Below are 72,089 nucleotides of genomic sequence, written 5' to 3' on the forward strand. Positions count from 1 at the left end.
CACGGGTGACCGCGGGTCGACCCAGGTCCAAGATTAGTGACCCGTAAAATTTTCCGGACCCCGGTCCGTTTGCCAGGTCTAAATGTCTAATGGTGGGGCCATGAGGCTGAAAAAGAGATGAGCTGATGAGACACGTGTAAGATGATCCGTAGGGCCTTTAGAACAGGTGGGCCACCACCACCACCACAACCCAAAAAGCTTTTGTTTGTAGGATTATTGCAGATGCATAAACGCATATGATGGCGAGGGGGGAGGGTTCGGGGTCCTTGAAAAAGAATGGGATGGAGAGACTGTGGGTGGGTTTGAGGTTAATTTTATTGGCGGGTTTTGCTGAGAAGAAACCTGTTTCGGGTAAGATAAACAGGGGTCGAGGGTTAGGAAAGAGAGGTCTCATATCTGAAATGGGGTCTGAGATTAAAGAACGTGATGATGATCATAATCATCAAAACCCTCCTCCTAGATTACTCACATTGCCCACGATCCTCACCATTGGCCGTGTTGCTGCCATTCCTCTCCTTGTTAGCAGTAGGTTTATTTTTATTTATTTTTCTGATCAAGATCTTATCTGACTCTAATTCTTAGCTATCTGTTTTTATATCGATATTTGATTAAAAATGTGATGTGGGTTTTCTTTTTCTTGATGGTGGGGGGCTTTCAGGAGTTAGATTTTGATTGATGTGGGGATTTGGATGTTTTGGGTCCTTTTATTTTCCTGTTCAATTTCATATCTAGTTTGGTTTGTGAGTTTTTCTTGAATTGGGTTCCATTTTTCTCTCCTTTCTGCTGGATTTTGATGTTAATTTTTTATTTTAAGTGGTTTAGGGTCCCTTTTCGTATTGAATTTGGATACATGTTGCATTTTTTGATTTTTTTTTTGAATTGGGTCTTTAATTCTTGGGATGTGGCTTTTAAATTGAATATATATATTTTTCATTCTTTTCTTTTCTGCGTTGGGTTTTGATTGAGGCAGGGGTTTGGATTTTTTGAAGTTTTACAAAAAATTTATTTTTGTTATTTGGAAGAGGTTGCTGTTTTTTGCTATTATTATTATTATTATTATTATTATTGTTCAGAAGTTGTTGGAGTCTGGGTTGTGGTAGATCCATTGCTCAGAGAAAGGAACTGGTTGGATTTTTTTTCAGGGTTTTTGTTATTTTTCACTGATTGAGAAATAAGGGTTTTGGTTATTCCAATTTGGGTTCTGCTTGTCTGGAATTGGAGTGGCATTATGGTTTGTGCAAAAGAATTGTGTTTTACATTTTTATTTTGCAATGTAGGATTTTTGTTATTAATTTGTGGAATATATATTATTAGAGGGCCTACTGCATTCTGATAACGATTCCTTTTTCTTTTTGTCATCTCATGCAATTTCATTTTTTGGCCAATGATGAGCGAATTTCTTTTGAGAAGGGACTGATACACGGACTTGAGCTTTAGAGTTGGAAAATAGTGAAATCTACCTCCTAATTTCTGTGATCTATATTGCCTCTTCTAAGAAATTTGAAACTTGGAATATAGATTTTAATTTATAGTTCTCACTGTCACGAGATTGGGCAGAAGTAAAGTGTCAATTGCAGTCCTTTTAAACCTTAATGCATTTCTGATTTATCTATTTAGCATGCCTTGAAAAGAACAAAGAAATATCGAGATTTACATGTAACACATCCATGGCTGATCAGCATGAACGGTCCTTAACACATTGACATTATTAGAGAGACATGATGTCCCCATTGTCTGCTCATAAGATACAAAAGATTCTTTTGCTTGTCGAGGCATCTGAAATCCCAAAAGGGTTATTACAATTTCTATAGGTCAGTATTTGTTTTTTGAATGGTAGCAAATATATTAATAAAAAGGGGAACTACATCCGGCAACTGAGATGGTCGATACAACCGAAGAAAACAACCAAAGATGAAATCAGAAATACATGAGAAAATATCTCTCCCAGAGGGATAACATGAACAAGAGAGAAAAGGCTCAAGGGGGAAGAAAATCAAACCTATCCAAACTCTCCTTGGATACCTCGTCCCTGGAAAATCTATCAGCGCCACCATTAGCTGACCTGACATGGTGGAATGAAATACTTGAGTCCTCCATCGTGAATCTCGTCAAAATAAGGGCAAATTTCCATGGGTAGGCATGGGAGCCCTTAAGCCACCAAATTACAAAGAATGATGGCCTGATGTACAACTGTAACCTCCGCCTCACTGGAATCAGTGATCCCTATGGGGCCTGAGAAAGCCCATCTCACTGAACCACTCTCATCTCTAAGGATTTAACCTACGCTTGCCAGTCCCGGGTTTCCAATACTAGAACCATCAAAGTTGAGCTTTATGTAACCCAGGGTAGGTGGCTTCCATTCCTGCGATATTGACTTCCCTACTCTGAACTAAAGCATGAGATAGTAAGGGTGGTCACTTTAAAAAATAGGAAGTTGTAGGTACTCTTCACACACCCTCTAAATACTCTAGCATTCCTCTCCATCCAAGGTCAGTATTTTTTTCCTCAACTTTATCTTTTCGTATGGTCTAAAACTTGAAGAGATTTAGGTACCTGTGACTATAAACAGGCTGTAGGATTCAACAATTTTGGTCATAATTATTCTTGGATTCATTTAGTTTGAGTCTATGGTAATGAATATCCGACATTGTAGGATGAAAATGAAGCAGATAGACCATCTCAGGGTGAATAAAATCATAAAAGTACTGCACATGGGGCTTTAAACCTTACTTGGCATTCTTTGTAAAGCCTTTGTAATGGGGACCATCCATCGCGAAATCCAAGAACGAGAGGGATGTGATTTGTTGGTTCAAGAAGTGTCACACCAGGGCCCACAAGTCCAAGCAAGAGAGCTGCATGGTTGAGGAGGGGTAACATTGTCTTTTGACAAATTGATTTTGGTCAAACTGTTAAAAGGGGCAGTTTCCATAGTATAGTCTTTCTTATGTCTTTTGTTATCTGTCAATTTTCATTTTCAGTTCGAACCGTTTGTTTTCTTTCTAACCCACACTTAACTTCATTAACCTACGCTTCTTCCTATCTTTTTTAATATGAAAGCTCTGCCCCTTCTTAAAAAATTCTGGATTGAGTCTTAACACAATTATGTATCCACGACCAGTGTGTTCCATAGGTCCAGTTCTGTAGATTTCAGAAAAATCCCTCCAACTTTGGAAGATTCCTTCTCATTCCTATAGTTTCTTGGATTTTGTTATCTTCCCCATAGCCTTCCTTACATCACTTCGAAATTCAACCATGTAACCTTTTCATTCAATTGACTGAAGCCTGGGATCTACGTAATCGAGATTTTAATTCTCGGGTTACCTGCAATAACTTGAGGATATTGATATGGTAGGAAGTAAAGTTAAACAACCTTGAGATCTTCTTGTACTAGAAGTTGCTTTGACTACAAAATCTAGGGTACACTGGTTAAATTTGATTCAAGTAGGTGAGGCTGAATTTGTGAGTTTTTTAAGACTCATCCAGGTTGATCAGAACCTCAATTGAGTCCATTTAACAGAAAAGATCAAGAATGCCACCACCCGGTTGAGACAATGATTAACTCGCTGATTTAAATTCCGATTTTATTAGAAAAATCTTAACTAGTTGTTATAAAAAAATTGATATATGATGGAATTGAGAGTCTGGTCCAAGCTCTGGGTACTGAAGTTTTTAAAATTTTGTTCTGCCTTGCTCCACACCTTGGGATTAATGATTGCACCACTAATGAGCTAAGCATGGTAGGTTTATCCTTCTTGTCGAAGGACATGGATAAAATATGAGTAGGGATTAAAAGGGTTCCCCTAAATGTAATTAGGTCGATTAATGAAGCAACCAACCGCCCATTTAGGCATAAAATGGAAGCTTTTGGAAATTAAGGATTGTCTATTGTAAAGGAAGAGTAACAAGTCCGCCAAGTTCTGATGGGAATAAATGAATTATAGACCGCTTGGCAAATAAGGGGCCACAGTGCGTTAAAATACTGCACTATTTTTATTTTCCTCTTTTTTGGTTTTGTGGGAATCTCTTTTAAAAGACCAATTCATTGTGTATTTCATTTCGGCCTTGGCCTAAACCGAAATATTTCGGCCGAAACGACATGTTTTAGCTGAAATTTTAAACCTTGTACGAGTGTTGGAATCCGACACAGGTATCCTGGATCAGACCAGAAGAAAAGAAGGTGGAGTTTCGAATTCGACAAACCTCAAAAAGAATAATTCGTGTATTCGCAAAAATATTTTAATTAATTTTCAAATTTTAATTAACAAGTAATATATTGAATTATAAAAGTTTAAGTAAATATATGTTTTCTTTCCATATAAAAAATTTTCTATTATAAAAGATAAAACTCAAAACATGCAGTAATTATAAAGTTGTGCTAGTAGTATTCAGGAAAAAAAAAAAAAAAAAATAGACCTAAAAGTGTCGTCATGAATCATGAAGTATCAGAATCCAAGACATGTGAGACACAGGTACTTTGCCCATTTAGAAGAATCCGTGTAACATATATGCTTGTATATTCTTTTGTGTATAGCCGAACCTTGATGAAGGACTTTCTCACAAAATTAAGGAGATCAAATTTGACCATGACCACTAGATTTAGTCTAAGAGTAGATAAAGATACGGCCACTAAACAATTGTTACAGTATCCATAATGTAAAATTGTATGGTTCTAAGTTGCTAGAATACTGAAAATCTTTCCATGCTCATGTTCCTTTAAAGTTACAAACCTCCAATAGGATGTGAGTGCGACAAAGTTGTACTTGTCAGACTTTCTCTATCCATAATTATATTGTCTTCACTACTTTGTTTACATTGACTATTGTGTTAAATCTGTACATTTGATGATGCTGACATGTTAATTTTGCTCACTAGCCTTTTACATGGACGGTTGGTGGGCTACAACAGCTACAACAAGTATCTTTATTGCAGCGGCAATTACAGATTGGCTAGATGGGTACATTGCTCGAAAGGTATGCAGATTCTTAATGTCTTTGAGGTGCAAATTTTGTAGGAGCAATTGTTAGACCCTTTTGACTACCCATTTTATCATAATGTAATTTTTAGAGCTAATTGGTCCCTTATGTGTCAGATGCGGTTAGGCACGCCCTTTGGTGCATTTTTGGATCCTGTAGCTGATAAGGTTTGTTCTTATTCTATAAATTATGTATTTGTCGTCAGGGAAGGTGTGCAATTTTGGAGTCTGAATGAAGAAAATCGTTCACTCATTTTCATTTTTCTTCGGGACTGTGTTTGATTCTTTTGCTTATTGAATGCAGCTTATGGTTGCTGCAACATTGGTGTTATTGTGTACCACTCCTTTGGAAGTTGCTGTATTTGGACAAGTACCATGGCTATTGACTGTACCGTCAATTGCTAGCATTGGTAGAGAGGTGATTTAACAATTCATTACCATTCGTTAATTTCAATCTCGGTCATTATTTTGCAGTTCCAATTGTGGATTAAAATATTTGCATGTGGAACCTTATTTTTACCATCTGGACCAAAAGTTAGCTATATTAGAAGCTGATATGTATCTTTGGTCCCAAATAGATAACAACATGACTGCATATTGTTGATTTCATAATGATATAACTGACACTTGAGATGCCTTTTGTGATGGTCCCTAGCAAATCCCTTTTTCAGATGGGTATGAAGCAGTGTGCCTAAACATTCATTTGGAACACACTTGTTTGTTGCTATACATAGGATGACATGACATGAGATGTCAACTTGGTGTTTATTCACAATGAAACCTAAATGCTAGAAAGTGCAATCGTAAAACAAAAGTTTATGCATTCATGGACAGTTGGGTGGGGCTTTTGTTTTTTGGGATCTGTTTTTTTAGAATAGTTACATAGCTCAGGGGGCATCTGTGAAAGCAACGACCCCCTCCCCTCTCCCTTCACCATTGTGGGTGAGGCTTTGAGTAGACTCTCAATAGGGCAGGTGACAGATTTTTTAATTGAAAGGATTTGTCGTAGATGGCTCAAGCCTTCCTATTCCTTGGTTACAGTTTATATACAGCACAAATCTTTTGTGGGACGGAAACAAGTTCTACACCTAAGATGCATCCTTAGTTGGTCTAAACTAGTGTCATCCTTCAAAGTAAATATAGGACAACACACTATGGTGGGGGTTAATATTGTGGAGAATAGAGTTTCTACATTAGCAGATGCGGTATGATTCAAAGAGGAGAAGTCTCACCCATTTTGTATCTTGGTTTATTCCCTGGGTTGGGTTACCAACTTAAATCCTTTGGGACTCGATTGTTGACAGGTTAAGGAAACTTGCATATTGGGAGTGTAGTTTCTTATCTTTTTGTAGGATCGTGGCGCTTACCAACTATCCCAAAAGCAATTGCTGATGGGAAAGGCGCTACCATTATCTTTGTTAAGAGTCCAGACCAGGGGGCATTGCTGGCACAAGGCCTAGGAGGACCATGTGGCCAACCTCCGATCTGGGTCCAGTAATCCACCTAGGCCAACACTTTTGGAGTAAGGATCGCGCCTATAGAAGCTTCTCTATCAAATCTCCCGATGATGTATGTCATATTGATTTTGAAAAGATAAAGGTAAGATCCTCAAGCACGTACAGCTTTCAAAAAAAAAAAAAGATCCTCAAGCACATAATTAAATGGAGTGTGCAAATTGAAAGGCACCTATTCCCCTGGAATTCAAGCTTTTTGTTGGACAACTCTTCTGGAGAAGATTACAAGCTCGAAAAATTAATTAAAAGGAAGTTTCAATTGGATAATAAATGCTCGTTATGTACCATTCAAAAAAAGAAAAAAAATAGATGCTCGTTATGCCAAGAGGGTGAAGAATCTGGTAACTACATTTTTGTCTATTGTAGGGTGGCACATTTGGTGTTTTATTCAGTTCTTCATTGGTTCCTCCTAAACTGGGCCTTACGAAGCGGCACCTTGGATTATCTTACTGGTTGAGAGCCATTCAGCTTGAAGATACAAGAATAATCTTTTGGGGTACATCTGTTTATAATTTCTAAACACCATCTGGATAGTGAAGTGGAGCAATGTGGCAGACAGGTGAAGTGAAAGTGGAAGCTATTTTGGGAGTCATTCCAAGGAAAGTGAAGTTGGGTGCCATTATCAAAAGGGAACCCAGCAAATCCTATTTTTTCTCACTCTCTCTACCACAATTGGTACCAATATCAAAACAGCTCTGTTACCAAGCTCTCCACTTCCCCTCCATCACCGCCTTTGATTTTCTGAAGATTCAACTTCTGTTGCAAAAAATGGCGAAAATATCAATCAAATTATGGTTCATCGTGTTATGTGGATGTATCCTGATTCCTGATTGTTTTTTTTTTACCAATTGAATCCTGATTGTTTTGTCCATTATTTCTGTTTCCATGTTATGTTCTTGCCAAGAAATATCTGCCAAAAGTAGTGGGTCAAATCATCAAATAACCCCAGATGGTCGATTGCTAAATTATTGATTTATCCCAAAGATCAATGAAACTACAGTGGGTTGCATTGCCAAAATGTGGGTCTCTGGTGTTTCCCGTCTTCGTTGATTCAGATCCCCGCTCTTGGAAACTAGCACCTGTCAAAGAATGTGAAATCTTCAGAAAAACCATATGGAAGATGGGAAAAGATTCACGGTCTTTTGCAGAAAATGGCATAAAGATGCATTAAGCTACACTCGATTGGGTCATTATCAAGAAGTAGATTGTTTGGTCTCTCCATTTTTGCCTGTTCTTGGCAACACACATCTGTCAAGAGAGGTGGTCTCGTACAGGTCTTCCGTTAATAAAGAGAATTCAATCAAATGAAGATTTTTGGAAAAAAGGTAGGTCGTTGAATCTTGGAAATTCTGAAATTTTGCAAGTTTTTCGTGGTTGATTAGTGTCAACTGTAAAGACTCTAATGAAGCGTAGGCTAGTGCTCTCCTTATGGGTCTTCTTATCTTCGTAAAGATGAAGGGGGTTAGCAGCTTTGTGGAAGGGGACTCATCTAATGCCAATCAAGTGGGCATCTACTTTAAGAGTTGGGCCCATGGAGGATTGTGTATATTACTGATGAAATAAATGATATTTGTATTTTTTTAGCATACTTAGAGAGGGTAAATGTTATAGCAGATGGATTAGCTAGAGAGGTGTAAATAGTTATATTTTATGTGTAGCGCAATATCTGCTGTTGCTATTTTCTTTCTTTTAATTAATACATTCCGTTATCATTTAACACACACACACACACACACACACAGTCATACACACAAAGAATGACAGTGGGATGCATTTTTTATATGTCCAATCTGGATTTTATCGTAAAAGATTCCTTTTAGTTTTCTCTCTTAGTTCATTGATTTAGGCAAGCAGCATCATACTTACAGATTGAAATTCTTCAACCCAACAATATACAATTACACAGGAAAAATTATTGTTGAAACAGAAATTTTACAAGACCTTACAACAATCAGGACTTGAACTTCATACACCAGGCTAATAAATATTAGCAGTTTTCCGGTGGTAAATGGTACAGTTGTTAAGATGGCAAACCACTGCAATAAATTTAAAAACCCTGTTTTAGAAATTTTATTTATTTTTAATTTATGTTTATAATGAATCATTAACACGTGAAAAACTTGAAGGGAACTGAGTGAAACTTGACCAAGTTAAGGATAAAAGAAAAACAAAAAAAAGGAAGTTTAAAATAGTAAACACAAAAGTGAAAAGATAGATAAGCTTGAAGGCCCTTGTTTAGTAAGGAAAGACGCACTAGGACACATCTCCATTTAGATTCTTCTGGAAGAAAGCAATACTGACTCTAGTTGAGGACCAAAAAAAAGACAAAAAATGTTATAAATGGTAAAATCGTAATTGTATAAAGGGAAACCCTGGTGTATATTGTAATCGACAAGGAAAATAACTGAAAATAATAAAAATGGGAAAACTTGCGATTTGTGATCTTATCTAAGACTGTGGGATTATGAGTTCATTTTCTACCAGATAGGAAGAGTTGTTGCACAAAATGTACTTCTAAGTAATTATCCATTAGATCCTATATCTACATATATGGAGAAGAAATCATGTGAAGGTGATTCTTATTTGTGCAAGTAGCACTTTGAACTTGGAATGGGTTGTGTCACTCAAGATTGGTCATTCCACTACTATTTATGGATTCATCATGAATAATTCTGTTTTATTTCATGGCCTATTAGAGAAAGAGATGCTCAATCGAGATCCTCATACTCGGAAAAAGATTCTTGGCAATTTGATAATAATTGTAGAAGGTTAGGAAGATGAGTAATCCCTACTCACTCTAGCCCTAGGCTGGACCCTCATCCACCAATATTTCTAAATTTGAATTTTGACTGTTCTAGCCTCGGAAACCTGGGTCTAGTTGGCAACAAGGTCATTTGAGAGAGAGAGAGAGAGAGAGAGAGAGAGAGAGAGAGAGAGAGAGAGAGAGAGAGAGAGAGAGATTATGTGGGCATTTAGGATTTGTTATGATAATTCATAATTGTGAAGACCTTTTTCAACGGATTTGATAAAAACTAACTGGTTGTTAGATTAATCTCAGCCATTGAATTTATAAGTTTTAGATTTTAAGATTCAACGGTTGGATCCTATTGAAATTTTATTTACTTGAAATTTTATTTACCTTAGATCTGAAATTGAGTGGTTGGATTTGGTTCTATTTTCGAAAACATTGAGCCAACTCTAATATGGCTAGTTTATGGTGAAATTTTTTAAGACCCAACTATTAGTTCTTCTTCCCTCATTGGTCTTCCTACTCAATAATCTCTTAAATATATGTGCTCGGGACAAGGAAAATGAGACAATAAATCTATGAATTCTTATTTCTAATATTAAAAAGCAAGTTTTTGATGGTCGAAGTAAAGTGAATCATATTTTGATTTGTTTCATTAGTTTCTTCTCGATTTCATTCATGCTAATAAATATGTTTTTCAATGACATTTTCTGTTGATGCAAGAAAGCTTGTACACTTCTATCCTAGGAATTTAATGGTACATCAGAAAATAGCTGGTTTAGTAAAAAGCAGAAAGCTTTCTGTTGATAGTCAACGTCGGAATGTATGAAAATCCAATTTGATTCCATAAAATCTACAATTAGGACATAATTTACTTTTTAAGTTTTCTACTAAGTTTGTCTTTATGTTTTTTCCCTATAAAAAAATTTCACTATTTGCATTTTCTTTTATAGATAACAATGTCAGCAGTACGAGAATGGGCTGCATCTCAGAATAGTAAAGTTCTTCAGGTTCCTTTTCCTACTTATACCATTTCAACTGCATAGCTTTACATGACGACTTTCTTTGTTTATCAAATTTCTAGGTGGAATGATAGTGATCTTTGCAGGTGGACAGAATTGAGCAATATGTCCGCATTTTTTGGCGCCCACGATAGGACACCCATGACCAAAAAACTATTTCCCATGGTGCGGTATGGGTCCCATTGAAGGCGCCAGTGATCATGCACATATGGCACAATTTTGTTCACCCATCTAGATTGCTAGCATTCCTCAAGTTCTAGTTGTAAATTTATCACATAATCGACCGTCCAGTAACAATTATTGGCAGTCTGTTGCTGTGAATAATTTGGGGAAGTGGAAAACAGCCACACAAATGACGGCACTAACTATCCTTTTGGCCGCCCGAGACACCAGGTTCGTCGTCATCTTTCTCCTGCTCATAATTATCTTCCATGATAAGTTTTTTTTCCAGCGGTATGTTGGAAAAACATTTAATCTGCTGCTCATTTTTTGGCTGTGGAATGCAGTCTAATGGGACCAGGCATTCTAGTTGCTTCTGGTGTTGTTTTGCTTTATATATCGGCTGGGCTTGCCATCTGGTCATTCGTTGTATACGTAAGGAAGATATGGAGAGTATTGCTCAAGTAATTGCCTTTCATTTTGAGTTGAGCTGATGGGTCAGCATGTTGGGGTTGTGTCGAGAACGTTTGGAATGTTGGTCTTTTTTGTTTCTTTTTTGCTTTCAAAAGTGAGGGAAAGTTGCAGATTTCTACAACCCTTGTCGGGTAATTTGCATTATGCTGGGGTTACAGCTCAATCGCCGAAAATGCAACCATCTGTGGAATGGAAACTGTTGTCCAACACTGCCCGCTGTTATATATATTAGCCTCAACTGTTCTTGAGGGGAGGAATGGGTTCTTTGTTTTTCTTTTGGTTATAAGTGGTGCTCAAGGCTGACCCCTCAATGACTTGCAGTCTCAAGTCATTACAGATCGACAGTGACACTACTACACGAGGTGATTTGCCAAATAGGCTTGGTTAATCATTATATTGTATACTGATTCGAGCGGGATTGAAATTGATTTCCGATAAATCTTGACTCTGTTTTGAGAATCAAATAGGGAGCATTTGAATGTAACATCATGGGTTAGCATACTTCTGTAGCTAGGAATTTATTATGAATATGTAACATGGGTTGGCATTTTAGAAACATTTCTTTGGAATAGCTGGTGATATATATATTTAGGAAGTTATCATGAATGTGTAACATGAATTCCAAATTATATAATGGGCAGACTGATGTTCTCACAGAATTTTTTTTTACAGATGTGTCTTCTCTTTTATTATTTGAAGGGATACCGTTTTGAAATTTAAGTGGGAATATGTTATTATTTGTTTCTATTTTTACAAGAAATGCAATGCACATTGTATTTAATACACATGCATTACATAGGAATGCTTTAAATTTGAGCCAAGCAAAACACTTGGGCATAAGAAGAAAAAAATTAGATGTGATTTTTCCATGGGAGATGGAAAATTAACTCCTCCCATTACAATAACTGTAAGACAATGGCCCTTTTGTTACCAGTAATCCATACAAGAACAGTTTCCTTCTTTGAAAGTGTGGAAACGAGATCGATCTCTCACAACAATCTCTCTTTCAAAAACTTCAGAAATGGCTTTCATCAGAGAGTGACAATCTTCACATATCCTCAGATTCTTCACAATCCGAATGAGACTCTCTTCTTGCGTGCACATCAGCCCAAAAGCAATGGCCAGCTTCTCACTATGCCAAGACACAGCTTGCTCTTTCTCCTCCTCACTCAAATCAAACAAAACTTGCTTTGTGTTAGCAACATAGCCTCCTTCCAGACTTACCCTTTTCAACACTTCTTTCAACTTGCCATGTATCTCTACAATGCGAGGGTGCAACCGATCGGCAGCAAGAAATTCATGAACAATGCCATCCACCTCAATCGAACTACAACCGGGTTTTGATTTGTTCTTCCTCCCACTCATCTCTTTCCTCACTCTATCAACCTTGTCCCATCTACCAACAGATGCATACAAATTTGAAAGAAGTGTATATCCTCCACCATGAGTACTAGGATCCAATTGGGCAATGTGATCTATAATCTGTTCCCCAAGACCAACATCGCTGTGAATTCGACAAGCACTAAGCAAAGCCCTCCAAATAATGATGTCTGGCTCCATCGGCATGCTCTTGGCAACTCTAAAAGCCTCGTCCAAGTGGCCTGCACGACCGAGAAGGTCGATCAAACAACCATAATGCTTCAGATCAGGGTCAATACCCCACAAGTGATTCATGTTGTAGAAGATCGAACAACCCTCGTCTACCAGACCCGAATGGCTACATCCATTTAAAACACCTAGAAGAGTGATGTTATCCGGATTAACGCCTTCACCTAACATTCTAGAGAAAATTCGAAGAGCATCCTTGCCATGTCCATGCATCGCTAACCCTGAGATCATGCTAGTCCAAGTCAAGATGTCTCTTATAGAAATGTTATCAAAAATTCGATTCGCACAATCTATCCTCCCACATTTCGCATACATATCAATAAGAGCGGTAGAAATGTTAGAACTCTTTGGCATTCCACTCTTGTCTATATAAATATGAACCCACTTCCCTTGGTCTAAGGCCCCAAGATGAGCACAAGCCGATAAAACACAGACAAGAATTGCTTGGTTAGGCTCCACCTTTGCGCAATGCAACAAATCATGAAATTGTTGCAGTGCAGCATTATATCTCCCTTCTTCAACATAACCGATAATCATAACCGTCCACGAAACATCATTTTTCTCCGGCATCTTATCGAACAACTCACGTGCGATACCCAATTCACCGCACTTGGCATACCCACTAACAAGACTGGTCCATGTGACTACGTCTCGTTGAGGCATTTCATCAAACAGTTTCCGGGCATCTTCCATTCTTCCAAAAACAGAGTAAAAATTCACAAGAGAATTAATTACAAAGGTATTGGATTGGAACCCATTTCTTAGTACCTGCCCGTGAACACATTTTCCATCTTCAGGCATCGGCCGACGTGAACACGCAGTGACCACAAAAGTGAAGGTGTAATCGTCTGTGGGTCGTCCAAGCACGAGCATTTGGCGGAAGAGATGGAGTGACTCTGAGAAATTGGGTGTCTTTGAGTAGGCTTGAATCATGAAATTCCAAATAAGGGTGGGTGGTAGACAAGGAAAGCAATCGAACAAGAGCCTTGCATAGATGAGATTGCCCAAGGAGGTGTAAGAACGAATAAGGGTTCCAAGGAGAGAAGTGTTTGGAGAGTAGAAGGGTGTTTTGATGATTTGGGCGTGGATTTGTTTGAGTTGGAAGAGAGTTGAACATTTCTTTAGAAGCTGGGAGAGTGGTGTGGCTGATGAATTTGGAGTTGGTCTGTAGACTGCGGGAAAGATTGGGGAGGATGAAAAGAGAAAAGTTTGACCGTTGAGCGATTTGAAAGATGACAGAATTTTGATTTTGAATGGTGAAAGGAGAGTGGGTTGTGAGATCATATGCATTTGGAGTGCACCATGATATGATTCATCCAAGCAAATTTTTTTGTAAGGTTTCATGCAAGGAGAAAAAGGAAATTTTAATATTGTCAAGGAAAAGTTTTTCCTTGGAAAGTGAGTTTTCCAGTGTTAAGGGGTAAACTCATTTTCCATGTTTTCTCTGTTCAAAATCGAAAAGTTTGAAAACCCCTGGAAGTTTATTTTCCATTTGTAACTCCCTAGAAAACTCCCATGTCCCAACCAAAAAAAAGGTTAGATCCAGGGAAAATCTATCTTGGAAAGTTTTTTCCATGGACAATAAGTTTCCCAGCCTTTAACTAGCTCATTTTCCATGGAAATTGTTTCCAACATCAAATATTTTCCCTGCATTTTAGGAAAACTCCAACCTTAAAAGACCCTTGGATGTTTTTTTGCATGGAAATTTATTTTTACCTAGATCCAAACACCCCCTTGATACTTCCCCACCAACTAAAAATAGAATAAAAAACAATTGGCTTTACAAAATTGTTTACATTCAAGAAGACAAGCCAGTCATTTGGCATTGCAAAATTATACTCCCCAAGTCCAAAACCAACTACACTATAAGTGGACTATTTTAATATGAGGAGAAAATTCCTTAAGAAAAAATTCTCCTTAAAAAATCCATCGAAATATAAATTCCAGGGTCTGGTAGGAATGAAGTTTTCCTTGGAAACAGGGATCATTTTGGTTTCTGGAAAATTTCCATAGAAAATGAGTTAGCCAGATGTTGAAAACGGACCCATCCCAGGGGTGTCAGTGGACCCAGATGGTCCCATAGATCCAAAGGATCCGAACATTAATGGACAGTATTTATGATACAAGTATAACAATTAGATCGAAACTGTGTTCATTGGATGATTGGATCCATATCCTAATGTCCGAAATTATTTCGGATTGGAAATGGTTCCGTCCACAGAGAAGCAAAATGATCATCCCAGGAAATATTGCTTTATGATTGTCTTAGTGGTAACTAAGTTAGAGGGAAGGTTTATGTTATTCAGGCATTAGTTTGTAAGCATCATGAAAGCTAGGTACAAGTCCCTCAGTCCTTTTCACCACTACCTTTAGTACCATCCATATCACTCGCTATTGAGCAAAACCAGTTCTTTTAATCGATTGGAACATCACGTAGTTTCCTGGTGCATATGTAAAATACCTAACCCATAGGTGTTACTTGTTAGGTTAGGACCTTTAAACATGTCTCCTACTAAGTTGGGTCCCACCTAGTCCTATACTTAGGCAGGCCCCCACTTAGGCCCTTAGGATTCCATTATGCCCACCTAGTTCTATACTTAGGTAGGCCCCTCTTAGGCCCGTAGGATTCCATTATGCTTCTGCATCTGCCATTCTCACCAGCTCATTCTCTGACAGCTTTCACTCTGGCCTTTTTTTTTTTTTTTTTGGTCCCATACCAGGTTGGGTCACACCTAGTCCATACCTATTTAGGACCGTAACAGCAGAGAACTTTGTAACCCATCTCTGCAGACTAATTTTTTTCCACATGCCACCAATCATTGATCAATTCCTTGATGAGCGATGATAAACTCAAATTGAACCAGCAAAATGAACCTGATCAATTCCTTGATTGGCTATGACAACTCAAATTGAACCAGCAAAATGACCCTGACCGTTACATCTATACTCTATTACACAGCTGTTAGGGCGATTACACAGCTACACGCAGTGTAGTCCATGAAACACCCATAACTGCAGCATAACTGGAGCTTTGAGAGCGCAAGGCCCTATTTGTTTTGGATCTTGAGAACTGATTGTGAGTCCAAAACTGATTAGTTGACTCAAATTTGTATTATTAGTTTGGTTAGGGTCAGGCAGATGTAATTGCTGCAACTTTAGTCTATGGCCCATCCGCCTGGTGACCTGCAGGATCAATGGCCCAATAGCCATACACGTTAAACGTGCAATACGGATGATGAGGTTGTGGCATGGCAGCAATTTCAAGTATTAATTAACACTATGAAGCAAAATAGCAACATTGCAAGGAAAAAAGATTATTGACAGCACTATTATTACAGAGAGGGAGGACATGGTTAATCATCCAACAGACTACAGAAACCACAACTCCCTGCTCACACACAACAAATACGCCATTCTATCAAACTCCAAAGCACAGCTCCCAACCTACAGACAAGAAGTTCACAGCCTACAGAAGGCCTGTGCTCACACTGCTTATTGTAACAAAACAACTGTCCTATTATTCATTCAACTCTCACATCTCAAAAAATTAGCTAGAAAGTGAAACTTTGGTTTGAACTTTGAAGTGCATTTCCTAGAATTCAAAATAGACAGCCCATAACTTACATACTTTCAGTTACCTCCCAACTCATGCTAGATGTGATGATGCTATGCCGTTGCATCCGACGAACATGACCTCCGAAAGAAAATTCCATGGAAAGACGGACCGGACCACTCGAGAAATGAATATGCAAGACTTGTGTTACTCGGACACTGTGTTCTCAGTCACCCCTTTAACGTCTTCATGTTTGCTGAGCTGGCTGAAATTTCCCTTCTCCCTGAAGAGCTGTGTGTGATGATGCTTACAGTAGAGTCTGCCCTCGTGTGCAACATAGTTTGATGGGCTGATTACGCAGCCCCCATGGGTACATTTGAAACAAGGCCGATGGTATGAGTTTCCATCAACCGCTACCTATAAAAAGCAAAAAAAATCCCTGTAAAAAAACACTCTACAAAGATCCAATGGACGAGGACTTGAAAAAAAAAGGAATTAAGTCAACTTGGTTTTATATTCTGAATGAGATTAGTGATTTCACGTTTACAACTGTATAATTATTCTTTACAAGTGGTGGAAAAAGCCAATCGTCTCCCAAATTCAAAATAAATCCTATTTCATTCGGATTACACTTTTCCCATTTGCGAACAAGCCAAAAAGTATAATGTGAACCTCCTTCCAAAGAACCAGAAGATACCAGGTTTCCAGACAAGTTCATGATAATTAAATCTGTTTCAGCAACAAATAATGCCACTCTTTCCAATAGTCATTATTATTCCTAATAGACCATGTTAAAGGGTATAGGCTAATCAGGTATGGCAGAACAGAGGATGGCAACCTAAAAGGAGCAAAGAATATGGCTACAGAAATATGTACTTATGTTTTCAAGAGGGTGAAAATCCCATAACAAATACATGGCTTCTTTCTCTCCATTTTCCTCTTTGCTGATTTCTTGGGGTGCATATAATTTTTTCTTGGGCATAAATAAGCATATCCAACATGGGATTTTGCTTCCAATTTAGTCTCTAGAAGGGAGAAAAAACTGCAGTCAGCATTGAAGAAAAGAACAGTTCAACCACACCCTCTATAGTCTATATCCTTAACAGTTCACCTACTCCGCTAGCTTCTCTTTAACATGAGAGTTCCATTTTCTGTTCCTGCTAGGTTCCAAGAGCCTATCTTTCATGAGCGTGTCAAACAAGTTAATGTTGATTGTCAATTTCTGTTTCTAATGTTGAATCTTAATTGCCACATTCTTCACACAATCACATATATTGTCCATTCTATTCACATTTAGAAAGCTTTAAATATCATTTCCTAAGACATTTTGAATTAGAGAGACCGGGGGGGGGGGGGGGGGGGGAGGGGAGAGGAGACAAACTTCAGCTTCGATCTGGATTTTGTGTCCATAAAGTGGAAGTACATTGTAGAAGTTTATGGAACACTATGAAAATCTTGTAAAATCATGGAAGTTCATGGAAATCCATGGAAACGATGAAAATTTAAGATAAAACTTCAGAAAATACTACGATAAGCACATATACACACCTAGAAACCATCACATAAGTAAGACAATAATTCATAATGGTTTAACAGGATCAAACACCTAGTGACATGTGCTTCCGTTCAAGTTTGGAATAGTAAATTTTTTTTATTTTTTTTTTAAATATAGATATTTTATCTGCTTTGAAAGCTGATGACTGTTTCGTTTCTTTTACTTTTCACCTTACTCATCTTATTAATAGAATAAACATTAATATTTCCTAGATATGTAAGGTAATTTTTTGTAATGTGGGTGAATAGCAAGGAATCAAACTTCGAACTTTGGTCCCACAGAAGTTGGCCACTTGGCAACAAAAACTGATGTGTCGGTGGAAGTTTAAAACCATGAGAGAGCTATGGGGTAGACATATTACATGCTTATACCAGTAGTTTGGTCATTAGAGTATAAAGGGTAGATTAGTCGTTCTTTCGCTAATTCATAGGGATCACAACTAATGGGTTCCCAAGCCTCCCATTAGCGAGCATTGCAGGCTCAATAAATTTTATTATTCAAATTTTAGAGCTCAAGGTGCCTATTTTCCAGCATTATCTGCTTCCATAAAGAACAAGGTTACTTTATACACAATTGATTATAACAGGTGGCCTATCTAAGTTCTTAAAGCATTCACCACCATAAACTTTGGCATTATAAGAATATAATTGCTAATATATTCTGACAAAAAATTATTTGTAATGTTATACAAATTTTTTTTTAAAAAAAACATAAAATATGTCCAAAATATTCAATTGAACTGGATCTGTATTAAGTATTGACACTTAGTCCCAAATTCAGATCAACATCCACTTTCCATAGTCACAGCTCAATTTCTCATGTCGAAGTGACCAAGAGAAATTAATGCAGCCTCCACAAAATTTTAAAAATTCATGAAATAAATATGACGCTTTTATCAACAGAATACATCTTCTGAAATCCATATTGATGATAAATGAGAAAAAGAGATCAAGTAATACCTTCTCGATTGGGTACACAGTTTTCTTGCAAGCAACACACTTGTCTTGAGTTCCAGCAAACATACTTGACACCTTGTTGTTCGCATGGCCCTATGAGTTTTATCAAAAACAAGAAACAATTCAAGAGTTTCCTTTTTTAATTTTTTGTCAACATTCAAAGGTTGTCCTAAGAGATGCCACTAAGATGCTTGGATTGATGACATTAAGAATAACTCTGAACTTCACATATAATTGAATTGGTAAGAGAAATGGATTCATCAAACTTGAATACTGAAATACCTCATGTTCATTAGCTTTGTCCACTTTGACATCTTTTGGAGCACCTAGTAAAAAAAGCTAGAGATCAGCTTCGAATGAAAACAGATATACAAAGAAATTGGAAAGATTGAAACCAAACCGTTAACCGGTAGCCAGCCACCTTCAAAACTTTTATCCAAACTGCCAGTCCTCTTGAAGAGTTGGTCAAAATGAGGCTTGCAGTACAAAACACCCTCGAAGGAGGAATAGTTACTGAGCTGCAAAAAAATAATTAAACATTATGAAAAGTAGGAACTAAAAGATAATGCACAAGATGCAGATATCTCTCATCATTCTCAGATATGATATGATAATAAAGTTTGCAACAAAGAGAAAGAAGGTTCTCTGTAATAAATAAACAAAAAGGTAGCTTCTCAGAGCACAAATAAAATTTCTTACCACAAGAAAACAACAAATCTGCACATAAATAAGTATCTCAACATATTAAACTGCCAAATGAGAAGATCACCAATGAATATTCTAGATTTCCAAAATTGCCTATGAAGAACTGGTGAGCATCTTAAGGGGTCATTTGGACGTGTGTAACTCAATTGCAGTCATAAACCAATTTCACCTAAAATAGATTTCAGCTAAAATATATTTACAATTAAACGGTTTAACACTGTTTGTGTGGCATCCTTTATTTCTGCATAAATCTAATTACACCAGTTGGATGGCATTCTCTTAATTTTCATGAAAATTGTTTAAGTGTTGTTTGGCTAATAATTTCACAGACATTCTTTGTTAGCAAAATGATTTGGCTAATCCAATGGATATTCTACACTAAATTTAACTTTTTGAAAATTATGTAAGTCCTAATGGGCCCAGCTATTAAAATGTTATAGAGGGCTGCTAGGAAAACACAATCTCCTTTACATTACCAACATAATCCATAGAAATGTGCCAAATGTCCACGAGACAGAAAAATGGTCAAATTATTGGGAAAAAAATCATTATGATGACTATGACGAAAATACCCAGACTTCACAAGTTAATTAACGTGGATTTTAGAATGAGTTTCTGAAGATCAGTGGCAATCCTTTCACCGACTGACTGGTTTGGCGCTGTATGTGCCGTGCGGCGAGACTCCAAACAGCACTGTTGCTGTCCGGCCACAGATGATGGCTACTAAGATAGGGTATTGTTTTAAAAATCAATCCCTGAGATAGGGGTATTTTTTGTTATATCCACCATTGCACTGCTTATAAAAATGGAATTCCATTTTCAAAGACTTTTCAATACTAATGATTTTAGGAAAGAAGTGGGCGGTAGGTTAGAGAGAGAGAGAGAGAGTGAGAGAGAGATAACTCACTAAATTCATTTTCTGCTTAAATCGAATTCAGACTGCCATGGCCAGAATCCTTTTACCCCAAAAATTGATGAAATGTCTTACACCCTGTAGATTTCCATGACAACCAGCCAATCCAAACTGTGGATACCAATTTCTGCAGAAATCGATTTCATCGGGAGATCTTTTATGTGCATCCAAACTCTACCTTGCAGTCAATTGATCATCCCATTACCTATAAGATCAGTATTAGACATTGATACAACTCTGATACTAATGTAAGCAAGACACTATTTACTAACCAAAAGGATTAGGATATAAACCAGTGGCTTTTTCTCTCTTTGCTATGTAGATGAAGAATTGGCGGGCTTAATGTCTCATACGCATGGTTCTCGTTATAACCAAGATTCCATAAGGGTGAGGCAGTTTGATTCAAAGTGCTCTTGATACACAATTAGACTCGTGACTTATGACATGATAATAATGGCTGCAATAGAGAGCAGAAAGGTATGGAAGTCATCTAAAAACCAGGAGAAATTTGCAACCTAGCAGATTGTCCATTTCTATTCTGCATCACGCATAGCTTCATCAATTTCTTGAGGAGATGGAATTCTATTCCGAAGGCAATGCCTAGAGTTTATATCAGTGATTTATGGGTGAGTGGACATCAGATAATTTTCCATGTTAGAACAGTGATGACAATATTCTGTTCAGATAGGACTCTTCTCAGCAAGCTTGGATCTTTATTTTCTTATTTCAGCTTCTATAGTCATTAATTGAGTATGGAAGTGACCTTTGCAAATGCTTAATTAGGGTTTTACCCATTCAAGGGGATCATGGATCAACAGATTGTCTCTTTCCAGGCATCTAGCTGGGTCTTTCTTTTATCGTTCTTGGGCTACATCCTTATAGATAGGATTCACGGGGATGTAGGTCACATTTACACTTGCTAGACCAATGGTGCTCCAAAACTTCTTCAAGGAGCATTCCTTCAGCAAGATTAAGCCCAAACCTACTTTTATTTTTCACGGTGTCAAAAAAAAAATGGGCTCACAAACTCATCAGAAAATACCAACAACATTCATGGTACATGTTTTCCTCCAAGAGTCAAAAGCGCATCCATTATGGTATATGGGCCTAGTATAATAAATCATGCTTAGTCTTTACATCCCACATCTTGATCCATTATCTGCAAGTTCGGAGCAGCTAACTATATAGGTGGGAACAATTGATAGGTGAAGAAGATGCCTAGCTCGCAGACTCATGTTCCTAGTGGGCAGTGTCCACAAGTAACTTATATTAGCCATATCATCTCTTCTAATTGAGGTGATTAAAACCAGTCCTATTTCCACCAGCAGGCATGACTCCTATCCACTGTGAAAATGGATGAGATTTTTCCTCAACAGAAGCTTGAACTAAAGCAGGGTGAGAAATTTTCAAGAGAAAACCTCATGGGAATCACAGAATCCTCTCTGTGAGCTCCTACAAACTCATTATAAGCTATCTCGGCTTCTTGAGCAACTGAACGACAAGGTCTTCTCTGCTAAACCCGAAAGGGGAAGAGAATTAAACAACAAAATAACACTATTAATCAACATGAGTACCAGGAATCCATCTGATCATGAATAACTATGCAAAGAACAAAACGATTACTAACCCACAAAATAACACTATTAATAAACATAAGTGTCAGGAGTTCATGTGATCATGGACAACCACGCAAAGAGCAAAACGCCCTAACAGCATCAAATCCCATATAAGCAGCAAAACCAACAAACACCCCCAATCATCCAGCCATAAGAAACAAAAAAGGAGAAAAAATTAGGGCACCCATCAAACAGAATCAGAAATATTCCATCAAACATTAACACTAAACATGCAAAAAAGGCACAAAATCACCATACACCGAAAATAAATCTACAAGGCTCACTAAACCAAGTAAAACCCATGTAGAGTAAAACAAGGAAAGATCACCATCATGATCAGAAACAGCAGTAACAGTCGAAAATAGAAAGAATCCAAATAAAAAAAGAAGAAGAAAGATAGAATCCAAAGACAATATACCTTGAGGGTTCCCTTGCAGTGGTAGCAACGGAAACATGCCTGGTGATAGACTTTGTTGTCAACAGTCAACTGATCCACCAAATAAACAGTCTTTTCACAGGCCTTACACTTCTGTGTCGTCCCTGCAAACGCCATTTTCTTCTATTCCCACTTTCTCAGAGATACAGGTATTCTAACTAGCGTTTGGAAATAAAAATGAAAAGAAGAAGAAGAAGAGTGAAAATCAGAAAACAAAGATGTAAAGAGGAGAGAGACAGAAAACGTTGAGGACGGAGAAAGCCTGCCTGGAATCCAGCTCAGTCAGTCAGATATAACGGCTGGCTGTAGAGGTTTTAAATTACTTTTTTGGGATATGATTTTTTCACTCCCTCTATAGGATTATGCGCTCCACTGTTAACGTGAATTGTGGGGGCAGACTTTAACTCTTTTTAGTTTTTAATGTCTAATCACGTTACCTGTGGGGCGTATAATCCTGTATGGGGTTAAAAAATCATGTCGCTAGTTTTTTTGTTTTTTGTTTTCCTTTTTTAAACCACTAAGCTTGAGACAACCTTCTAGTAGCGATTTTCTCGCGAGAAAATAATCTCTAGTTGTAGTTTTCGGGAATTGATGTCCTCACTCCTTCGCTTTAATAGTGGCACTCCAATCTTTACTTTACACTTATAAAATTAGGCTACTGATATTGGCACTACCATATTTTAATAATTGCCCAAACCCAGCTTGTCTTTTATGTTTTAAGCTTTTCAGGAAATGTAATAACATTTGACATCTGTTTAAATAATTGAAGACAAAATGAGTTAGTGTGATTATTAAAATATCGTAGCGCCAATATCAGTGGCCCAAAATTAATATGCTATTTTTTATGAAAGAACGAAACTACGCGGCAAAATGAAGACATATGGGGTGTAAATATCAGTTGAATCTTTTGGGGCTGGAGCGACGGGAGATCCGGTTCGTTGATTTAGTGGGCCACCGTAAATCTGATACATTGTCACTTATCCGACCACGATCGGATGATCCTAAATTATTATTAATATATCAATAAGTGATATCTAGGGTTTGTCAACAAAATTTCAACCATTGATTGATTAGAGCTTTGACCTTGCAATTAAGATCCTGTGGTGGATTATCAGATCAAATCATCGCATGTGTAAATTGGGATCATCGCCGTGCAAATAAATCTAGATTGTGCTCGTCTTGCTAATTGAAGTAGTCAATTTCCAAGGAAAAAATTAGGTTGATAAAGACACCATTAAAATTTGGCATGACACCCATTTCAATTTGTCTTTTTTATTGGAATGATGATATCATTAGAAAAAACAGAGCGAGATGGTGTTCGTAAAACAACAAAAGAAAACAAAAAGAAGAAACCATAACACAAAGCAACAATAACAATGAAAAAACAAAGGAAAAAAGGAAGAAAAATATACAAATATCAGTTGGTTAGATGGGATCAGATTTAAGCTTGTTTTATCTGTATAGAAAAAAACAATTGAAATAAGACAAATTGACATAAAATATTAAAAAAAAAAAGAAAGGACAAATTGATATAGTGCAAAATGCCTAATTTATGGGTATCAATACCAATTCCCAAATCTAGTATTTCTTCTTATGATCTAATTTTGGCCATTGATATATAGATTACGATAAAAAGCATAATGGTAGATGGGGGTGGGCCGGGGATAAAAAGGGGGTAAATATTTCCACTTCCCTTTTTATATTATCTATAACATTTTACGGGAAGTGATATTTACGCCCCTTTTCATCACCAGGGATACCCAGCGTCAGTGTATCAATGGCAAAAAGGGGGCTCATGTACTTTATGTCAGAAAAATCCAGAGGCTTTGATTGCAAAGTACACTGGCAAATGGGTGTCCCTGGTGATAAAAGGGGCGTAAATATCATTTCCCCATTTTACGGATGCCCATTTTGGGTGGTCTAGATTGTTAATTACACGCGTCAATTGCAGTATAAAAATAACATTTTAACGGAATTGTGGCAGACTTTAACGCTTTTTATGTCAAATCACGTTAAAAGAGGGGCGCATAATCCTACAAGGGGTGAAAAAATTATCTTGCTTTTGGAGAAATGTAAAGCAAAGTGAGTCGTTCAATTGTCAAAAATGTGGAAGTGCCGATGTTAGTCCCTAAAAATGCTAGTAGCATTCTTGGCCATGCTATGCATGGGAGTAAAATAACGGGCCTCATCCTATGCATGCCCTTGGGTGGGAATTGTGGGACCACTCATGCGCGTAAAATATTGGGCCCCACCATATGCATGGGTTTGGGTAGAGATGGTAGCCCCTACCTATTAAAACATGAGGTGAAAATTGCTGGCCCCACCAATGCTAGCAAAATGATGAGCCTCACCTTATCAAAACATGTGTTGTAAAATGATAGGTCTCACCTATGTGTAAAAAAATCCACTGTAGAAAAAATTCTAGCAAAAGAATTCGAGAAGAAATTTTCCAAGGTTTTAACACAGAAAGGGAGTACCTAATCTATGAGCTGCGAACCAGCCGCGATAATAAAAAAATATGTCATTAGGGATAAGAGTGATGGCATCCATGTTCCTTTTTATTTTATTAAGACACTTCTCTTTTTGAAAATCTAATTAGAGGCTCTTGGAATTTCCAAAGAACTACCAGCAACTAGGGGTGCAACTTGGGTCGGGTTCAACCCGAATTTGGGTTGGGTTGGGTTGGGTTGGGTTGGGTATTTTTTTAAATCGGGTTGGGGTGTCGGGCAACCCGACCCGACCCGAAACCCGATTTCCAATTCCAATATGTATAAAAATTTTACTTCTATGTTTGTTTTATCATTATATAACTCAAATCTAGAAAGAAATAAAATACTTCGTGAAAGTTGTCCTAATTACCCTCTTGTTGGGGAACATCTAATGACTACGATGAGATGGAAATACAAAAATAAAATGGAGAAATCAAACAAATGGTGAAATCGGGTCGGGTCGGGTTGGAAAAATGGGTTCCTCGGGTTGGCCTCAACCCGACCCGAGTTGCACCCCTACCAACAACCAATCACAAAAGTGTAAAATAAGGAGATGAGTGCCATTATTAAATAAGGGACGGTGGATATCATTATATAAACAGTCACACGAATCATGAAAATGACCCTTGTAAGAGACGCTATTAACATGTAAATCTCATGCTTTTTTTGTAATAGTTGTTTACTTTTGTTAATATATCTTGTAGAGGTTAGCTAACCCCGGCTTACCAACCATAAAAGCTAAAATAATGACCCTTGTATGAGATAATGAGAGGGGTGCAAGGGACAAAAACAAGGGGTGTGAATAGCAGCCTTCCTTTTTTTTGGTTGGTAAACTGGAATAGAAACCCTAGTGAGCATTGAGTGCCTTCTTAAAAGGAAAGGAAGGCAGCATTAGGGCTGCAAATGAGCCGAGCCGTACTTTGGTGTGTTCAAGCTCGGCTCGTTTAGCAAACGAACGAGACCGAGCCGAGCTTTTAATGAGCTGAGCCGGGCCAGGCTTGAGCTTGGTTGGGTTCGAGTTCAGCTCATTAATATAACGAACATAATCCGAGCTTTAAAGCTTGGCTCGGCTTTATGAACCGAGCCTAAAAGGTTTACGAGCTTGTCCAAGCCGAACTATACAAAGCTTGAGTTCGGCTCGTTTATTTGACGAGCCTAATTTTTGGGCTCGGGTTCGGCTCCTTTAGTAAACGAACGAGCTCGAGCCGAGCTTTTAATAAGCCGAACCCAAACATTAAAAGCCTACCGCCCCTACAGGCCTATACTAATTAGGGCGAAGTCCCCGCGACCCTGCAGATCTCAATCTAGCGACAGTACCTGGAACCACACTGTTGTCGCTTTGGGTCTTATTGTTTTGTTTTGTTCCGGAACAACATGTTCATGATCCGGCTCAGTTCATTTGCAGCCCTAGGTAGCATTATAATGGGTAATATACCCTCTTTTCTACCATTTACGCCTGACTTTAAATCGAGGAAAAGTGAACCAAAATTAAGGAGGTATAAATGCACTTGTTTTCGAAAAAAACTTAAAAAAAAAGGTGTGGAAATATCATTTCCCCAAGATAATTTGCTTTCATTTGGTCACTCCGGAGTCAAGATAACAAATAGCATTGCTTGCACGGAAGAGTAGAGCTAAGAGATTCCTAAGGCCTTGTTTAGAGAACATTTGGCTAACATGATTTTTTATTTTTTAATGATAATATGCGTTTTCCTTATTTTTATCCACTTCTCGTGCTCATCTCAATTGTGCCCTCTCAAATCTCTCAACTTCTCCCACTGCCCTACTCCTCTCTCACCACTTGGAGACATCGATTTGTCATGAAAAAAATATTTCTGGCTGCCATTGCAGAATTTTCTAGAAAAGCTTTGAAAAGAAAAACTTGTTTCTAGAATTCCCTACTTTTCCATTGTTTGATTGAATGTGAAAAAATGTTGTTTGAATAACTGTAGTTTAAGTTTTATTTAGAGGGACCTTTAATTTATATTGACGTCCCTCGAAATTAGCTATAACCATATAATCCCCCTCTAAATTGTGAAATGAAAAAAATTTACCAATAATTTTTCTTTGCAAGAAATGTTTTTCCTGCAATCCAAAGAGGGCCTAAGGGCATATTTCGTTATACTAAAAACAAAATTTCAATGGATGAAAAATGTAGGTTTTTTTTTTTTTTTTTTTTATCAAGAATTTCTGATGAAATTTTCTACCGAAAAGAATGGGTAGTTAAATGTTTTGAACCTCAAGGAAAATATTTTACAAGAAAAAAAAAATCTGCAGAACCAAACATGCCATAAAGAGCCCTATTAAATTAGATAATCATTGCTTTCTTTCTATTGTGCCATACCCCTTTTCCCTTTACATTACTTTTGGATTTTCAAAGGGAGAAAAATTCTCCTCACATTTCCCTTTCTTCACTTTGGTATACCTGGGACTTTACAAAAGCTAGATGAGGGCACCTTGTTCTTTCTTATCTTAGTTTTTGTCCCTTCAGTGATGTGAAAGATATTCATAAATGGCTGTAGAATATTGTGGCCATATAATGGCACTTATTGTTCTTCACATGCTTCTCTTTATTGAAAGCCCATCTGTTTTGTACCAAAGAAAATGATAGAGAGGGGTCCATGTGGAATTGCATTTTAGAGGTCTTGGAGGCACCACCTCTTTGAATATATGTTGCACTTTATTGGACCACATGACCCCCCCCCCCCCCCATAAGGTTGTTGTTATGGTGGCCTTTTCTGAAGATCCACCTTTATAGAGTACTTGTCAAGGGTGTCCAAAAGTGTCTCCTAGATGGGGTTGGGGTCTCTCTAATATGGGGCTATCAACATTACAAGAATGCCACTCTTTCTTATTTTATAATTTTTCTCAATGCTTAAAATTTAAAATATCTTATGGTAAATTAAGGGAAATGATATATCCGCCCCTTTTGATCACCAGGAACACCCCATGTCAGTGTATCAATGACTAAAGAGGGGCTGTTGTACTTATGTCAGAAGAATTCAATGCCCCCTGATTGCCACAAACACTGACAGGGGGTGTTCCTGGTGATCAAAAGGGGCGGATATATCACTTTCCTAAATTAATCATATTTAATTAAACAGTAAGTTTTAATATGCGGAATCTATTCCCATATGAAACTCATTATCATATTACATGGATTCACAAGAATGTTGTGTTTTCAAATGAGAGTACTGTACCAAATCTTCATCAATCAACATAAATCATCTAGTATGAGTTGCAGTATCCACGTTAGAACAAGAAAATCATAAGTTTGATATTCTCAAACCTTTTATATTCTAATGCACACTTACATGCTCATGGTGTAAGCCAATTGCGATCCTGAAAATAATTATAAAAGACTACAAACAATCTGCAAGATACATTATCAAACTTCTCTTAATACCGGAGCGCACATACTAATAGTTCTATTTATGATAAGGGATTTGCTAGGCAATAGTGTGGAAAGCCATTTCACGACTCACTTTTGCAGGAAAGAACAGTCACAAAAGCTAATTTTTTAGCAGATTTTGTGTTATTCATTTAATTCATCTGAGGTGGCATTTCTCACCTGCAAAAGTGAGCCGCGAAATTGCCTAGCAAACCCCTCATGATAAAGTTGGAAGATCATGGTGTGGGTCCACCTGATTTTTCCTCCGCATATTTTCTGCGAGGTTTAAGTGTAGCCCCAACCATAGGTATCAAAATTATGACGGGAAAAGTGTTTATAACATCTCTAACTCATACAAAGGCGTGGAGCGAGGAATTTACACTTGGGGGAAGGGAGGAGGGGGGACTAATTTACACTTTCTATGCATTATTCATTGGGGGGGATGCCTACTAAACTAGCCGATCATGCATTTACAGCCATGCACATGAAAGGGATTTTTAAGTCATTGGGGGCCATGGCCCCTCTTGCTATATGTGCCTCCGCCCCTGTCCGTGGATATTACCTGCTGTCATTCAATCACTTAATGGTATCTAGGGAGTCTCCCTCGACTATCTATCCATCCAACAAAGCTATTCTCAACAATCCTAATTCCTGAAGCACCCCTCTAACTTCTGCCTCATGGAAATCATTGACCCCAATGTGTCTCAAGAGTGCCCATTTGGTCTTGCCCTCCTCGTCTCTAAGCATACCATTAACTTCAGCCCGCCTTGGATTTCTCATACTAGACCTGTCAGAATTTAGCTTGAGCACTCCGAATCGGACGGCACTCAACTAGGCATAATCAGGTCCTCTCTTTCTAATTCTAAGCAAATCTCAAATCTCCTTTCAACAGTGAGAGAGGTAAGAGTTAGAATAGAACTTGAAAAGGAGATAGAGCCCTCACCCAAGAAATAATCATGGAGATATCTTTGTGAAGTCTTTCTGTCCATTAATCTTAATGAATTTTACCACCAAGATGTGCTCAATTATCGAAAGAAGATACGATAAATAGAAAGTCTGATCCGGAAAGATGAGATGGAATTGCTATTGAGTCTTCGAGGGGAAGCATCCACGCTGAGATTGATCTAATTCCTCCCCTTTAGTAATATAGGGCTTAGAGCCAGTAGCTAGAAAATGCAATCCCAGGAAACCTTTTGGGAAACTCACGATCGAAGATGTCCATTAAGACTATATTGAATAATACCCTCGTGATTTCACCCACTGGTGGTATACCCTTGCTTATATCAGAGCTCTGGGTGCCCCTTGTTTCCAGACTCTCAAAGACGTCATCAAGACTCCGAAGGGAAAACTCAGTCCCATTCGGATTCTTCAGGAATTTCGCCCCCCCTGTCGGATGGGTGTTCACCCCAAAGTGTTCCCGGACCGCATGCATACATCCGTAAGTCACTTAGTGCAACATGGCAAATTTCATTGAGAGGAATCAGCAAAGAAAAGAAAAACGGGTCTTTATGTGTATTTGAGAGATTGTCCTCGGGCTGAGGAGTGTCCACATGAGTTCGTTGAGGTGTCTGCACAGGCCTGCGATCAGATTAAGGAGCAAAAAAGAAAAGAGAAAACAATTCCTAAGGTAGAGATACTTGTCCACTCTAAATTTATTTCAATTTTTTTGTTGAAAAATGAATAAAATAGATATTTTATTAGGGAATTGATAGCATCCATCACAAAAGGCATTTCGTGGCTGGTCTGACCTCGTGAATGGAGACAACAGCTTTTGTCTCCATTCACAAGGTGGCTGGTCTGACGTGAAACAGACCAGCCGCGAAAAGCCTTTTGCGATGGTCCCTAGCAAATCCCATTTTATTATTTTCTCATAGTTTTGGAGTTTTATACAAAAAGAAAATGTCAATGCATTTCATGCAAAAAAAAAAGAAAAAAAAAAAAGAACTTGTTTACCTGGAATCATCTGTAGCCACATAAAAAAGTAGGCCAAACTAGAAACGATTGGGCCTTACTAGTGCTCTTCAATGTTTCTCTACTCTGCTGTTTTTTGTTTACGATGATCTAAACCGTTCATCTTGTGGGCCCCGCTACCTGAAAATTGGTTCTGGATGCGTATTTGGCTATGACCCATTACTGACGAACCCACAAAATGAAGGGTCCAGACATTTACAACGTGTACCGGTCTCAGTCCCTAACAAAACGTTCAGGACCCGAATCCTTTTCTTCTCAGGAAGCCTTGCTCAATATCTATTGAAAAATTCTTATCACAGAACCAAAAGAGGAAGAAAATGGCCTACAGAGCTGCTGCTTGTGTTGGCAGAAGAAGCACCGCTCTCATTTCATCTCCTCATCTCAACGTTTCTTTTCCTTTTCCTTCTCCTCGTAGAATTTCGTTTCCCCTTCATCCACCAGGTATCTTTCTCTCTCTCTTTCTCATTTTCTTCATAAATATTAAATGTTCTGTTTCTGGGTAGTGAGATACATCATATCTGGGTGTAATTTACATGAAAAAACGAAGAAAAGATATATGGGTTCTGGGTGTTTATGTTAACTTATCAAACTGATTTAAAGATTAGAGATAATTAAGCACGAATATGATCAATTAATAAACAATATATATGAACAATGCTTAAAAAATAGAATTTATTTTGAATGGTTAAAAACTAGAATTTAATAATAGGGAAATGATATCAGCATAGCCATGCTTCAATAATTACACTAACTCAGCTTGTCTTTTCTTTTCTATTTGGCTTGTGAAGGCTTTTTTGGCAACTCAGCATGGTTGTGCTGTTATCATTTACATATTATTACTATTAAATAAATAGTTATGTTCACCGAATTAATTAATTGATTAATTGAAATATATAAGTGATGGATTGTATAGACTTTGATGTGATGTATGAGTGCTTAGTTAAATAATGTGGCAATAAAATGTAATATTGGGATTGAAAAAATATAAATTTAATGAATGCTTTTTAATAAATGCTTGACATGATGAGCTATTGGGATTTAAGCATGACTAATGAGGTAAAACTGAAATAAATGTAAAGCAACAATTGGTGAAATGTCAGATCCTCCCCAATTCCAATGGTTATTGTTCTGATTGTTAATTGTGAAACCATCGTGAACAGATGGAGAAGAGAGGTGAGAGTGGGCCACAGGGGCCCTATGTGAAGATCGTGTGGATGTCGACAATGTGATATCAATGCCTTGGTATAAGATGATTGTAAAGATAGAGGACAAATACTGAAGATTGAAGATTTTTTTGTCTCTTCGTTGTAAGAGAGAATGAGAGGAGAATGAGTGTCTTTTTCTTCTCTTATATATATGTTCCACCTAAAAGTTGAGGGTAGGAAGAGGAGAGTTGAGAAGATGTGTAGCTAAGTGAGAGGGAAATGGAAAGGTGGAGATGAGAAACTTTTTTTTTTTCTCTTTTTTTGTAGAAGAAGAGAATGAGGAGGAAGGGGGGCATTGGGGAGCCCAAAACCAAGGAGGAAAACGTTGGATTTTGTGGGATACCTTTTAAAGAGAAAGCCTTATTCTTTTTCTTTTTTTAAGAAAGAGAGAAAAGAAAAATTATAGAAAATCGACGGACAAAGGTCCACTGAAAAATCGCGATCAAAAGCCAGATATAACAACAACAAACTGGCAACTCGCAAAGAATACACTCGTTTTACGTAGTTCGGCACAAAGGCTTATGTCTACAGGCGATCCATAGAATATTTCACTAAGAAAGAAGTAAAAAAAAATTATAATACTCAATCGATCTTGCACGTGACCGATTGCCAAACCCTTCCTTTGCAACCCTTTCCACAAACCCTTATTGTCATCCTCTCTTGTATTGCACACAAGAGAATAACAAAGCTTTCTCTTGCCTCTCGTACAATCGAGAAATATGTGAAATCCGTCATCGTACTTGTCCTTGCTTCTAAGCTGGAAGAAGCCAAGAGAATCCCTTGAGAATTTGTTCACAAGCCCCTTCCCCTTTTCCGTCTTCACTCTCTCCAAAGAGAAAACCGTTGTTACTATTTTTGCCTCTCTTTTATGACTTTAGAAAAGTGAGTGTATTTTGCGAAGTTTCACATAAGATGAAAAACGAGGGTGAGACGTTTCTTATTTTTGGAGTCTTACCAAAACACCACAACTCACATCCTAGGAAAGTGGCGTGGGAAACAAGGCAACTTCCCAACAATCTCCACCTTGGTTTGTTTCACAACCACCTTAAGATCAAATATACTGTGTGTACCTTCAAGAACATATCTACTCACCTTCTGCACATGAGGTGCCTACCCACTCCTTGGGGTGCCCGTCCATTCATCCACAGCTGGTGAAATTGGCTAAGGCCAAGCAATGCTTGAAATCAGTCAATTGTAACTGGCTTAATTAATATATCTGCTGCATTATCATCTGTATGTATCTTATATAAGTGAATACTTCCATCGGTCACCCACGTCATATCTTATGATGTCTCACTTGAATATGCTTAGTCTTAGCATGATACACTTGATTATTTGCTAAATGTTAGTACCCTGACTGTCACAATGCATGATGAAGGGTTAGATCTTCCCCTATTGCAACAATTGCTCCGATCGTTGATCGCAAAACCATTATGAACGAATGGAGAAGAGAGGAGAGGGTAGGCCGCAGGAGCCCTGTGGGAAGATCGTGCGGATGCCAAGGATGCTAAATCAATGCCCCAATGTGAAAGGGTTGTAAATAAAGGGGAAAATGGTGGAGAAGATGGTGTAGTTTGCTGTTTCTAAAAGTAGCTGACAGTCGCGGGGGAATTTATTTTGATTCAATGCATTTTCATGATAGCATACTCTAATCAGAAGAGAAGGAGCACACACCAGAAATCCAGACTGTGCTTCTAAAATTCTGTGAACCAGCACCTCGGAATTTTCTCATTTTACATAGATTATTCTCCATCTGTCAGTTTAATTTTAACTCGTATTAACAAGAAATAACAACATAAAAGGTTGTGGATAGTGCTAACTCTGGTTGTGATTTGTCTGTCTATGATCAATACTAATTCGGCATTACTGTTTTTTATCCTCTGTTGCCTAAGTGCTCTCCATTTCTTTGAATTAATGATTTAAATAAGCACCAATTGAGTAAAAGATGTAGATGCTGGTAATTCTAATCACAACCAATTTCCAAAAAAGATCCGGTTGGGTTGTCTTATTCTCTCCATTTCCTGGGCATTTATGCTGTATGTTTTTTTCGTAATGCAAATTTACAGAAATATTTTGTTATAGTATTGATGTCAACTTGTTAAGCATTGAGTGTCTTTCTACATTTTATGAATACATGAGTTCATCGGTTCATCCTATTTTTAGATATACAATTATGTTTCATGTTAAAAACTCAAATTTCCATGTTTTAAGGAGAGTTTTTACTCTTGCCATTTTTATCACCAGTTCTTGGAAGTTTCCTTGCATGGATATTAAAATCTTCACCGTATCTTTAGAATCATCTAACTTGATATTCAAATTTTTTCTTGCTTGTATCTGATTTTTTGCGTCAGCTCTACACTTCATTTTTTTTCATATTGTAGTATGCAATATGCATTACATCTTTTGCAGCTTTCAAGCATCAGATTTGCAGAATGCACAAGGAGGCTACATTGGACCGAGAGGTTTTGTCAAAAGAAGATGATCCTTTGTCAAAAAATTGGAAGATTAAAATGCTTTATGATGGGGAGTGCCCACTTTGCATGCGTGAGGTACTCTATCCTACGTGTCTTACTTACATCTAAGGAGCTAATGTTATTTCATATTTTTTAAGTCCTTAATTTTTAGTGACTATTGATATCCGTAGGTGATTTTCATAGAATACATAGTGGGCAAAATGATTGATTAGGTTTCGTAGACCCCCAGTTTTAATTTTAGGTTGCTAATTTCCTATAAGTGTTTATGAAACGTAGACTGGTTACTTTGAAAAGTGTGGTTGTTTGCACTTGCAATTGGATTCTGAAGCTCCAAGATAATGAGAGGCATGCAGTCAAGATCAAATCTATTGCAACCCGCTTGGATTCGTATTTCTGCCCCAAAATTATCCACTTCTGGTAACCCTTGACCAATATACCGCAAGCTTTTTTTATCATAAAGAAACCCATCATAAGTCCTACGCTTGAAAATACTTGAGACTCATGTGTTTTGGTTTTATACGAGTCAGGAAATATTGAAAAGGCATTAATACCCTTATTAGAAATATGAAAATGAATAAGCTATCTGAAATATGTGATTAGTGATACCACTAAAACAATTGGGAGATTGAGTAATTAATTCTGTTCATATATTTTTGTTTTATAGCACTGAGTATCATCCGGAAAATGTGTGAGTATTCTTACTAGAAACATGAAATGATATTCTACTGTTAACAGCAACAAATAACTGTAGCTTTTTAATTGAGCTTTCCTTTTCCTTATTTTGTAGCCAAAAGCATGAATTTAACTTTACCAACTTACCTTCTATGAATCCAAACCTAGAGGATTTTACTCAAAGAACTACAAACAATCACTTCTTTCTTTCTTTTCATGCATTTCTTTGAAAATATCCATCGGAAATCCTGCATTACTTCTATGTTTATTTTTGTATTTCCTAGAAATGGTTAATTAAAATATTTCATTTCATACTTCTACTTTAGCATCCATTTGGCTATTTGTGTATTTCCCTAGAATGTCAATGCCCTAGTTGTTTATTATATCGTCAACATGCAGTAGTATCACATCAATTGTTAAAAGTCCATTCTTTGAAAACAAGGAATGATCCAATTATTACATCCAGCAAAAAGGTGATTGGTCTTAATTATTTGACATGATACTGGTCTCACAATATCATTCTCCTATTGATTGTTATAGTAAATCGATTTAAGTTTGGTTGAGTGCCAAATGAGCATTCATGCAATATTTCTTTTGTATTGTCAGGTCAACATGCTTAAAGAGAGGAATAAGCTCTATGGCGCTATCAAGTTTGTTGACATAAGTTCAAATGAGTACTCTGTGGAGGAGAATGAAGGGCTCGACTACAAAACTGTATGCTATGAAGAAACATGAATAATTGATGATAATATTGTATTCCATATTTCCCACATTTTTCTAGTTTTATGGGACATAAATTTTGAGAAAAAAAACTTTATGAATTATCAAAACCAGTGTGACCATGTTCTTCTTTCAAAAATTACTCTTAACACAATTAAGAGAAGTAGCTAATTGATTCTTCACACTAATCAATATGTACAAAATCATTGGGGCTATGACATGATAAGGATCTCTTTGGCTTATTCATGACTTGCCCTCACTTGTTTATAAGGGTTGAGAGGGCTTACAAAAAGGCCAAAGCAAGATTAGGACTAACACATGACTGCAAGCAGCTTGCTTTGCTTTTGGGGTATGGTGGGATCACGGTTGATGCCAGCAACTTGCATCAATGGTGCTCACTTCTCATCACCACCAAAACACCCTCATAACCCATGCACACTACTATTTCACACTTTTTCTCTTGATAAAATATTGTAGTGATACATATAAAAAATAAAAGAAATAATATTTTACTTCTGATGGAAAAAGATGCGAAAAATCAGTCGAATAAGATATATCTACACAATAAATATATAACGGATTGATTTTGTGACCTTGCCATTGTTGAACCATAATTGCCCAGGCAAGATTGGATGGCATTTAGAACAGGTTCTGCTATCTTTGACTTTTACTCATAGGAAAATAATTCCTTATTTAGTAACTTCTCTTTCTTGGTTTTAGTTAAATCATCTTTTGTGAAGTTTGTTCTTGATAAATGGGTGATTTCATAGTCACACACATTGAATCCAGAAAAGATCAAAAAGTTAAATCAATGGTTTGATTAAGTTCTCAAGGAGGAGTTTCCAACTTGAATGCTCTCTTAGTTCTATTGAATGGCTTGCCCTCAATCCATTGTTTGTAATTGTTGCCATCAAAGACAGTAAGACCTGTCAGCTACAACTTCAACTCCCTGAGCACTCACTTCCATCTGGCTCAAAAATCCCAATTAGGACCTTGAGTGATGCCATCCTGGTTATAAACCTCATCCTAGCAATATGCCCATCTCATAATAATCAAATGAAAAGTAATTAAGAATGCTAGTATAGCTGATTAATTCTATTATTTCATACATTTGATTCATCACAAAATTTTATAAGATTAAGATTCAGACTTCTGATATATGTTCATGCCGTTTTATTTTTAGGTTATGGGGAGAATCCATGCAATCCTTTCCGACGGAACTGTTGTTAGAGATGTTGAAGTATGCATCCAAACTAGTTCTATATTTTTCCATTCTACTTTAGTCTATAGTATTCCAAGTAGATGATTCTTTGTGTATCTCTTTTGTTGAATTTTGTCAAGAGAGTTTTACGTTTTTTTATTGCTCTATATTTGCCTTTTTCTTTCATTTACATATTTCTTGTACACAATTGTATACTTGTATTTCCATGTACTCTTTATATTTGTATCAACGACAATTTGGGACTTATTCAACAACTAGGATCATCACGCGACTAGAATTGGTCAGTTGACTGAAGTATGATCACCCTTCTACTTATCCAGTTTCTTGTATCATTTTTTCTAGTCCAAATTTCTCCATTCCTTTGTGATACAAACTGTGTTTTTTACCAAATTTAATTGTTCATCAATGAAGCTAAAGCCTGATTCAAGTGGACAAAACACTTCAAGGTTTTTAGACCTCCAGTGGATATGCTGTGTTTCCTTTAGAAATAAATTAATGAATATTAACTTTATTTGGACAAACAAATCATGAAAATGAGGCCATGGAAATGGATATTAATTTAATTCTTGCATGAGAGTCATGGCGCTTCAGTCCGTGCGCGCGCGCGCACACACACGTAGCTTCCACTGCATAGCTGCGCTAGCAGATAACTTCCGCTCAAGCAGCGGCTTCTGAGAGTAAGTGGAGTTGGGCAGGCTCCTCTCCAGGGCCTCATTCCTAGATAGAGTAGTGTGTTACATCTCATGGTAACAAAACTGTATTGTTCTGAGTTATATCAAGATTCAGGCTCTGGGTATTCGCACTACCATGTTTTAATAATCGCACAAACTCAGGTTATCTTTTGTTTTTTAATTGTTATCATATTAGATTAACTCGTATGACTTTGCCATAGTTCAGGCATAGTCAATTAATTGTTGGTTGGTGATAAACTTACAGTCTCTATCCGAAATTAATAGTGTTACTATGATTATTATCATATTGGATTTGATGGCTATTTATTTTTTGAGAATAGCAAAATCATGAACTGATAGTACATTGGCTTCAGATATTTTTGCCATGAAATTTATGAGACTGCTCCATCTTAAAAACTAGCTACTATGCACATCTACTTTCAGTATGGAACTGAATGCATGATGAATATTGAGGTTTTATTTAATATTCAATTATACATCTACTGGCCTTTGTTTTACTGACGTAACTTATAGAACTATGTGTTTGTTGTTGTGAACTTCGTGTGCGCAATCTTAAAGGCCACTATTGGTCATGCCATCTCAAGAAACATTAATTCATGTGATTAGTGATAAATTTTGCAGGCATTTAGAAGATTGTATGAAGAAGTTGGTCTTGGATGGGTTTATGCCATTACAAAATATGAGCCTGTAAGACTTCTTATGATAGTATGCAATAGCTAACTTGATGGACCTACTACATTTAATTTATGTTCATTAATGCTTCTCTTTGCAGGCAAGAATGAAAGTTAAATAAAATTATAATCAATACATGTAGTTGAATCTTGGTATTGCCACATATAATTGCTGGAAAATGATTTCATGTCAAGAAATCTTTTTGTATTGAGAAAATGATGCTCTAGCTCGATGCCTGATTTACAAATTCTGATCCTGTGCTTCTGAAGTCTATCTTTTAAAATAGAGAAAGATCCTCCAACCTTGACCAGTGATGGTTAAAGGGCCCTTACGATTGAAACATATCTTTATTCGAGGAAAAAAATCCACCCGATATGAAATTCAAAACCCCCTTGACGTCAATCCATAAGTCTCCTAGAATTTCTGTTTTCTTGAACATTTTGATTTTCTTCCAGAACTCCTGTCTCACATGCTCATACTGCTTACTTCCAGCACTGCTAGCTCTGTTTTTGAACCAAAATCTTATATGCTATACATGAGTAACGTGTAGCATTGTAGTGAAGATGCAAGGATTAACTTGTAACTCGTGATTTACTCAAGAATGTGGTGTTGACTATGAAGAAACCTACACTATAGTTGCTAAAATGACTGCCACCAAAATATTCTTGCCATTCATGTTCTTAGACAGTGGGAACCTTTATCAGATGGATATCAAGAACATGTTCCAAAATGACGATCTTCATGAGGAGGTATACATTATGCCTCAAGTAGGCCTAGATTCCTCTTGACTTCTCTCTAGTTTCTCGGCTGAGAAAACCGCCATATATCCTGAAGAATTCAGCAGTACTGTGATACAGACAGAGCTTATTTAAAGCCCGAGTGAGTACTCTATCTTTGTACATCAAACCACTAGTGGAAAAGTCATCTTGCTCATTTATGTTGTTTAGTTTCTCATTATCACTTTCACATTAAAGATCTTGGGAGCCTTACATGTTTTTGGGGTTGGAGATCACATGTCTTCCGCGCTGTTGTGTTCTCAGACATTAACTGCATGCAACAAAATTTTCATCCCATGCTCAACTTCTAATGCTCCACTAGAGTTATATGTCAAACTATGTGTGTGTATGGCGGAGCCAGTCTTATCGAGTAATGACCAATTGGAGGACTAGTATATCTGATAACCTCTTGTCCAAAAGAGCTTTTACAGTTCACAAAGTGAACCGATTTTCAAATGATATTGGAAAGGCTCACACGGTTTCAGTTCATTTATCTTTGATATATTCAGGACTTGTCTCTTCACTCAGCTGTTGATTTTGATTGAGCAGGTGAACTTGGTTTTTGCAAGTCCAAAACCAGATATTGTATCTTCCTCAGTTCCTTATTATTTCTTGGAAAAGAAATAAAAAGGATATAGTGGCAAAATCAATTACCGAGCAAAATATTAGGCCGTGTCCATTATCTCCTTGCTTCATGTCTCACCAGGGATTTAGATAGCCAGCATCCTTATCAATCCAATGATTCACTCCTGACAGTTGGCTAATGAGATGTGCAGACACTCCTGGTGACTGAAAATGAATGCTCGAAGAGAATAGGTTGCTATAAGGCTAGTCTAATATATAGATTTTTATTATTTGTATGTTATTAGCAGCTTAGCCAACCCCAACTAGTTTGGGACAAAGACTTAGTTGAGTTGAGTTGAGATATGTTATTAGCAGCTAGAGTTGTGTAGATTAGAGTATATCTGATAAAGATGACACACAATTGCCCTCGCCTCTTTTTACGTTGTTAACAACCAATGTTTCAGTTAGACCCACATGAGAATCCGTTTATGTGACAAACTAATAGGATGGATAATGAGCAGTTTGAGGACATCAGTCATCGAGTTTTATCTGCTAATGAGTCCATATACTATTTCTCTTTTAGAATTCTTTCTCTAAGTTCACATTACGTTTGTTATTAAGGGTTTTTGAAAGTGAATACTAGAAAGTTTTCCAGGCTGACTTAGTATCTTAGGGACCTCTCTGAAAATTCCCCATTCTGTCCTGCAGTAACTTTCAACAACCATACTTCTATGCATAATCTTCCATCAATATTTGTTCTAATTGTTTGATAGAATTATATAGTTTTCATGGATAGGCTATAAAGAGCCCTGTTTTTTTTTTTTCTTTCTCCAAGTGAAGTCTACAGTGTCTTTATCCATTATAGTAAGTTTTTGGTTTACTGTTAGTAATTTGTATTTTATCTTTGCATGTTTTTCTCTCTCCAAATTCTACATTCTTTGACATCTGCTGTCATATATCTCTTTCCCTTTCCTCCTTGCCCAATTATTGCATCCATGTGTTCAGTTCTTTCCACTCACTGCCAAATGTTTTTTCTGCAGTTTGCAAAGTTATCCACATGATTATAAATTAAATCATGTCTACTTTTAACATTCTATTTGCCCTGCCTTATTTTGAGAGAATTGCATCTTGCATCACTACCTACAAGACTTTGTTAGACTCCTAATTGACAATACACTCCTTGAAGTCTTGAACAAGTGGTAGACATAAATTCTATGTTGATATGTTTTAACTTTTAAGTTTTTGCCCATTTTCATTTATTATTATAATGTAATATACTTTCCATGGAGAGCCTACTCTCTCGCTGCTGCTACCTTTTCATTTGAAAGAGTCAAAAGCTAAAACCATTTATAACACAGTTCTGTTTTCCAAATTTGTACACCAAATGACCGATTCATTGTTAGGCTACTTGTCATGGGCCCGCTAATCTGTAGGCTAAAACCTGTGCGGCACTCATGCAAAACTCAACTTTAGCCCCGAGTCAGCCAAATCCAAGTGTCCTAGCCTTCGATCAAGGCAACAAAACAAACTTTCACACAAGAAAGCACACAGGAGTGGAATCGGAAGAAGAATTGTATTATACCGTGGAAGGATTTACAACGCTTGAAGTTCTCATATTCAGAGGTCTCATAGGTGATTTGCACTAAGGAGCTCACCCTTAGATAGTCTCTTTCCTCTGCCAATGGCCCTGATCATGCATTCATGCCACTCGGCATCATCCAACGGTTCGAGGGCATCCTAGAAATTTCTAGACTCGCTAGAATACTCTACACTTGTCTCTTCAAAGAATTCTCAAGAATACTCTAGAATTCCTGCACATCTCTACAAATATCTACAAACAACCAGGTCTATCTAGTGTCTTCTACACATCTTTGGAGGGCTGATTTGGGCATCCTTTAAGCCTATAAAAAAAGGGTTCAAGTAGAACATGGAAAAGAGAACTTTGTCAATTTTGGTGATGTACAAGGGTTTAGTATAATCTCTCTTGTTGATAGATCTACTCTATGCGTTAAAAAAAATAAAAAAAATAGGAGCAACAAGATATCATCCTTGAATTGCATTCTAATGAAAATATCTGTGTAGAAAATGTGCTTTTGGTTCTACAAGAAAGAACTTTTTCCCTTCCATCAAAATTAATGGAAACAAGAACTATGGGGTCACCTTTCTTTGTTTATTGGTCCTTTTGCTGTTGTACATTCAAAATCCCCCATCCAAAACCTTCTTTTATCACTAGTACCATGAGAAAAAAGTTCCCTGGTACAAATAATTCAATTTGTAGATTTTTATTCTTATGCTAATGTTTTGTGTTTTTTCCTTTAATGATTTGTTGCTTCCTTGATATTGTTGATATTATAGCATTAAAATAACTTTATCAAGTTTAACAGACACATATCTAATTATATATCATATATGTATATGACAAGCACACATTTCTATTTTATGTCATTTTAGAACAATTCATGTACTTCTCTGGACGTGGTTTCTTCTTATCTGTATGTAGTCTTTTATGGCTAATAAGTAAGCAATCCATGCACAGGTTGCAACTATAGCCAGTGCAGTATATGGTGTTTGGGCACAATATCGTCTGCAAATTACAGGTAACACCATGTTTGATAAATTATTTCAACCAGCTCAATGATAATTAGTACTTTTAATCTGAAGAATCTGAACCAATAGTATGTAACTGCGTATATCAATTTCACCCAATACTATCCATAGGAGAATAACTGTTTGAATAAAATTAAGGTTGCATTATTGATATTAGTATGCCTTTTATCTGATTTTATAGATCTCATCATGGTTACATTCACCCTAGTCAAGCTCATGTATCTTGCAAGATAACTCAACATAGGACGTTATAGGAAAAGACAGGGGTGCACAAATGACTTAATTTAGCCATGTATAAACTCAATTTCATTTGTATACGAAAGCCGTTTGCACAATATGCAGTAATTTCATTTGATATTTCCAATAATATTTGCATAGAATGGTTTCTATAACAAAAATTGATCTCTTGTTTTTCTCAAATTTTAGAAACTTAAAATTGTAGTTGCGTGTTCATTCTTATGGAGTAAATTTCTACAAATACAAGCGATGGGATATTGCAAAATTAAATGAGTTGTCTACTGATTCAAATGCACATCTCCCTGCTAGTGGTATCACCTAATAGGTGCTCTGAAGCACGTGTGACATTGCATGCCAATCTCACACAAGTAGGTTTTAGCGAGACAGACCATGTTGAAATACATGGATATAGGTACATTGGTATTAAATCAAATCAGTAAATTGCTGCACAGCATGGGAAATGTGAAGAACAGAAAAGGACTTAATTGTGGTTAATAGTAGTTGTAATTCTGTATTCTGTTTTACTTATCTGCACGCCATGCCTTTGTTGTCCTGTTTTCACTTCCCGAGCGGATCGATCCTTCAAATTTCTGATATACACTTGGATTGTAATATGATTGCTACAACAAAGATAGCATCAGAGAATGGTACATAGACTGACACAACTCAACTCACTAAGCCTTTGTCCCAAACTAGTTGGGGTCGGCTAATGAATCCTATAGAAAATTTTCATGAAGAAGGTGAAAGGATCTACCTAGCTCAAATTGACTAAGTCTACTCCTGACACTAGTTGGGTTCGTCTACATGGAACATTTTCTTCCAGAATGGTACATAGACTGATGAAGAATAAAAATATCTGAAAACACTAAAAGATCAAAAGATCATATTTGATTATATGCTTAAGTTCCTTATGATTGACCTTTGTTCTTTAATCTCTATTATTTGGGTTATTGTGTAGCATGCTACATGAAAATGGATCTTTATTATTCTATTTGTATCTAATTCTTCTGTTATTTGCTATTACTATTCTTGACCGTGAATAATTAATTTATACTGAAATCGTTAATCAACTTACACTACGATATTGGAGAAAATGACTAGCGGGGACGAAATTGTTTTAGAACACTAACGTGAATCATTTATTACTTCATGCTAAACCATAAACCTACAATACTTGATACAACAATTCTATATATAAATTAATTGCTGATCATTATTACTGTTTCCATGGATTATTTTGATTTGTACTAATGTGTTTTCATGTTCATGCAATTTCTTCTTGCTTTTAGGACGTCCTTCTTTGGGAGATATCTTAGAGGCAAGAAAGAAAAACAAGGTATTCCCCAACACCTATGTGGATCCGTTCCCTAATTATGAAATAGTGTAGTTCTTTTTAATTCTTGTGTTTGAAGGCATCGAATTTCTATAGCATAATAGAGATGGACATTAACTAATGAAGTTACTCTTATTGAAAAACATCTAACCCTTATCCTTAGTAGTACAAATCATAGTTTCAAAACTCTCTCGCGTCATCATGAACTCCCCTGAGTCGAACTACTTTTACCTTGGTCGCGTTCTTGTCCAAGTCCGTGTTTTGCCTTATTAAGTCGATCAAATCTCCTTTCACTCTCCCGAGTTATGACCGTGCCAACTGAGTACTCAGCCGCGTACTGAGTACTTGATCGTGTCGTGCCTAGTTGAGTAGGATTTGCTTTGCAGGTGTTTTGACCCGCATCCGCATTTTGAAACACCGGTGCAAATCAATATTCCACTAAAATACAAAACTCATAGTGTAACTGCTTCCACTTGAAGTGATCTATTTATATAACCTCCAACAAACTTTCTTTAGCAAGTCATGCTTACTGAGCCAATCACTTAATTTTATGGTATTTTTTTTAGGAAACATTGCTTGTTTCATATCACATCCAACCAACATTCCATTCATCGATGCTGACATTACCTTTGCAAGATAGTAGGTCATTGAAAGAGAAACCATTGCACCTTATATTGAGAACTGGAGAAGGTTGCTGACACTCTCACCGAGGCCACACGCATGTTGGGAGAGAATATTTACTCTCCAAATTGAGGTGGAGTCCGAGTGAGGAATAAATTTCTCTTATATAACACCAGTTTATCCTGGTCTTTTGATGAGGGAAGGAGAAGAAACAAGAACCAAAAGACACAAACAAGGGAGAAACAATGGAAGCCGCTCAATCTTCAATATTCTTTAATCAAAATAGAGAAAATATCAAAACTATTTCCAGTAACGCTCTTACTCTACTTATAGGCTTATAGCCTCCCAATGTGATAACTCCTTCCCCACAATTACCAACGACTGCTATCATTGCCTATAAAAAAATAACTGCTATCACTAACAAGGTAGTAACAGTATATACTTCCAACGCAAAACACAATTTACTGAACACTAGTCACCAGGCACAAGAGTTCCAAGGCATAGTATTAGATGAAAATTCAACTAACTAGGATCTTTCCAGATTCGCATTTACTTGACCTAAGACTTGGTCAAATATCCATGATAGCCAGTTAGATGTCCACAATCTGATGACATGGAACCTACTATGCCACTATATCATCCTTATCCTTTCTTGTTTTAATATTTTTAAGTACATAGCTGTCTTTCTGCCCTATTTAGTTGTATCAAGTCCAACAGGTTTTGGACAATGAAGTGAATGGAGGAGATTGTATTTTCTTATCCAAAATTATGTCTTGTCTTTCTGTCTCAACTTGATAAGATTTGTAGTCAAAGGGTCTTTAGAAGAAAGCCGAAAGTAATGAAGTGTTGACATTTAAGAAGTGGAAAGCGTCCAGTGTCAGCAAGAACGAGTTCGATGTATGTCATTTATGTTTGCTGGGTCTTGATCAGAAATGGCAGAAGACATGCCCGAAGCCTCTCAAATCAAAGTTTGACATTCCCATCTTCTTTTTAAATATGTTGACGGCTTTAAATGAATCTACAGCTTCATGTGACTTTAAATTTGGAATATTTGAAACTAACTCTTTTTGTCGTTTGTGCAATTCATGACCCTCGAACAAACTCTACAAGGTTACCATTGCCCTTAGATGATAAATCTGAGAACTTTGGCTTACTTACAACATGGAAACTCCATCTATTGGCAACCTCAACATGGCTTTCTTCTTTCAGAATAATTTACAAGTTAGACCTCTGTTTTGATTGTTACCGTGATACTCTTGCCGATTGCTTCGTAAACATGTTTAGTAAAAGTACTATAAATCATCTTGGATAATTCTTAGTTTATCTTGCTTTATCACTTTCCCGATATATTATTTACGTCTGTTCGTAATGTGTCTTTCAAAAGCGTGTTTATCTTAATTTGCCTGCTCAAGAAACTTTCCATTGCTAAAATGGTTTGCTTTGTGGTTTCCTTTTCATTCAGGGTAAAGTATGCAATGATGATAATGCTTGTAAGATGTGAGGTTCAGTACCAATGACACATGACATGACTTGCCAAGAAAACTTGATCTCATAATGCTTGTGTAAGTGTAAATGACTGAATTATCCATGTATATAAGCTTCTTTTTTGTATTCCTTAAGCATTCATGTTTTGGCAGATAGGCTGCCGCTGGTTTTTGATAAACTTACGTCAGCCAGGCCTACCAGATTTATCAAATAGTTGAAGGTAAATAAAACATGTTAGATACAAATTGACAATTGAGGATAACCTGAAGCATCTTGTATGATTGATTATCAAATATCGCCTTGTGGTTTGTCTCAAATTATTTGTAGCCTCCAATAATGACAGTGAATGTTCATTATTAATTAATTATCTGTCTCTTTGCTGAGTTCTCTAGAATGAATGGAACTTGTGTTAACAATTATCATCTCGTAATTATATACTCTGAAGTCTGAACCATCATTGCTTGAATAAACTCTGGAAGCACACCTTACTGTTGTCATTCTCTTTGCATTGACACATTTAGAGAAAGCATTAAGATTTATTTGACATTTAAGAGTACTTAGAATAAAACAGATATAACTGTAAGTGGCATGGATCCCATTGGTAGCACAATGGGAGCAGATGATGATCTATTGGAGAACAACAAAATGCACTACTGAATCAGTCTTCTTAGAATAAAATTCTTTTGAATTAGAAGAAGAATCTCTCTTTAAGAAACCAGCTTAATACCAACATTTTTGTGGAATTACTTTAGAGACTAGATTAGAATATGTTTAAAATAAGTAAATCCAAAGTGATGAACTTACAGCCACCGGATCGAAGTCTCTATTCTTCATAGTTACAACTAGGCATACCCTCCTTTCCACATTGTAGCTTTGGCTAATTTGGATCATTCATCTAGTAACCCCCATAGTGGATGTCTAATGACTGAGAAATCTACTATTTAATAGTCATTGGTTTTGTTTTTCTATTGGACCTCAAAGTGGGCCTCACTTGACTATATATGATATATTGTTACTCAGTCTGCATCTGGGTATGGGCCCCCACATAACCTCACTGGTAAATCATTCATTAGAAAACAGTTGAGGCTACTGATATTGGGAGAAATTATATGGTGTAAGGCCTTACGACAATAAGGCCTTTGTAGGTGGAAGTACCACCCTTGGCATTTGATCCAACAGCAGCTCCTTTAAAAAGTGAGCTGCTGTTGGATCAAATATCAAGGGCGGTACACCTACCGTATTGTTGTAAGGCCTTACACCATATCAAATCTCATGATATTGGTACTAATAATTGCAGAAACTCAACTTGTCGTTTCTTTTTGGAAAACACTTCCGAAAAGGGTTTTCTCTTGGAAAATAAAGAGGAAAGTGAAATTGGCCAATGATTTTGTCATTCGCATTTCATGGGGATTCGAGCTCACTTCCTTGTCTTTTTCTGTGTTGTGTCCCAACTCACAAGGCACAACATGGATTTCATCTCTATTTTCCAAATGAAATCCAGTTTGCCAGCATAACAAATTGGTTGTTTCACAAAGAAATGTTCCCAAGAAAAAAAACAATATTTCCAACAGAAATGTTTTTCTTGCAATCCAAACACATGCATACAAACGACCTAAACCTTTAAGTTGATAATAAGACAGCCCAGAAACAGAGTTGGCCGTCTTCAAGGCCATAAGAGCTGGCAACAGATCTTCTGTGCACCAAAGCAAACATACTACAGGCCCTGAGCACCCATATAAATACCGGTTTTCAGTAATTTAAACAGCACAAGCATAATCATATACACTTTACAGAGAGAGACGGGTTTTTCGAGTTATGCTGTGAGCTTCGTGGTTTGTTTTGCCGTTACGATCATGAGTGTATCAGCCATGGAGGGAATGTATGGCATGAGCCCTGCTCCGTCGACGTCGGGAAATTCAATCAATTTTCCATCAGTGGTGGCCTGAGCAGTCGTTTGTGTTTTCATTGATTGTGATTGGAGGAAGGGTTTGAGTTTTCTCATTATCATTTCCATGGGTGGTGTTTTTATGATTGTGGCTGCTTATGTTGAATCCTTGCTTAAGTGGGTTAGTATCTTCCTTGAATTGTTAAAGGGTGTGTTTGTTGAGTTGAGTCCTGCTTTGAGTGCCTTATATGGCTTAGTTCCACCATTTATCATTCCCTTAATTCATCTCTCTCTCTCTCTCTCTCTCTCTCTCTCTCTCTCTCTACATTTTATGCTTGAAAAATGTTTACAGTTGAAGGTTTATGCAAATCGAAGGACAATTCAGGGAACCTTTTCTCACAATATAGGAAACTCAATTTTTACCGGTGGTCATGACCGTCACTAAAAGGGTAAACATCTGCCAGGAAAGGTTTTACCGGTGATCACAGATCCGATGCTAGATGTATTGTTCGCAAAGCCTCTACTAGCAGAACATTTATCCACCGGTAACCGGTGGTCAGAACCGCCACTGGAGCTATTTTTTTTATCTCATTATAGGCCAACAAAGTGAGTGGAGCATCTGATGCCAGTCGTGCCCGTCCTCTAAATTGAATCAAGTCTCCCTCATTGTGCTACATCAAGGTGCTATAGTGTTTGCACATTCAAAGTTCAAGTCCCCAGATCATGGACAATCTGGCGAAGTCGATTAGGGATTTAAAATCCTGCACGACTAAACCACCCCCTAATTATTGGTTTCTATTGAGTTTAAGAATTTTATTTTTCGTTATGGGCCAACATTTGTGGGTTTTTTTTTTTAAATAATACTGCTCGAATACGTAGTCCAACTGAAGACAAGGAAGCGGTTAAGCCACATACAATTAGTCTCATAAAGTTTTATATATGTTGGGTGCACCTTAATGCATTGTGTTTTGGGTGGACAAGAGGAAGCCTTGCTGAATAGGGTGAGGCATCTGATCTTTCTTTTATGGCTTGCCCATGTTGATGAATGTTTGCAGTCATTGTTTTGTACGGTTGAATTTTTGTCTGAATGATCTCAGGGTACTCTGACCCGCAGCATGTGGGTGATCCATGCATCTTCCGTATTAGTACCTGTTCATAATTTTGTTGCAAGGTTTGTATGCATGGGATCAAATTAGATAAACTGGCGGGAATTTTCTTCATTCTGGTCTGAGTGAGAGAGATGATGGGGATGGTAAAATCTCTTGGTACATGTAGCATATAAAGTATTAGAGCTTGGCACTACTATTAAATTATTTTCTTAGTACTTTCCTCTTGCTTCTTCTTTGCTGTTTCTTGCAATCATAGGGGTGTCAATGGACCCAGACAAGTAACTTAAATGGACAGGATCTAGACACATTGCCAATATTCAGAGATACATATTGGATCATTAACATAGGATTCGACATTGTTTCAGATCAGATGCAGACAATTAATAAAAACCCATGGGACAGTCCCGAATCCGAGTTTTTTTGTACTAGTTTACCAAAACACCAACTTTTTTTATAACTTCAAGAATAATTTTAGGGGTATTTTAGTGAAAATAAGACATGAATTTTCTCTCCCCTATTATCACCATATTGCTAACCATACGTCTCAAGTCTTAACTCACCTTCTTCTCTTCCTTATCTGGCATTGACCCTAAGACCAACTTCTCTTCCTTGTCTTGGCATTAACCCTACGTCCTTAGCGCAGTGGGCCATTGCCCTCGCCATTGCTGCTCACCCTTGTCCTCGTCCTCTTCTAAGAATTTTAACAGGGGATGATGTAAGTATGATCTACCAGGACACTCCTATGGACGGTCCGATTTCAAATGGATGGGGACCAAGACACCGAAAGTAGAATCCAAAGAGCACACTCAATTCGATCCTACTATGTATTTGAATGGATCCGTTCAGACCTAAACATTCTATGCAACGATAATGGACTCCTATGACCAAAATTTTGAAACATGGCCCCTCCAAAGCGATCATTTAAATGCAATCAGATGACCCCTGTCTTTGCGACCTCTTTATCTGAACCAATTTAACTCCTTTAAATATTGGACGTCACATTAATAAAAGAACGGTCTAATATACAACTGTCTGCCTCTCTGATTCTCCATTTCCAATCAGACATTGACAGCAAAAACAGTCTAAACGAGCCAAACAAACAACCAAAACCCACCTCCCCTAGTCAATACAATATCAATAGGGCCAAAAAAAAAAAAAAAATCAAAATCAACACATGTATCAACAAAGGATCATCCATTCCAAAGAAGAAAAAAAATTCTGTTTTTCTCACTATTGCTTAACTCTTTCCTCCCACACACATGCTTCCCCCCTCCAAATAATTAATGAAAACCCCACCCTTCTACAAACAAATTACCACCCATTTCAATTACACAACCAAAGAACAAGAGATAGAGAAAGAGAGGAAATAACCATAAAAGATGAAAAAAATAAAAAAATGAAAAACATGCAACTGCCTCCAAACTTCATGCCAGCAAGAGAGTTTCTTGTCCTCCTTAATCCGCCATACCCCAACACAAATCCCAAAACTTTGCAGAAAGGAATAAAAGAAGAGAAATATCCCTGTCACTGTCACTATCATCATCACCATTGTCACCAAATGATGATCAGGAATACACATACCATCATATATAAATATGATGGGATTAATGAACAACAACATGTCATCACAGACAAAGATCAATGTAACCCCCTCTCTCTCTCTCTCTCTCTCATTCTCTTCTTAAGTTGACAAGGAATTGAACTGATCACATCTCCTCCTCACCTCCCCTTGTCCTCCCATCTTAACCCCAACCATACTAAGCTTCTCCATAGCATTAACAAATGCCTCAAAAAACGCCTGCTCATTCTTAGCATATAACTCAACATAAGGCCTAGTCCGTTCATCTGCATATAACCCCTGATCAAAAGGCAACAAACCCAAACCCCTCTCCAGATTCAGATAATACATGTTATCAAATTTTCCGGGCGTCATTATATCATTAAACGAAGACATTGTCGGATCTTTCGAGTAATTCTCACAAACCTTCTTCAACCCCTCTGCATACCTAGGATTCATAGAAGGATCAAAATCCGACAATTTACTGTAATTGTAAATCCTCGAAACGAACTCCTTACAATGTGAAAATCCAATAGTGTGGGCCCCAGAAAGTGCAACAGTTTCCTGAGTAGTAAAACCCTTGGTGGCGAAAATGGAGAGAATTTCAGAAATACTCATATTACCTCTAGGAATATTTCCCTCAACGCGAGAGGCTTGTGAGATGAGGCCATCTTTCCGGCCGAGGAGAACATTGTAGTGGGGCCCACCAACCATGGAGATTAGATCACGGGTGGCGACGGCGAGAATGTCGGAGCAGGAAACGACACCGGGACAATCGAGTTCGAGCTCGGATTTTACTCGGACGACGACGTCGAATGCGTCGCCGGGAAGGGAGAGATTGATGTCGGAGTCACGTTCGGCTTTGTTGAAGGCGTTGGATGTGATTAGTACGGAGGCATCACAGCCGTCCACGAAACAGTCATGGAAGAAGAGTCTGGTTGTGCCTCCAGCTGTGGTGGGTTGTTTCATCTGTTTGTTTATGACTGTGTTTTGGACGATTTCTTCGAATCTGGGGCAGGTTTTTTTGTAGTAGTTTTGGTTGAGGTTTGCTTTGGTTGGGTTTGTGAGGGTTGAGATGATGAGGATTAGGACAAAGCTTAGAAGTGTTAATGGCGTCATTGTTTGCTGAACTGATTTGATTCCTATGGGGAGAAAGGGATTGTGGGTACGAGAGGAAGAAGATCTGATTGAGAAAGAAAGGTCAGAAATGGAGAACTGGTTAGTGGAGAGGAAGAAGATCTGATTGAGAAAGAAAGGTCAGAAATGGAGAAATGGGTAGTGGAGAGGAGAGGTTTTAGGGGAAATGAGGTTATATTTAGGGGAGGGAAAGCTGGGTTTGCTGTTTTGGGGTGTATTTACTAAAATAAGGTGTTATGGACATGTGTATTTTTCTGTTGAAGGCCATTCTTGTTGAATGATCCTAGCCATTCGATCAACATAGTTTGAATGCTTTCATTTGCTTAGTTTTTGTTTAATTTAACCTTCTATATTATTTGAACACTAATCCAATGGCTAGGATAGTCTGATTGCAGTGATTTCTGAGATGTTTCATCTTAATGGTGGGACCCCACAAGATGAATGATCTAGATCATAGTGATATCACATAGGTGGGCCCAATCCCCCAATCTCATATTCTCATTACAAGTTTTACTACACCAGTTCCGTCTCATGTTATCATTCCCCCCTTACTTTCCCTTCTCACAACCAGCCAAAATAGATGATGTCATGTCGGCGGGCCTTCATTATCATGGGCTATGATGAGTTGTCTTTTTGCCCCTATTTTCAGTGAGACGGGTCTCATATTATCGTGTGCATTGCTCGAGATTCGACGGTGCCTTTATTAAAGACTAAATTTATACAAAGGCAAAAAGCCGGATGCGCAATTGACGCCATGAAAGGAGGGAGTTCCTTTCAGGAAAATTATAGGGAGATGACTTTTTCACTCCGTAGGATAATGCGCCCTCTGGAACGTGAATTGTGGTCAGACTTTAAGCATTTTGACGTCAAATCACGTTAAAAGGGGGGCCCATTATCCTACAGTGGGGTGAAAAAAAATCTCCCAAATTATATCCGCATTCCCTTGTTTTGATAATGGCGCTCCTGCCTGATCAATATAATCACAAAAGTTCACGATATTTTCTCCTTCATGCAGGGATTTGCTATTCTTACAAGTTAGAACTTAGAACTCGAATACAGCTAGACATAACTTGAGTGGGGCCCAACGCGTTTTTTGCCACTAAGCTGCATTATGCAGTTCACAACTTAACACGAGGAGCGGGACCCACATCCACACCAAAACACTCTCGACTCTTTACATCACAAATTAAATTTGGTTTCCAAAAAATTGCCAACGCGGGGCACCAAAATACAAGAATTGTGTACGGAGGACACACTTTTGAAAAATAGTTGTTAAAGAGGGTTGATAACCCCCTTTTAAGAGTTTGATAACCCAATTTAGAGGGTTGATAACCCCCTTTTAGAGATTTGATAACCCCATTTCGTCCCTCTCTAACAATTTTTTGAAAGTGTGTCCCCAGTTCACAATTCTTGTATTTTGGTGTGCCCCATTGGCAATTTTTCCTTCCACTTTTTATGTTTGATATTTCCACGACCTTTTGTTTGTTTTTTACCTTAAACTAAAGTCATTTTTATGATATTTCCACCCCTTTTATCAGCATTTCCACCGCTTTTGTTTGTCTTTTTTCCTGAAAATAACGCCATTACGCCCTATTCTCGACCTTTCCACCCACTTTTTCTTCTTTTTTTCCCTGAAATAAAGTTATTTTAAGAAACGACAGACAAAAGACGTGGAAATGCTGGGATATGTGGTGGAAATATAATTTTCCTCAGCAAAAAAGAGAGTTCTAGACTCTAGTTTGACAATTTACAAATAGAGTCATCACCTTCGAGGGAATTTTGCAAATCCAGTCATGCCGCAAATTTGTGACCAAAATACCGGTGGTAGATTTTTTTTGGGCTCCTAAAATAACCCTACATGTATGTGACAAGACGAAAATTACCTCATATAAAGACCAAATTACCTGTGACACTCAACTGTATGTTTTGATAGAGAAGGTTCCACCGACCAACTCAAACCATGTATAGGGCGGGGGCCACCATTTTACTCCTCATGTTTGGATGGGATGCACCTCACCATTTTACACTTCATGTTTTGATGCGAAGGGCCTTTTAATATTTTGGCAGGTGGGTCCCACCAAATCAACTTAAACTCGTGCATTGGGTGGGGACCACTATTTTACCTCATGTTTTGATGGAGCAGGTCCCATGATATCCACCTGAGCCATTTGCATAGGGTGGGGCCTACTATTTTACACCTTATACTTTGATGGGAGCGTTATGGGTATTTTGATCTTTTTACGAAGTAATTTTCATCTTTTCACATAAATGAAACTCCAGTAGGTTTTTTGGTCACAAATTTATAGCATGACCTGATTTGCAAAATTCCCTCAAACATGATGTCTCTATTTGCAAATTGTAAAACTAGAAAACTCTTTTTTGTAAATAAAGCAGAGCAGAAGACTTCTTTGCAAAAGATGATACGGTATCCGAGTAGGGGACCGAGAGTGGAACAGACCAAATAGCTTATTCCCACTTGAGCAATCTACTACCTTGATTTTTGGGTTTTTATCTATTGAAATGGCAAAACTACCCCTCTTATGCAATGTGGAATGTAGGGTTTTGTTCGGTTCTACTCTCGGTTCGGCTCTCGGTCTCCATAGCGGCACTCTTTTCAAAAGTACCTTTTACCTTTTCATTTTCCTATATAAATAAATGTTGAGAAAACCCGCCTGGGAAATCTAATCCAACCTGATCCAATCGTGTACAGATAAATGGAAAAGCATAAATAGACATGGGAAGTGATATATCCGCCCCTTTAGATCACCAGGAACACCCCCCTTGTCAGTGTTTGTGGCAATCAGGGGCATTGAATTCTTCTGACATAAGTACAACAACCCCTCTTTAGTCATTGATACACTGATAGGGGGTGTTCCTGGTCATCAAAAGAGGCGGATATATCATTTCCCATAAATATAAATAATAAGATGAATACCAAGATTTTACATGGTTTGGCCAAGATGCCTATGTCCACGGGCGAGAATACAATCTTCCATGAGAGAGAAACAATATACAAGGATTACAATGGATTAATCCAAAACCCATAAACCCGCAACCCTTTCCTTAATTCTCAACCAAGACCTTACACGAGAGAAACTCGAGAAAAAAAGAGTCGAGACAAGAGGAACATGAGAAAAAACCCGAAAAGGAAACCCCTTTTCTTCCTCTGCTTTCTCGCTTTCCCTCCTCTATCTCCTTGTGCCCAAGCCTAAACAAATATTTCTATTTTGACTTCCCTGACTTCCCACTTCACCACGGAAAACATGTCAAATTTTCCAACAATAAAAAGGAGAGAAATATTTTAGGCTACTGAATAATATTCGCACTACCATTATTGTATAATAATTGCTCTAACTCTGCTTGTCTTTTCTTTTTTAATCGGCTTTGAGAGCTTCTTGGGAACTGTAATGACCGTTGACAGCTGTTTAAATAAATCAAAGTCAAGGTCGGTTAGTGCAATTATCAAAACATGGAAGGGCCAACAACAGTGTCCATCCTTCTTTTAGCAACGTTGTCCTCCAGCCTCAATTCCACCGTTCGCCCTTCTTATTCAAGCACTATTTTTCAGGGGCCTTGCTATCCCCATGCCAAACAACCCAATTGGGTGTAATCCAGTTTTGTGATCATCCCTTCAATCGAATACTTATGGACAAGCCACAAAAGAAATGACATTTCAGCCCACGCTCTTATCATTTTAACCCCTTTTTATTTGTCTTTTTCCTGAAAATGACTTCGGTTATATGAGAGGACAAAACAAAACAAGAAGGGATGAGAATGCAGCTTTTTCTTAAGCCCCATTGGGCCTGGTTGTAAAGAATACCCTACACATTGCGACTGTTCTAGACGTGAACAGGAGATAGCTTTCGGCCATGTTTGGCAGCCACGAAAGTTTTTTCCATGAAATCTTAGTTTATCAGGTGGTGGGAGAGGGAGACTTGAGATGGCATGAGGAAAGGTTGAGAAGTGGCTGGCAAATAAGGAAAAGAAAAACTGTACTCAAAATAGAATTTTTGTCTTCCTTACTTTTCAGCCACTTGGCACCATCTTCTCACTCATGCCCTCCCAATTCTCTCTCTCCCACTCTCCCCACCGCTCTCTCAACACTTGGTAAGCTAATATTCGAGGAAAAATAATTCATGGATGCCAAACATGACCTTAGCAGCTCACAGTTCTCCTCTTCATAAAAAATTGAAACTAATTAAGCTTGAGGCCATTTTCTATCCCCCATGAACTACAAACAGCAATGCATACATACAGCAGTATAGAATTTCAACACCAAACTCATGATCATAAACATCAAAATCCACAATTAGACATTGCATATAGTGCTTTAACTGTTCTGTTTAAATCCCAGAAAACTACTATTCAACTTTCAACTATTCTCAGATCAAGGTGCTGTCAACTTGCAGGAATTATAAATCTAGAATGGGGTCCTCCTTTGCGTCTATAGCAACAGGAGTACGAGGCCTGTAATCGTAATCATCAAACTCGTAATCCTCATCAAGATCTTCCATAGTCTTGCCGAAAACAAACGGTTTTGTACCCATTGTAGTGAAAGGCATCAGGCCAAAAGCTCGGGCTGTCTTGATCTCCCGAGCAACCTTCCTCTGAGCTTTTGCACTAATGCGTGTCTGCACGAAGAGAGAAATAAAAACAGTTGAAGAAAGATGAGCTTTAACACATTCGAGACTCGGGTATTGTTTTGTTGCTCACCCGGCTTCTTTTGATAATAATGTTAGAGTAATTAGGTCAAGCAAGAGGTTGCTTGAAGCATTACACCCAAGGTATCTAATTTGGAATACCAAGTTTGTTGCCTCCAGCCTATATATATATTAGATACACTAGGATTTTAATAGGTTAGTGGGCTCTAGCCCAAATAGGCCCACTACACTGGTCCATTATCTTATTAAGCTTATATTAGAACATACATGTGTTATATTATATACCCAACAATCTCCTCATATATTTTACATATAGCACAATCCAATAGATAGTTAATGTGATGTCCAAACAAAATTATTGAATCATCCATATCACCATATCAATAAAGATCTGTAATCCAATTAAAAATAAGAATACTTTATGATTAACCAAGAGTTTTAGATATAATCTAAACTCAACCAAAAGATAGTTTTACATATAAGTGAACCCCACTGATCTTAGAGGAATTCATTTATGGGGTATGATTCTCATCGAGATCCAAAATAAAGTTCAACAAAAAAGTGAAATCGATACATACTAAAATGAAAGCATAGTCCTTATGACTTTAGAAGATTTACTCATCAAGTAAGTCATCCTCATCAAAGTCCAAATCAAGACAAGCTCCTCCTTTTTCGCCAATCCCTGTGAATTATCAAATATGGATTTCATAAAATTGAATCAAACCAATATTATAAACATGAAAGTATCTAGTTCTACCTAAAGAAGAAATTAGTACAATTCTAAAATGGCTGAAAAAGTATCAGTATCACTCTCACCATAAGCATCATTGTCAAGTTTCAATAAAGAACAAGACCTGTTTGGCTTCTTTTGCAAAGAACCATTCATCATTGTCAAGTTTTAATAAAGAACAAGACATAATAGTTTCTTTTGCAAAGAACCATTTCATGTTTCCATTTGGAATGTTACAGTCATCTTATCCATATTTGAGTTAAGCTGTATCATCAAGTTTGGAATGTACAACCATTCCCAAAAAAGGACATGTCATCAAATGAAGAATGACATACAACAACTGTAAACATCATCGAAACATATTAAGTGCCTATCTTGACCAAAACAGAGGGAGATTCGAAAAATTCAAAATAACATGGATGTTTGTTAAGAGTTAAGACATGTCTACACGGTCTTTAACTCCATCTCCCCCACAATTTTAAATATTCGATCTTTGGTCAGTCCCTGTTGTGAGAGCTTCGACCTATTATCCTTCGTTTTGTATCAATCAAAGTGATAATCCTGTGTTCTTGAGATAATTCAGCATATGGCCTGTTGCAGCCTAAGATGTCTCCTCTTACCATTAAAGAGCTAGTTCTTCACAACCATTGTTGTAGCTTGATTATCATAGAACATACATAAGGAACTAATCCTTAACCCACTAAAGAACTAATCTTTAACCGGGTCAGTGGAATGCCATATCCATAATCAGATTCTCTATCCCTTAACTTTCATCTATAGCTGAAGTTAGAGCATAAAGTTCCAATTCGACTTCCACACAACAACAATAAATTTGTTGTCTTCTGATTCTGAGCCCCATGATTCATCAAAATATTCTTCCACGATAAGTGTATGACCACCATAATTTTGAGCATACTCTGGAGTACATGAAAGGTATCTCATCAGCCTCATAAGGGCATCTCTATGCTCATGGCCATGATTGCTAGTAAAACGACTCAGCATGCCAACTATAAATGCTATGTTTGGCCTAGTGCAACACAAACATAAGACTACCAATCAGTTTAGAAAAATCTAACTGGCTCAAACTGTCTCTTCCTTAGAGATCAGCTTCTTGGTATAATCAACATGGTGTCTCAATCGGTTTGCACTCACTGCATCCTCAAAAGGAAAGTGAGTGCAAGAATGATGTTATTGCCTTTCATATAATGGGCTAGGCCAAGGGTGATTTATTGCCTTTCAAAAACTTACTTTCATACCAAGAATGATGTTAACAACACCCAGGTATTTTCATGTCGAATTCTTTACCCAAAGTTAAATTCACATTACTCATCACAGAGAGAGATTGGAAACAAGAATCAACATCTACATTGAAGCAAATAATCATAACCTTATTCGACACAAGAAAAGATAGTAAAGGCATTTATCCGAGTAATTTGTCAGAAACCCAAAGCTCTTTACTACTTTGTCAAATTTCTTATGTCACAATTTAGGTGCTTGATTAAGACCATAACAAACTTTGTATAATCACATACAAATATCTACTTACAGCCCATAGTCTTAACCGCTTTTGGCAAATCGACTAGCTGTCAAGTTAGATTTTCTTACAGAGAGCTCATTTCATCATGAATGACTTCTGCCCACAACATAGAGTCCCTAGATCTCATCACTTCCTGATAGGATGATGGATCATTCTCCAATTGGTAGGTCACAAAGTCCTCACCAAATTCTTGGGCACTCTATCACATGGAGGAGCATATGGAGATTTAGGATGTGATTTGCAGTCAAAGCTGCCTCTCCCCAAATGCAACTACGCATGCCAGCTGTCATTAACATGGAGTTTAACACTTAAGTTAACGTCATGTTCTTACACTCAGCTATGCCATTTGATTGAGGTGGGTGAGGAGCAGTAGTTTCAAGGATTACGCCATGAGAGGCACATAATTCTTTGAACCCTGTCAATGTGTATCTTCTCCTTCTCTATCACTCCTAACTCTTACACTTGTCAAATTTAATTAACATATGTAATGGTATCTTATGAGTGTTAGTAAGTTAGACCATTTTCTAATAGTGCACATGTCCCAATCGGTTGTGTAACAACTTAGGATCAATTAGCGGTGAACTATCCTAACTAACATTCTCATTATCTAAACTCAAATCATGCATACCACCTATCAAATATGCACAATCAAAATAATATGAGTTAACAATCAAAAGTTACTCTATTTTCATTTTCGATTCGAATGAATCGTTTGAGATCATCCAGTCCTACATGCACATTTTTCTTATACATTTCATTTTTAAAAGAATGCCATTGAGATTCATCAACTTTTTCATTCGTGTCAGCAAAGGTACTCAAGACGGTGTAGAAAACATTCAAATATTTCAGACCGAATTGAGTCTTTCGCTTCCAGAAATTAAACTCAGATCCTCCACACGATTGAAGTTTGACCATCTCAAAGGGAACTGCAGTCTTTTTCTTTTTGTTTTTTTTTTGTTTTTAACCACGAAAAATAAATTGGAAAGAGTGCACCTGATTGGCGAATTGCAAGAACTGTAATCACGAGTGCCAAATCGCAAGAACCACATGTGAGAACCGAATCCAAGACCCGAACCGCGAGAACCGCAACGAACCGGGTGATCCTGGCGAAAAAAATCGGCAAAAACCGGCTACAAGAACCCGCACAAGAACCAAATTCAAGAAAATAGAGAATCAACCGAGGGATTTTATCCAAGAGCCTCGGCCAAGATGGTTCACCAACAATTCTTGCCCAAGAGATTTTTCTAATCAAGTCTCGGCCTCCAAGAATTCACAGAGAAGGTGAATAACACTAAATCTCAATAGAAAAAGCAAGAAAAAGGGTTCGGTTCTTGACGGGAGATCAAATTCCCAAAGGAGAAAGGTCTGCCCGACCACCATAGCTACAAACCCCAAAGGAATTTATTTGGCACCAAGCTTGTGATTAAAAATTTGATTGTAGTCCACAAAGCTACAAAGGAATATTTCAGCCAGCAAGGGCTTCAATCCAATGAATCTCAACGGTGGACCAAGAGTCCCAACCGATGGATGGAGATGTCGTTTCCACCAAGAAACCCAAACCCAAACGGCGGCAAAAGCCCAACCGGCGGCAAGCACAGGTAGGAGAGAGAAACCCACCTCTCACGTCCAAATTTTGCCGTGGAGAAACTTCACATGTTTTGTTTGGTAGAATTTGGGTTTTTTTTTTTTTTTTTTCTTAAGAAACTCACATCAACCGTTTGCCTTCTCTGCAAAATTCAAGGAACAATGGCTGAAATAATAAACCCAACGATGAATCGAATACCTCTATGGGATGATTCCAAAGTTTTAGAAGTTGAAACCAAACCCAAATCGAAACAGTTGTTTCACGAGAGAGAGACACGCCCAAATCAAAACGATGGATTTAGTGAAGAAAAAATCCCCGTCCAAAAACAACAGAAAATTAGGGGTTTAATGCTTCAAGAATGTTAGAGTAATTAGGTCAAGCAAGATGTTGCTTGAAGCATTACACCCAAGGTATCTAATTTGGAATACCAAGTTTGTTGCCTCCAGCCCCTATATATATTAGATACACTAGGGTTTTAATAGGTTAGTGGGCTCTAGCCCAAATAGGCCCCCTACACCGGTCCATTATCTTATTAGGCTTATATTAGAACATATATGGGTTATATTATATACCCAACATTCCAGCCTCTGTAATAAAGTTTGCAAGGAACCTCACATTCTGCACGAAATAACTTGTACAGTAAGATGAAGGCAAAATTTGCTCATTTTTAAAAGAAGATAATGGCACAATTTACTATTGTATTTCGTATAAAAGTTGAAGGATGTTCAAGTATTTAATTATAGTCCAATCATGATAGTTAATTTCCAATATATTTGAAATTATTAGAATTTACTTGCACATAACGTAATAGAAGCATTACAGAAACATGTTAAACAAGCACAGCAATATCATGAAATTCTTTGGCATCAGTAGAGTGTTATTTTACTCCTACACTCCCCACAATATTAAAATCTCAAGAGTTGTAGTTCATTTGAATTCTGATTATAGATCACAACCACACGCCAGCCACTAGAGGGTTTCTATCTCAGCAAATTAATTCCTCATAGATCTACTACAACTTAAAATCGATCAATGTTACTAAGCACATTCTTTGGTAATGGGTTATGGCCTAAAGCCACCTTGCTGTCGTTAACTCAGAGCACTGAGAGATCAATGGGAATTAGTCCAGCCACAGGAGCCAAGCTTCAATTTGAGAGAAGTTTTGGTCGACAGTCTCAGGTAGGTAATTGTGCAGGAGTTTTCTATTGGTGGATAGAAATGGGCTGCACCATTGTCCTCAGGCCATCCACTTGCAACCTCCAAACCAGAGGAGAAAATGAACACATGCACCAAAGTCGTGTGGGCAGGTTGAGGGTCAGAATTGCAGCACCTAACAAGGGATTAACACCACCCAATATCCCCAAACCATACCATCCATGAAAATTACAGATTACTAAGGGGGACCCCTTTGACCTACTCCAATTTTCATTATGGTACTAATTGGGTGTGAGAGTGGGGATACGTTATTCACTCCAAAAATCCAACAAACATCTGCAAGGCTACTTTGAATCTGGGGTGCAAATCCCATGCCCATCTAAGTCCTCATCATGGAAAGAAGCATAATATGGGTCCTATTTCAAAATACCACAAAATTAAGTCACAGGGCACTGAACTAATTCAGTCGTTAATGGGAGGAAATAAGCGGCAATCCATGAGTGTGACAGAGATTCCCTGATGGGTGTGTGTTAGGCTTGAGGTGAAATTCCGAGAGGTCAATACCAATTACGTGCCTGATAGAATCTAGGCTGAGGTGTTGAGATAATTGCGCAAATCGGTCCCTTCACCGTTCTACTGCATCGGTGTGGAGAACCCTAACCCTAGACCTGAGGGTTTTTCAGAGGGCCCTGATAAATTCGCCCCCTCCTAAGATGCATTCGCCCCTTTTGACCTTTTTCACCTCTCTGTGGGCCCCAACAATTAAATGGTTTAGATCTATGAACAAGGTGGGCCTCACTGTTTTTCTTTAATGCTCTGTTTGGTTGCTGGGTTTTTTTTGTTCCCAGGATTTATGTGGGTAAAGGTTTAGTGGTCACATCAGCTTTTTCTTGCTGACATCAGCAAAATCTTGTCTTGAAAAGGGTGTTCTCTCTTTCTCTCTCTACCCTCTCTCTCCACTCATCATAATACCTTTCTCTAATTAATGCTTGTCCCCTCTTTTGTCTCCTACCTTTACCCACATAAATCCCAGGAAAAAAAAAAACCTGGCATCCAAACAGAGATATATATACATAAAACCATCCCTATCCTAACCATCTGATTTGTGAGCCTCTATTGATCGAAGAGTTGGGATCATCCTATGAAGATTGTTTTAGGCGAAAGGCCTATTTACATTGGGGCCTAACAAATGAACGGTTTGGATCTTTGAAAAGGTGGGGCCATTGAATTTGTTGATAAATACATGTTATACGTCTGTACAACACGATGCAAGTATTTTTTTTATTAAAAAAAAAAAAAAAAAAAACAGAGTGGGACTTACCTTGTTCAAAGATCTAAACCATTCAGTCGCTACGCCCTAACATAAACAGTTGCCGGGCAGTATCTACTCTTTTGTACCATATAATAGGTAGGTCCACTGAACGTTGTCTATGTCTGTGCATAGGGGCATATACTTTTCTAAAATACAATGGACCCCACCTTGTTAGGAGATCCAATCCATTCATGTGTTGGCCCCAATGTGAATAGGCTGTGCCCCAAAAATCATCTTCGATGATCTAATGAACTACACCGCATCGAAATCTCTACCGATAGGAAGGTTAGTATCATCCTATGGAGAGAATTTTATTGGTGTGGCCTATCTATGTCGAACCTGTTTTAGATCTTGAACAAGGTGGGCGCAGTCTAGTTTTTTAACAAATAACTGCACCTACATAGGGACATCTTAGAAAATTCATTGACATCAACCTTGTTTGAGAATCTAAACCATTCATTTTATGAGCAGGGCCTATTTCGTCAAGGCCCGACAAATGAATGGTTTGGGTGTGGATTTATTTTACCCAGGAGAAACTGAACTGAAGTGGAAATTACTTCATATGGTGGGCCCGCTACATATGTCAACACACTCATTTCAACAGAGAAAAAACATCTCCACCCACATAAATTCTTCTTGATTTGCCACCATGGAAGGTTGGAAGCTGTTGAAGACTTTATACCCCTTCACAATATAAAATTCATATAAAAAGGAAGAAAAAGAGCTGCACTTTTTTTGGAATTATTAGGTTGAGTGATCAAAAGAAGATTAGGGAGGATGCCATTTTGTTTCGGGGTTATTACATATATATAGTTTGTTCAAACAAAATTCTAAATGATTTCCATCCCGGCCGCTTGGATGATCTTCGGTCCATCTGGTCTGTCCATTTTAGTTTGGGACCCACCATGAGATGGGTCTTCGGCAAATTAAAAATCATATGACCGGACGATGCGCAAGTGTATCCGTGGATCATTAGTTTGTTAGCCCGTCGATCAAATGGTAAGGATTGTCCAATGAAATTTTTTGAGAAACGATGATCTAGATCTAGTGTGCGCATTATTATGGTGTGAATGAGGTATGTTTATTCTTTCAATCTTTTCTTTTTTTAGTTTTAACCATCTATTTGTAGAGGTATAAGCTATTGATCGGACCGTCGGGACTAATGCATCGAGTAATGAAAAGGGGCGCATTTATCATTTCCCCAAATCAATGATACGGACAATAAGTCAAGGACTACTAGAGGTGAAGAATTGGAGCAAACCGGTGTCTTTTTTAACCTTCGGGGTCCACCTAAGTGTGCAACCCAGTAGCGCATTTTTAGGATCTAATTCAGCCCTTAGCACCGACTAACATGGATTGGTACTACAGAAGTACCTGGCTCGCTAATCAAATAAGAATCATCATCCAATTTGAAACACATCTTCACATTGGTTGCCGTGTGAGATGTTTCCACGGCCGTCTGATCGCCCTCTATTGATTTTTCATCTATTTGTGATAACCATCCGACAACCGAACAAATGTGGGCACCACTGCCTTGTTGGTGGCACTACACACATGACACACCTAAACAATAACTAGGCAACTAAGAAAATGTCTCACGAGAGAGAGAGATTTTATCTATGGAAGGTGGGTTGACAACCACTTCATTTTAAAATGATGACCCATTGACCTTTTCAAATGCGACAAGCCACTAAACATAGGAAAAAAGAATTAAACTACAGGAATGATACTGTTAGCTTTTCTTGTCTTCTTTTTTTTCCCTTTCTCTGTGAAAACCTTGTTCTGCTGTGCAGTCTTTTTCCCACATTGTTACCCTAGCTTGAATATAGAAAAAATACATTTATTTCAGCAAAAGAATGAGAAGAAAAGGCAAGAGGGTCTGCTTTGGTCAAATGACAAGTTTATGAGATAAGTAAGGAGTTGGGTAGAGAGATGGATCCTGGATTGAGAGAACAAAAACGAGAAGACACTGCAAAAGTGGGTACGGCAGGGATATTTAAGGGAAAGCAAACCACTTTATCTTATTTTCTATTAGCCAAGAGGACCTGCACGGATGCCAATAGAGGATCTCTCTCTCTCTCTGCTAATTAGTACCATAATTACCTCCCTAGAATATCTCTCCCTTGCATTGTGGAGATGAGAGGAATAGATTTCTTTGTCGATCTCCCCTCTCTAGTCTCTAGATAGAGATATATACAGAGAGAACTAAGAAAATAAAGAGTACTCATGCATAGGGGTGGCAAAATTGGCCGAACTGAACCAAAACCGAATAAAAAATTCGGTTTCGGTTTGGTTAAACCAAACCGATCCAAATATCGGTTCGGTTTCGGTTTGGTTCTTCAAATTTCGGTTCGGTTCAGTTTGGGGGTCAAACCGAACCATTGCCCCCAATTTTCAATGATTATGGCAAAATTGGCTGAACTGAATCGAAACTGAACTGAAAAATACAGTTTCGGTTTGGTTAAACCAAACCCCAATTCAAATTTCGGTTCGGTAGAACCAAACCGATTCAAATTTCAGTTCGGTTCGGTTCGGTTTGGGGGTCAAACTGAAACCGAACTGTTGCCACCCCTACTCATGCATTGTCTAGCTTGAATGTGGTGGTGGGAGGGGGCCAATTCTAGCGAGACCATAGTAGCCGGAAACTCCATGGGCAAGTCGGAAACTTGCCCCTGAAATGCGTTTTCGAAACGTGATAGAAACAATTGGCCTGAAACATTTCGGAAACACATGGGAAACATATGTGACACTTGTATGAAACAAGTGTGAAACAAATGAGAAACATATGGAATGTGAAACTTACCAATTACTCCACAAGCTTAAGCTGTTGGAGAAGGTGTTATTAATCTTTTATATTTTAACACTCCCCCTCACGTGTGGCCCCTCTTTCTTTGGGTTGGCCTACACCTGGCACATGTTGCCCCACTTTTGGGTTTGGCCATTGCATGTGGATTTTGCTATCAAGGAGGTTTGAACCCCATGCATTTGCTCTGATACCATGTGAAACTAGCCAATTACTCCAAAAGCTTAAGTTGTTAGAGAAGGTGTTATTAATCTTTTATATTTTAACAGAAAACTCGAAGAAAACGTATGTGAAATGTGTGGAAAACATGTGTGAAACTTAAGAAAATCATTTTGCAAAAAAAAAAAAAAAAACACCAAAAAAATATGGAATAGATATTAAAATAGAAAACAATAGTACATATTGTAACAAAAAATAAAAAATTAACAAAATTTAAATCTACAAAACCATATATTTCGTGTTTGCCTTGAATTTCATTTGCGTTTTCATTAACATCTCTCTATCGCTTCTAGAATATTTCTAATGACTTCCTGAGACGCTTCTCAATGTGTTTCTATACGAATTTCTATCGTTTTTTCGTTTCTCGTTTCCATGTGTTTCCCATTTCCGCTTCATATTTTGCTTCCCAAATTCATTTCCCATGCCGGTAACTATGAGGTAGACAATGCATGGGTTCTCTTTATTTTCTTAGTTCTCCCTCTCTCTCTCTCTCTCTCTGACATGCATACTCTCTCTTTCTCCTGTATTCTCTCTACCATTTTACAGCCAACCCAGAGAGGAATTGAAGAAAAAAACAAAAAAGAGAGGAATTCCCATCCTGCTATGTTGTAATAAATATAACATATCATTATAAATATATGAGAACGACGAGGCTGCAGACCTGCAGTCAGTGGCGTAGCCAGGATTTATACATAAGGGGGGCAAGTTATACATAAGGTTAGGCCCAATTGAGTTGGGCCTATTAAGAAGTTTGACCCAACTCAACAAGGGCAGTTGCCCCCCTTATGCTACATGTAGCTACGCCCCTGCCTGCAGTCACTATCAAGATCGACGCTAATGATCGAGTTATCGGTCCAATAAGGGTACATGTATGCTCAATCGAGACTGTTGATCTTGTAGAATATATATCATGAGGTGACCTTCACAGACCTCTTTTTTTTTATGTAAGATGGGTTGAACCCGCGACCTCATGGTTGAAGAACGAACCTTAACAAATTGAGCTAGAGGCTCAACTCCGGGTCTACATGGAGTCGGTCCTATGCCAAATGGGTATCACATGTATGAGATAAAAGACTAAGTCGGGTATCACATGTATGAGATAAAAGACTAAGTCAACAATTTAGCTTTTCTTGGGTTATTAGGAAAGAGCCTTATTTCATGTGGGAAATGATATTTCACCCTTCGAGGCATTTGTACCCATTTTATTTGTCCTTTCTAAAAAAAAAAATCAGCATTTCCACCTCCTTTCATTTGTCTTTTTTCGAAAATGAAATAGGGTGGAAATTATCATTTTCTTTTAATACATATTTCTTTTAGGGCAATGATATTTTCACTCCCCCTACAGTACGCATTCGCTCCCCTTTAACGTGATTTGACGTCGAAAAGCGTTGATGAGGGGAGCGAATGCGTACTGTAGGGGGAGTTCTATACATATGTTGATCCTATGGTAAGTTAGTAACTCTCCAGCACACTTTAACTCAACCCAGGACTCACACTCTCTCTCTCCTCACTGCACGATGATATATTTATTCTTTCTGTCTTGACTAATTTCGTTTCCTTGGGCTACAGCATGAAAAGGATAGCTTCATGCGTTTCATGATAATTCTCCATGTGAGCCCCTAGATGGCACGCAATACCTTGGATCTTCTTCCTCCTTTCAAAGCCACCACCCAACAGTAATCATGCCATCTCTACCATTATCATCATTATCAAACTCTCCTCCTCAGACCTCACAATCATCAACATCATTACCCTCCCACCACCACCTTTTTCATCCTCCAAGAAAAAAAAAAGGAGAAAAAGAGGAAGAAAAAGAGGAGATGATGACTTTTCAAGGCTCTGATCTCTGAAGGGTGACCATCTTTCTTCTTTTACAGCATCCCTTCCTTTCTTTTAATTCGGGGAATCAAGCATCTCGGTCCGATCCTATGCTACATAAAGGAGCTTACACAAGTTTGAAAGCTTTGCCTATATAGGTTTCTTTGCTTTTGGGGAAAAAAATTTTACAGTGATGTTAGATATACGTTATGGTATGTGGGTTTTTTATCAGGTGATGGAAGACTTGATTAAGGTATGTGTGTGTTTGAAGGGTGCTCTCTTTTGTTAATATTAGAAGGTTTGTGTGGATTTTTCTTCTGCTATCTTATAACAAAAAGTTTACTTCTTTCAGTCATGAAGACTCTTTGTTTGTTACTACGTTGGTTCAAGTTTTTTTTTTTGGTGGTGTAGATCTAGTTTAATGGAAGATTTTCTGGTTATAATTCAAAACTGGGCAGTCAAAATGGTTGACCTTTTGATGTAATAATCATTGCTTAGGAGGCCATAAGAACTGGCTATCCCCTCACTTTACTTCTGAAATGGAACTTAGGATTTTTCTTGGTAGGGAACTGTTCCATCTTTACTTTACATTCCATATTCATCACAAGGTAATATTTAGTTAGCAATTAAGTTTACGGTTATATGTTCATCTGGGATGTTTGATGCAGATCTTTTTAGCAAGTATAGATAATAGATTTATTATTATTATTATTATTATTATACCTCCCTCCACGAGGGTGGAGGGAGGTATGTGTTAGCAGGGAGAGGAGAGCTCAAATTGTGCAAAGATGGGAGCCCCCTCCCCATGATATGATTAAAGTGAATTTTGATGGTGCAAGTTTTGGTAGTCCGGGTCCTGCCGGGGTGGGAGGTGTTTGCCATGATGATTGTGGAGACGCTCTTTGGGCATTCTCCGGTCCAATTGGTTTTTGTGATGCATCGGAAGCCGAAGTTAGGGCTGCTTACCACGGTATTAAGAGTCTTAGCAGAGGCATGTTGGATAAAGCCATTGTGGAGGGAGATTCTTTGAATGTGATTCGGTGGCTTAAGGGAGGGGTGCCTCCTCCTTGGAGATTTCTCCCCGCTTTTGATGAAATAGAGGATTTAATCATGGGATCATCTATTGTGTTTAATCATGTCAGAAGGTCGGCTAATGAGAAGGCGGATTTGCTTGCTCGAAGGGGGGTTTCTGCCGAATTGCTAGAGTGGTTTGATTATCTGCCGCCTTGAGGATTATGTGCAAATCTATATTTTCTCTCTCTTTCTTTTGATTTTATATCTTGTATTCTTGGGGTGGCTCATCTCGGGCTCCCATTTTTATCCTATTCAATCTTGCCATTTAAAAAAAGAAAAGTATAGATAATAGATAATAACTGAGATCCTTCCTTTCTCGAGCCTCAGTGGAAAAAGAACAATTCAATATTTGATAGGTGTTTAGATCATTTACAACTTTAGCTTCTTTGGGGCTGCTCATCTAAACCTAATCATCTCTACTTAGAATAATGCAAAACTTAGGGCCTCTTTGGATGCCATCAGAATCTGTTCTTATTTGCAAATAAATTTATTTTAAGTTGAAATTACTTACATGTAAATGGGACAATAAAGCCTCTCTTCAAAACCCTTTGCATATAAGATTATATGTGAATAGTTTTTAGAGGTATCCAAAGAGACCCTTCTGCTCTCAAGCCTACAAAAGTATATTTATCTGCCAGCCCCCAACTCACCACACACACACATCTTAGCACAGATATATGTGGAGATGGATTCGAATACACACACATATAATGTCACATTAACATATCAGACACATTGATATATAGTTCATTTCCCATATACAAAACTTACATCCAAATGGGGAAAAAAATATAGGACCAGGAATTTTACTACAACTTCATCTTTGTGAGATGAACTAGACATCAATGTGGCATGAATAAGGGAAAAAGATGTTTCTAACTGATAAATATATGTTTGGAGATTACAAAGTTCTTGGATAAATGCCTTCTTAAATAGAAAATACATTTGCAAGAACTAAGAGAGAAGACATTTTTAATATAGTATTTTGCTGTTGATTGTAGAGAATTAGAACTTTAAGCTATCAATTAATACTTATAGATCTGTTTCTTCTAACTTTACACGAATATGAAGTAAAGTTATATAATACTTTACGCTAATCTGAAGTTTTATTTATTTATTTTTATATTCCTTTACAAGGTTAGAAAATCATTTATCCAAGATACTGTAAAGGATGTATGGAGGGAATTGGGAGATTTGGAGGGAGGGATGTAAATGATGTATGGAGGGATTTGCGAAGCCTATTAATGTAATCATTGGCGAAATGTTGATATATATGGTGTAAGAGGTTATCTAAATCCTTCGCGCCATCCCTAGAGTATTCTCATTGGGAATGTTGGCCGTTAAGTGCTATAGGGTTCCTAAAAAGGTAAATTTTTCCAAGATATGTTGAAAGTGGCGTGGGTTAAAGCGAGGCAAGGAGAGGTCAAGCTAAATACTGATGGTGCATCAAAAGGGAATCCCGGAAATTCTGGTGGTGGAGGAGTTATTAGAAATTATATGGGTAAGATGATCTTTGGCTTTTTCACATTATTATCATGTCGGCACTAGCCTACAAGCGGAAGCAAGAAGTATGCTTGACGGACTTAGGTATTGCAAGGCCCTGGGAGTTTCTAAAATTTGGCTTGAATCAGATAGTAAAGTGCTAATAGATGTGATTAATACCAAGAGGGATCCACCATGGTCTATTATATATGACTAGCAGGAACTTCAAGATCTTATTCTAGATATTAAGCCAATGATATCTCATCAATATAGAGAGGCTAACGAGGTAGCCGACTCCCTTGCAAAGTTTGCTTGTGAATATAAAGGTAATAGCACGTTCTATCAATGGAGAGACCTCCCTAGATTGGCTAGGGGTGATATGAGGTGTGATTTTCTAGGTATTCCTAGTATTCGAATTATGTATGCTTTTTTTTCTGTTTGTTGGGTTTGAGGTAAGGTGCTATGCTCCGCATGTATTTTTTCATTCATCAATAAAATGTAAGTTGCTGGCCTGGGTTGAAAAAAAAAAGGTTTTCTTTTGTTACCCATAAACCAATATCATAGTTGATATATCTAGGAGTAACTTCTTATTGTAAGAGCCCTACAGTAAAGTAATACCAAAATCACATGTTGCTAAATCATTGGGACAGTACTTCATGTCACGAACTAGAAGTCAGTGTTCACTTCAAGATTACCCATCAAAATAATAGTTAACTGGACACTAGCTTCAGTTTGAACCATTGAAACTTTTATTGCTATAAATGACTGTTAAGCTTCCTGTAAAAACATTTCAAACACTAAGCAATGTACAGATGGAGCCAAGCCAAGAAAGTCACACAGGCACATAGTAAATACTGAGAAGTACAAAGAAGAATATGAAGCAGAAACAGAATAGAATAGGAGACTTTTAAAGAGGACATCTTATTTATCAGAACTTCTATCCCTACAACCAAACAGTCCTCTAACGAAAGGGATCTCTAGATTATCACTTGAATGTAGTTTGCTCTTTCATTGTAACAGTTCACAGTTCTACTTGATCTCTATAAAGAACATCTATCCCCTGAAGTCTGGCATTATTAAGCTGAATAATAGAAACACCAAAACTAACACATAATGAACATAGAGAAGCACCATGAAGAAGATGGAGAACGAAAACAAGACTTCCTAAGAGGGTTTTTAAAATCTCTATGCAGAATGAAGTATCACTCATCTATATAGCCTTCCCAAGGCAAATTTAGTTTTGCTTTTATACTAGTTCTGTTGTAATGGGTAAATCAAAATCAATGAGCCTTGGTAAATAAAGTGTCATTGTAGTGTTCGAGGGTACTTATGATGTATAGAAAAGTGAAGTTGTATGTTTCCTAAGTCCTTTATGTCAGGTTATAGATTATCCGAGAGTCTCTTGGGGATTTCTATGAAGTTGTTTGGGTTATCTGAAAGAAGTACTCATGGGAACAACAACTCTGTTTTTAATGTGGTCATATATTTTAGGAGTGGTTTGTGTCTATAAATATATAGTCATTTGTGTAGAGAAAGTAAGGGTGAAACAAGAGAGAAGAAGAAGTGATTTAGTGTGGCGTCTATTTGTGTTATTAGCGGAGCTCCACACGGACCATTTGGCCGTGTATCTATGGGCCAGCAAGTTCATGTTCAAAAGGAGTCCATGTTGACTTCCCCTTGATCATTAGGCTCCACTCCGAATTCCCACCGGGTTTTCTTTGCCGGTGCTACTCCATATGTGTTGACACTTGTCTATTGTTTGAAAACCTTTTTTGTTGGGTTTTGTTAATATTTGTATTTGAAACTAGTTATTTGGGTTTTTTGAAATTAGTTTGGTGGATTGGTTAGAGTACAGAAATAAATTATCAATTAAGTTATCTCTTGAGAGCAGATGTTGTTTTCCCTTGAGTGGATGGTAAGATAACATTCTTGCTAGGTTTTTTTCTCTCTTGTGAAAAGGGTCGAAAAGAAGAACACTTTCTCTTGTGTGGAGAAGAATATAGAAAGGTGACTTGGCTCTTAGTTTTCTCTCTGGTGGTTTCCTTCTTCGAAAAATGGAGTTTTCTTTCTTATTTAGAGAACAGGGCTTGAGAGAGAAGTGTGTCCATGAAGGAGCAAAAGAGGGGTTACAGGATGATGAGAATGTGTTAATCCCTTTGTAATCTTATTTTATTTATATAATAGTGGAAAAAGTGATCTTACTTGTCTATGTAGGTCATTGTGGCGCCAAACCACTTGAATTCATGTGTTTTTTGTGTGTTGCTTCCTTGTGATCTTGTGATTGCTCGTACTTTACCTTTGATTGTGTTCTTTGCTCAGATGCCTTGTCCTACGGATATTTATGCATGCTGTGAGTTAGATATCTTTGTTTTATTCTTATCAAAAGCTGGGGGTGTAATCAAGATTGCAAGTTTGAAGGGGAATTGTTAACTTACCAACTTTTCCAAAAGCTGAAGCTGTTGGAAAAGGCTATTAATCTTTTATACTTTAACACTCCCCCCACACATCTGGCCCACTTGGCAAACACATGGCACATGTGGTCCTACTTTGGGATACCATATTAACCTACCAACTTCTCCAAAAGCTTAAGCTGTTGGAAAAAGGCATTATTTATCTTTTATACTTTAAAAGAAATTGAAGTGCATGTGAGATTTAGGAAACTAA

The 72,089-nt window shown here is 37.6% G+C and overlaps 4 protein-coding genes and 1 pseudogene across 7 annotated transcripts; 2 read left to right on the forward strand and 3 right to left on the reverse strand.

Annotated features, from left to right (window-relative positions):
• Positions 1-204: 204 nt before the first annotated feature.
• Positions 205-11,559, forward strand: LOC143851644 (CDP-diacylglycerol--glycerol-3-phosphate 3-phosphatidyltransferase 2-like). The gene is made up of 7 exons (XM_077361120.1): positions 205-525; positions 4,873-4,970; positions 5,090-5,140; positions 5,277-5,390; positions 10,189-10,245; positions 10,565-10,650; positions 10,764-11,559. Exons 1-7 carry the CDS (start codon positions 237-239, stop codon positions 10,882-10,884), a joined length of 816 nt encoding a protein of 271 aa, XP_077217235.1. The 5' UTR covers positions 205-236; the 3' UTR covers positions 10,885-11,559.
• A 44-nt stretch (positions 11,560-11,603) lies between these two features.
• LOC143851643 (pentatricopeptide repeat-containing protein At5g66520 pseudogene) lies at positions 11,604-13,830 on the reverse strand (annotated as a pseudogene).
• A 1,966-nt stretch (positions 13,831-15,796) lies between these two features.
• Positions 15,797-22,514, reverse strand: LOC143851646 (LIM domain-containing protein WLIM1-like). 2 transcript variants are annotated; one of them, XM_077361121.1, is made up of 5 exons: positions 22,215-22,514; positions 18,963-19,080; positions 18,845-18,888; positions 18,566-18,655; positions 15,797-16,468 (listed from the first exon to the last, which is right to left on the reverse strand). In XM_077361121.1, exons 1-5 carry the CDS (start codon positions 22,347-22,349, stop codon positions 16,259-16,261), a joined length of 597 nt encoding a protein of 198 aa, XP_077217236.1. In that variant the 5' UTR covers positions 22,350-22,514; the 3' UTR covers positions 15,797-16,258. The 2 variants fall into 2 exon arrangements, with proteins under 2 accessions (XP_077217236.1, XP_077217237.1); XM_077361122.1 differs by having other exon boundaries at positions 18,984-19,080; positions 22,215-22,511.
• Positions 22,515-30,257: 7,743 nt separating this feature from the next.
• On the forward strand, positions 30,258-45,743 carry LOC143849553 (Putative thiol-disulfide oxidoreductase DCC). 3 transcript variants are annotated; one of them, XR_013235714.1, is made up of 9 exons: positions 30,258-30,521; positions 33,695-33,834; positions 35,038-35,145; positions 36,335-36,391; positions 37,687-37,752; positions 41,614-41,674; positions 43,211-43,257; positions 45,338-45,437; positions 45,513-45,743. XR_013235714.1 is itself a non-coding variant. In XM_077358610.1 (8 exons), exons 1-8 carry the CDS (start codon positions 30,398-30,400, stop codon positions 45,374-45,376), a joined length of 642 nt encoding a protein of 213 aa, XP_077214725.1. In that variant the 5' UTR covers positions 30,258-30,397; the 3' UTR covers positions 45,377-45,743. The 3 variants fall into 3 exon arrangements, 1 of the variants encoding a protein (XP_077214725.1); XR_013235715.1 differs by having other exon boundaries at positions 45,517-45,743; XM_077358610.1 differs by having other exon boundaries at positions 45,338-45,743.
• A 3,786-nt stretch (positions 45,744-49,529) lies between these two features.
• On the reverse strand, positions 49,530-51,227 carry LOC143849882 (peroxidase 41-like). The gene has a single exon (XM_077359167.1). It carries the CDS (start codon positions 51,029-51,031, stop codon positions 50,036-50,038), a length of 996 nt encoding a protein of 331 aa, XP_077215282.1. The 5' UTR covers positions 51,032-51,227; the 3' UTR covers positions 49,530-50,035.
• Between the last annotated feature and the right edge of the window lie 20,862 nt (positions 51,228-72,089).

The sequence above is a fragment of the Tasmannia lanceolata genome, unplaced genomic scaffold, assembly GCF_043159265.1.
Source record: "Tasmannia lanceolata isolate RefF3 unplaced genomic scaffold, GAP_Taslan_0.1 ptg000018l, whole genome shotgun sequence".
NCBI lineage: Eukaryota > Viridiplantae > Streptophyta > Magnoliopsida > Canellales > Winteraceae > Tasmannia > Tasmannia lanceolata.

Bases quoted from the DNA above. Each gene is read 5' to 3' on its own strand.
- LOC143849553 (XM_077358610.1), top strand. From the start codon at position 30,398: ATGGCCTACAGAGCTGCTGCTTGTGTTGGCAGAAGAAGCACCGCTCTC. The intron at 33,835-35,037 runs GTACTCTATCCT...TTGTATTGTCAG, and splicing joins GCCCACTTTGCATGCGTGAG to GTCAACATGCTTAAAGAGAG. The intron at 43,258-45,337 runs GTATTCCCCAAC...CTTTTCATTCAG, and splicing joins AGGCAAGAAAGAAAAACAAG to GGTAAAGTATGCAATGATGA.
- LOC143851646 (XM_077361121.1), bottom strand. From the start codon at position 22,349: ATGGCGTTTGCAGGGACGACACAGAAGTGTAAGGCCTGTGAAAAGACT. The intron at 18,889-18,962 runs GTTTGGTTTCAA...TTTTTTTACTAG, and splicing joins TGGCTGGCTACCGGTTAACG to GTGCTCCAAAAGATGTCAAA. The intron at 18,656-18,844 runs GTATTTCAGTAT...TAAAACTCATAG, and splicing joins ACAAAGCTAATGAACATGAG to GGCCATGCGAACAACAAGGT.
- LOC143851644 (XM_077361120.1), top strand. From the start codon at position 237: ATGATGGCGAGGGGGGAGGGTTCGGGGTCCTTGAAAAAGAATGGGATG. The intron at 526-4,872 runs GTAGGTTTATTT...TTTGCTCACTAG, and splicing joins CATTCCTCTCCTTGTTAGCA to CCTTTTACATGGACGGTTGG. The intron at 5,391-10,188 runs GTGATTTAACAA...TTTCTTTTATAG, and splicing joins TTGCTAGCATTGGTAGAGAG to ATAACAATGTCAGCAGTACG.
- LOC143849882 (XM_077359167.1), bottom strand. From the start codon at position 51,031: ATGACGCCATTAACACTTCTAAGCTTTGTCCTAATCCTCATCATCTCA.